The 70,394-nt window shown below is 41.2% G+C and overlaps 6 protein-coding genes, 1 long non-coding RNA gene and 2 pseudogenes across 12 annotated transcripts in view; 2 read left to right on the top strand and 7 right to left on the bottom strand.

The window, feature by feature from the left end:
- LOC115689888 (uncharacterized) overlaps positions 1-208 on the top strand; it is a 5,936-nt gene extending 5,728 nt beyond the window's left edge. For 3 of the 5 annotated variants that reach the window (XR_008816252.1, XR_008816249.1, XM_030616074.2), the window contains one exon: positions 1-17. This exon is cut by the window's left edge and continues 126 nt beyond it. The gene's annotated coding sequence lies outside the window, so the exon portion shown is untranslated. Of the gene's footprint in view, positions 18-60 lie in introns of those variants that run through there. The other 2 variants (XR_008816251.1, XR_008816250.1) reach the window with 1 other exon arrangement.
- A 630-nt stretch (positions 209-838) lies between these two features.
- LOC115689889 (kinesin-like protein KIN-5D) lies at positions 839-8,080 on the bottom strand. Of its 2 annotated transcripts, none has more exons than XM_030616076.2 (23): positions 7,851-8,080; positions 7,090-7,299; positions 6,840-6,969; positions 6,331-6,486; positions 5,769-6,245; positions 5,484-5,581; positions 5,229-5,385; positions 5,041-5,110; positions 4,842-4,918; positions 4,672-4,725; positions 4,503-4,583; positions 4,300-4,411; positions 3,702-3,788; positions 3,449-3,624; positions 3,204-3,365; positions 3,009-3,116; positions 2,762-2,920; positions 2,583-2,666; positions 2,254-2,459; positions 1,999-2,100; positions 1,801-1,910; positions 1,551-1,702; positions 839-1,364 (listed from the first exon to the last, which is right to left on the bottom strand). In XM_030616076.2, exons 2-23 carry the CDS (start codon positions 7,260-7,262, stop codon positions 1,140-1,142), a joined length of 3,156 nt encoding a protein of 1,051 aa, XP_030471936.1. In that variant the 5' UTR covers positions 7,263-7,299; positions 7,851-8,080; the 3' UTR covers positions 839-1,139. The 2 variants fall into 2 exon arrangements, with proteins under 2 accessions (XP_030471936.1, XP_030471935.1); XM_030616075.2 differs by having other exon boundaries at positions 7,090-7,264; positions 7,851-8,079.
- Positions 8,081-11,975: 3,895 nt separating this feature from the next.
- LOC115689843 (chitinase 2-like) lies at positions 11,976-13,874 on the top strand. The gene is made up of 2 exons (XM_030616012.2): positions 11,976-12,356; positions 12,743-13,874. The coding sequence occupies exons 1-2, from the start codon at positions 12,296-12,298 to the stop codon at positions 13,564-13,566; spliced, it is 885 nt and encodes a 294-aa protein (XP_030471872.1). The 5' UTR covers positions 11,976-12,295; the 3' UTR covers positions 13,567-13,874.
- A 628-nt stretch (positions 13,875-14,502) lies between these two features.
- On the bottom strand, positions 14,503-20,645 carry LOC115689842 (calcium-transporting ATPase 1, endoplasmic reticulum-type). The gene is made up of 8 exons (XM_030616011.2): positions 19,123-20,645; positions 18,706-18,778; positions 18,480-18,601; positions 17,523-17,804; positions 17,021-17,398; positions 16,392-16,501; positions 15,493-15,721; positions 14,503-15,388 (listed from the first exon to the last, which is right to left on the bottom strand). The coding sequence occupies exons 1-8, from the start codon at positions 20,533-20,535 to the stop codon at positions 14,804-14,806; spliced, it is 3,192 nt and encodes a 1,063-aa protein (XP_030471871.1). The 5' UTR covers positions 20,536-20,645; the 3' UTR covers positions 14,503-14,803.
- A 15,973-nt stretch (positions 20,646-36,618) lies between these two features.
- Positions 36,619-38,007, bottom strand: LOC130137694 (uncharacterized). Its single transcript, XM_056309623.1, has one exon. It carries the CDS (start codon positions 38,005-38,007, stop codon positions 36,619-36,621), a length of 1,389 nt encoding a protein of 462 aa, XP_056165598.1.
- Positions 38,008-42,113: 4,106 nt separating this feature from the next.
- On the bottom strand, positions 42,114-43,123 carry LOC115689896 (uncharacterized; annotated as a pseudogene).
- Positions 43,124-47,062: 3,939 nt separating this feature from the next.
- Positions 47,063-48,387, bottom strand: LOC130137550 (uncharacterized). Its single transcript, XR_008815957.1, has 2 exons — positions 47,857-48,387; positions 47,063-47,653 (listed from the first exon to the last, which is right to left on the bottom strand). It is a non-coding gene; the product is annotated as an uncharacterized LOC130137550 (long non-coding RNA).
- Positions 48,388-57,238: 8,851 nt separating this feature from the next.
- Positions 57,239-58,667, bottom strand: LOC115689885 (uncharacterized; annotated as a pseudogene).
- An 11,283-nt stretch (positions 58,668-69,950) lies between these two features.
- Positions 69,951-70,394, bottom strand: part of LOC130137549 (uncharacterized) — a 1,145-nt gene continuing 701 nt past the window's right edge. The window contains exon 3 of the mRNA XM_056309118.1: positions 69,951-70,331. Coding sequence (XP_056165093.1) covers positions 70,034-70,331 — 298 coding nt within the window. The 3' untranslated portion in view covers positions 69,951-70,033. The remainder of the gene's footprint in view (positions 70,332-70,394) is intronic.

Below are 70,394 nucleotides of genomic sequence, written 5' to 3'. Positions count from 1 at the left end.
GGACAAGGCTTAGTTAATTATTGTTGTTGTTGTTAACACGAGGTGACCGGGGTTATGCAGAAACCTTGAAGCTTCCAGATTTGCAGGTGTAGTTTGTTAGGAGAATCTCCATGATGCACAGCAATTTGAAGGACGGAGAAACCTCGTCTTGGCAAAGGCAGATAACTGTTTAGTATATGCCATTTGTAGTTATGGTAAAGGAAGATTACTGTTTCTCTTTGAGTTTCTTTCTGCACTCGGTTCACATCCTCAGATGTCCAGTGCCATTAGTTGCATATTTTGCCTGCCAATTTTAACCGGGCAATACTGATTCTTTCTACATTGATTACGAATAGTTGTACAGTCAACAGGTTAATGAGACAACAGTGAAAATGTTATTCGTCTTTTTTGTGGTCTTTCTTTACCATTTCAATCGGGGTGATACTGTGATCAGATTGGAGGGACTGCCACTGTGGAGATTTGCTCGTGCCTTTTTGAGTGGGATCTCATGGCGGACTGGCTCGGAATTCGTTTGTTTGGTGGGGAGGGCAGGAATTTTAACGTTCATAATGGTTAGTCGAGATACTCAAAAGTGTCCCAGATACCAACTCATTTTGTTAGAAAAAGGAAGTAATTTCTTGCCTTTATATGATCTACCATGGATCAAGTGGATCAGAAGATTCATAACTGATGATCATGTGGTGGTTATCCTTTCTTTTTTCTTATAGGTAATTCCACTCTCCAATGAGAATACAAAATAGATTGCCTCTAAGAAAAGTCTTCCATTGCAGCGTAATCCCACGGATTTTCACTGTGATATCTTTCCCGTCCGACAACAGACAGACGACAGACCCAAGAAGGCAAGCAAATTGAAAAGAGTACTGTAGATAATCCACTAAAACCGTCCGTGCATGCAAGAAATCCTTGCTAGGGATCACCAACTAGTACTAGATGCTATAATATGCAGAGGAACTGGAATTTCCTCGTGCATCAAAATTGAAAGAACATGCTGGTACATACTTCTCCTTTTCCAAGAAGAAGAAAGAAATATAGGACTAAACAATAAATGAACTTGGTCTGTAAAACGAAGGGAAGAAGAAAAAAGAATTTATATACTATATACACACACAATCATCAACTTCCTCTTCCCAAGCTCCTCCTCAGTTGATTGCTGTGAGTGGGAGTCTGGAGTCCCTTACTGACTGTGCAGACTCATTTAACCCCAGAACGTACTTTATGTCTCCGTTTGCTTGCTTTGAAGACTTCATATCCCAGAATAATCTGAGCAATTCCTCAAAAGCGGGAGTTCGCAATTCTTCAATGGACGCAATGGTAGGTAAGTTGAACTGTCTCCTCCTTGGTGTTGAGCAGGTCGGTTCATCCACCTGCTCAGAGCAAACGTTTAGCTGGTGAATGAGTAAAAAGATGGCAAAAGATACTTCGTGTGTTACGAATACACTGCGCAAACATGCACAGAACAAAAATAAGCAGTGAGCAGACACCTGTGCTTGCTTGCACAATGTGCACAGGCGGCTTCCACATGCAGAGAGAGTAAACAATGAAACCCTCACCTCATATTCCTCGAGAAGACATTTCCCTGAATCTTCCGTGATCCCCAAAATTTTGTCGTAGTGGCCACCCTTCAATTCCCCCATATGCCCATAGCAAGGGGCAATTACAGATTTGAGGTTTGCACATGCATCTTGGTCAAGTTGTAGCGAATCTGCAAAGATGGACACTTACTGTGAATGATTAATTATCTAGAGGGCAGAAATGGCTGCACTACTAGGAGATGGTGCATTCATGAAACTGAAGACTGACCATTGATTGATGAAAGTATGTCACTGTTTGCAACATCAACATCATCAAGTGTAGCAGACAAGGTGGAAGAAAATTGAGCACGTAGGTGTTGATTGACTTCCACAGCTTTCCTGATGAGAAAAGCGCAAAAAATGCCAAATAACGAATCAGGAGTTTGTCTATGATTTAGAATGACGATGTTTCCAGGAGGAAGTTTACCTAACAATGGAATCAACAGAAGCAACATTTCTCTTCTCTAGACTGATCAAAGATTCTTGGGCATTCTTCCATTGTTCTGCACCCATTTTTGTCTTCATAAAGCTGCACGGCCAGTTGTCCATTAGTGATACTTAAAAAGACACACAAGCCAAATAGAAAAAAGAAATCACAAAAGGAAATGAAGATGAAAGTGAAAAGACTAGAAGATATCAAGGCGCAGAATGCTAAAGTAGCGTTAGCTTCATTGAGCCATACCAGTTCTGGAGCACCTCCTCCAGAGCCTTTTTCCCAACTTCCACAGCAGAGTTGTCCTCAATATATTGCGACTCTGTCTTTTCCATGTGCACGGTCCATTCTGCCTTCACAGTCGAAGTGGAATCTACCATAGTTGACATTTCTTCTTGCAGTTTGGCAGCTCTGCTAGTTGCACTCTCCCGAAGATTTTGCACAGCCATTTGAACCTGTCAATAGAGAATCACATGTTTGATACTTGTCGGCAAATAAGAGGTGCTGCATCCATAGATACATAAAATTGAAGAAAACAAGGTCCTTCCAACGAATTTGAACTTATAGTCAGCTAGTACCAGTTTTTTCTTCCTTGCATTTGAACTCGCAAACAGCTCTGCCACTTTTTCTAGCATTTGCCTTTCTTCATTGGCAGCACATTCCTATAAGCACCACAATGGAAGTAATATTAGTCGTATTCGGGTGGTTTTCTGTTTCTTTAATATACATGGAACCTTGAATATAGTACATTCACCACCTCAAATTTCTTCTCAAGTTCAGACAGATTTTGATCATTTACAGTTTGTGCATCTTCCACGATCTGGTTTAGCTTGGTTGCATGCATATCCAGAGTCTTAAAGAAGTTGACTGTGATTTTAGAAACTGATCTTGCAGTGTCCACTGCTCTGGCATGCGCCTGTTCCATTACAATTAGAAAGTGAATATTACAAATTTAAAATATTAAAGCTAATTGAGAATTGAAGCCTAAGCAACAAAGTAAAAACCTCGCGTTGTTGCTGTGCATACGATATCAGCATCTCCTCTTGTTTGAGAAGACTATCATGAAGATCATTTAGTAGTGTATCAGCCTCCGAAGCAATTCCTTTGAAGAGCTGCACCGTGCGCATGAAGGTTAATCAGATCACAGTAGACAGTAGGAAGGTGTAATCCAAGAAGGCAATTATGGAGTAGATAATTACTTCTTCAAGTCCACATGAGTGCTTAGAAACCTCAGAATTGAGACTTGAAAAAGTGGATTGAGAATTCTCATCAAGCTCCCCATCTATATTATCCAATGCTTTTACACCAGAATCATACACGTCTCTGAGTCTTCTTAGTCGTTTTCGAAGTTGTTCAGTGACCTACAAAAGATCAAATCCCATGTAACTCACTTAGCTCAGTCACAATGACGAAGAAATTATGCATTCGCCCAGTTAGATCTAACCTCTGATTTTGTTGACACGAAGGACTGCATTTCTTCTTCCATGTCCTTCAGTTGCTCCTCTTGATGTGTCACAGAAGCAGCCACAGCCTTATGCAATGCTTCAAGCTGTTGACTGAGCTGGGATTGAAAATTCTGGATGAGGATTCTGTTTTCATCTTCAATTTTATCCTTGCGTTCTGTAACCAATGTCTCCAATAAGTACAGTCTACGTTACAAGACTACAGAGAACAATGAAGCTAACTTCGCCACCAACCGATTTTGGCAAATAAACTGGAAACATCTGATGTGGCATTCACCAACTCCGCTCGTATCTCAAATGCACGATCAACGAGTACTCTTTCTGAAAACAGACAATGAATAATATTTGAAATGCTACCAGATAATAATTGACGGCACATTATCAGAGCTAGAAGCCTTCAATTGAAATAGACAACAGCACAACTGATCTAATAGAACGAAGACAAGTTTGCTGAACCACCTATGAAGAAGAGAGGATTTCCCTTCAATAAATTTTAACCGTCGTTTTGATTAACCTTGGTAAAGTAATTTTAGCAGACTAACAATTTTTCTTTCGCAGATCTTCCTAATAAAATAAGACTGGCAAATAAACCATTCTAGGTTTATTTTTGCGTAAACGATTGAAACTCAACTGAAATAGAAAATGGATGCTCAATCATATATAATCATCTGGACAAGTGTACTCATCAAATGCAGGGAGATGATACGTAATTGGAAACAAAGAATAGATGACAGATTGCTCATTTAGACAAATGACCCATCTCAATGCAGATTTTCAATTGTAAAGGTAACTTTGTCCAGATAACTAATTATTAGAGAATACTTTTTCTTACCAGATTTGAGGAGATTCGATATCAAAAATTCCTTCTCTTTTATTGTTGCATTTGCTTGTCTGTGCCTCTCCTCAAGATCAAAAAGTGAATGTTCAGTTTCCTCGAGCTTTTTCTGTAAGTTGAACAAGAACATCAAGTCCTGGACAGGTCAAAGCAATAAGGCATATATTGATTCTATGAAATAAAAGATAAATGCGTGATACCTCAGTTCTTTCAAGTTTATTGCTCATCTCTGCAGCCAAAAGTAGCTGAGAATTGTAGAGCTCCTGAACCTCCACGAGTTGCTGCTCAGATATCAAGACCCATATATCTGTTTAGTGCCATCAGACTGCATTTAGTGGTGCTGGAACATATCCTTGATTGAATACTGACCTTATCTTTAGAGTCTGTTTCGAGTTCCATCCGTTCTATCTTTTCAGCCATAGCCTGAGAGATATAGAGGACCAAGTTAACCGCCATAGAATATTTAGTAACACATATCTTCGTAATGGAAAGCTCGCTCTACAGAATACTGGTGCAGTTTTATGATGAGAAGCACAAACCTTTTTTTCAGCCTCTTCAAGAAGATAGCGATCTCGTGGTATGTAGATTCCATTTTTCTCTCTTGCAGCATATACCTCTAAATGAACATATGAAAACATTTGTGCGATCAAACATATTATTCAGCAAGTCAATCATTTATTATAGTACGCCTGTAGCAAAATAAAGGATCCTTTCTGGAAGAGCATCAAAGTAGCCTACCTTGCTTAAGACGATCAATTTCAGAGTATAAGTCCTTGATCACTGCAGATTTCATCATCTTCTGATTAATCTGATATAGAGCCCATTCAAACAATTAAACGAGTGAATATTTTAAAAAAAATTAAAGCATTTTACTATAAAAATGGAAGAATGAAGATAATTACAATTGACCATTTTAAATTACTAACCTCAGGCTTATTCTTGATATTTTTCGCTCGATGTGCATAATCTAAAGTGCTGAGTGTCTCTTCCAAGCAGTGGATGGATGGTGATATCGTAGCAATGATGCATGTCTTCGTTTTTCCTCCAAGGGAATCCCTCAACAGTCTTGTGAGTTTGCTATCCCTGATACATCAATCAATGTCTTCAGTGACTTGAGCTGCTAACTTTCGCAAAAACAGAAGTTCCTGTGATACATCATGCATCATATGTCTCACACTCACCTATACGGAATGTGACCAGAGTGCTCAACCAGTGCATTAATAACTCGTCCGAGTGTAAGCAAGCTTTTGTTGATTTCCCCAGCTTCCCTTGCCCTGCCCTGCAAGAGTAAGCCACTTTACCATGCCGGATAGGTTTGTATAACATTGCATTGCATACAGAGTATAAATTGCTGCACTGCTCAGCAAAGCTTGGCACTTTATTTCATAAATCGTGGAAAATATTTATGTCTTCAAGTAGAGCCTTTCATCTTTTGCTTTATAGTTGGAAGTGTTAGGTATATATACCTCTCTGGCACCCGAACGTGAAATGTTCTCGGAACCAGCTAGATCGACTAGATTTAACTTCCCGCACTTAATCATCTCCTCTCCCTCTGGAGTACACTCCTTAATATGGATTGTAATTGAAAATATGGAGTGTGAACGACTGCTTTGCTTGTTGAGGAGAGTCTCAGCCGTGCGCCGCTTGGCAGAGCCTTTCTCCAGTATCTTGTAGATCTCATTTGCTGAATACACAATCTCTTCTTCTAAGCCTCTAACAAACACACCTCCCTTCCCATCTTCCATAAGAGCTATGGGTTTCTTAGACTTGTCATCGGTGAACTTGGAACATTCTTCAGGAGCTAACAGATCGGTAATCTCCTCATTGTACAGCTCTAGGAATGTGACTTTCATGCTGTATTCTGCATTTTGTGCTTCCAGTATATTAAAAATTTGCCTTACTGCTCTAGGGATAACCCCCGCATCAATTGGGAATTCTCCATTCTACAAAATACGAGAGGAAAAATCAGAAAGAACTTCGAAAATAACCACATCTGTGTACTTTCCCGAGTCGTGCTCAAGGCTCGACCTTTTTTCTGGCACCTCCTTCCATTGTGTATGTTTTCCCCGTTCCTGTCTGACCATAGGCAAAAATGGTGCAGTTGTAGCCCTCAAGCACTTCAAACACAATTGGCGACACAGATTGATCATACAAGTCCTTTTGCTGGGATGTGGGACCAAATACCTGTGAAAGGAATTAGTCAACCTCAATACTGGGACAACGTGCATTATACACTGTATCCTGCTACAGCATTCAGCTGCAGGTCAGAAGAAGAAAGGTCAAGTGGAAAAATAGATCAGGTAAATGTTGAAGTAAAGTCCGTCTAACAATTCAGAAAATTTCAAGCCGAGGTAAATCCTCCGGATGTGTCATTATTTTTCCACAAATTGCATGCATGCATACACGGTTGCCTGCGTCTAGGAGTGCGAACCAACATGTAATCAGAGAAACGGAACCACTGGTATTTCTCTCTTTCTTTCTCCGTTAGAATATGAAGAACACTGGAAGAACTACAAATTTTAAGGATTTGCGCAAACCTTGTCGAACATAAAGGTCCTATCGATCTGCTTATTGGCTATATTCTGGACGGCGCAAACCTCCCTCCTACCCTCATGACACGAGACCACCACCGGCGTATGTATTCTTAACTCATCATCATTCAGCGGCCTACAAAAGCAAATACCAGAGTTTGCAACACCGATTACTAAAATTGTCCACTTTGTCAGCCAAAGAGGTGAGAGAAAACAAACCCAAAAACCAAAACATGGGAACTTTGAATAAACTGACCTGCAACGCACTATAACCTGCACGTTTACACCCTTATCCTTATCATACTTGGTGCTCGAATTCGAGTCGGCGGAGCGCAGATCTCGCGCTGACTTGTCGCTGGACCTCGGAGTCTGCGACGGGGATAGCGAGACCAAACCTCCCCTTCTCTGCAGGGACTGCGCAGAGTCCATACCTATAATGTCGTCCGAACGAACGAATAATTATAACCTGGTTCCAAGTGAATCAGCTCAAATGACCGAAAATCCTTCTCTCCTAAGAGTACCAAATTTAGAAGGAAAAAGTGAAAATGCAAGCCAAACAACTTGCACAAACACTGCAGGTTGCACAGAGACGAATTGAAAAACTAAACACCGAGCTGAAGAAGGCGGTGAATCGGCACAATGAGCGTAATCAAAGCACCGAATTCGAGGTCGGAAGCAATACTACGTCAGAATCTCGAGCTCGGACGATCCAAAGCAACGAGCATCAGGCTCGCGGAGCCGATCAGAGTCTCTAATCTACGCAAATCTCAATCCGCAAACACCGTCATTGCTCTCGGACATCGAAAAGAGAAGGAAGGAAGGAAGGAAGGGCAATCCGAAGATGAGAGAGGCGCCGAACGATGCGAGCCGGGAGCCACACGAGACACCGATCTACACCTCCGGCGACGAGAACGGAAGCGCTCGCGCATCGGGAGCTAGGCGCGGTTCGCATCGCGCGAGCGATCGAAAATCTGAGGGAAAAAGCGGGGGACAAACAAAAGGACAAAAAAAGCTTACTGATTACAGACGGCAATGGCCGGACGGCGAAGAGCGGAGAGGAGCGCCTGATTCGATGGCGCAGGAGAAGGAGGAGGAGAAGAAGAAGATGCAGAGCGCGTGAGAGAGAGAGAGAGAGAGAGAGAGAGAGAGAGAAGGGCAGTGCGAGGCAGTGAGGTGTATGCAAATGGCGAGAGTGTAGGGAGAGAGAGAGAGAGAGAGAGAGAGATATCGCGCTACAAGCAATGGCGTTGTGCGTGTGTATGCGCATATATGAAATATGAGAGAGCTCGTGAGAGAGAGAGAGAGAGGAATGGACGGCATTGGACGGCCGGTGTTGACGGCGTTAGCGCGATTTCTTCTTCTTCTCCTTCTTCTTTTTCTTTTTTTTTTATTATTTTCGTATCCGACCGTTGAAGAAACTTGGACGCGAGAGAGAGACGGAGAGAGAGAGAGAGAGAGAGAGAGAGCGCTTTTTAATCATTTTTGAAAACTTTTGAAACCCCCCCCCCCCCCCCAGCTCAACTGGATAATGGCCCTTCGTATTTTCCTTCGTATCTCGAATTTTAGCCGATCTTCGCTGTTTAATTTACATTAGGGAAAATGTCAATAAAAAAAAAATCCCAAGCTATGATAACTGTGACACATTTATTTTGAACTTTTTTTTTCCGTGGAACCAAAAATTTCCAAAAACTTCTGCCTATATAAGTTCCATCAATAAGCAAGCGGCGTTTACATAGAGCTCATGGGGCTTAACTAAAATGAAATCATGTTATTTTGATTGAAAAATCATCTTACAAAATCTTAACAAAAGAGAGTAAATGTATCACATAATTACAAGTCTGAGGTTTTTTTATGTCGCAAAAAAAATTAAGGTAAATGTGCCACGATGGGTATAGTTTGAAATTTTTAATGTCACAGACTGTATCACAAGCATAGTTTGTTTGATATTCTTTTGTAGCTCTTTTCCTTTACATAGTATTATTATGCTTCGGTTAATGATACCAAAAAACGAATAGATTAATAATGTTTGCGCATATGTATTATTATGTACTCCGAGCCTTTCCTATGAATTAAGGGAATGTGGGCCCCGGTGGCAATATTGAGGTCGTGGTCATGTACAGACAAGATAGATAGGGCCAATCTTGTCTCCAGTTTGAAGAATTCTCTTTTCGACAGTTTTTGTCTCTCAAATAATTCGGAAGACAAATTGACCATGCCTTGAAGATAAGTTAAGGGGGGGGGGGGGGGGGTTGGGTTTGGAGTGTCTTCCAAAACTGGGTAATGAATGGGGAGGATCGGTTCATCTTTGCAGGCCCATCATGCGGTAGAATCATTTGAAGCTCGAGCACGGCATTTCATACCAGATCCAAGAAGGTGCTCGCAAGGGAAGAACATGAATGCACCGCATTTCATTGAAAGCTTCCGCGTAGGATCAGAAACACTGAGCCATGCCTGGCTTAAGGATCTGTCTGTTACCAATGCTTCTGACTGTAATTTTTATGTATGTTTCCGCTGGGCTAGTGGTAGGTCTCTGGTTGGACAGAGGAACAGAAAGAATGCAGCGTGGACCCATCTTTCTCATGTGCTGCATATAGCGCATGAAGTTGTGTAACCTAGAGAATTGATTGCGAATAATGCACACGGATCACGGCGTCTTTCGACGCTCCGCCGTCGGAACCCGAAACCCGAACATCCGCAATGACTGACCGAGAGACTAAAGATTCGAGTTTGTGCGCCTAACGATTACACCGAAACTTGGTAGTTGAGAGGGGGGCGAAGCCCACGGCCAGCCCGGCTCGAGGTCCGCGGGCGCAACACTCGTTCAAAAAAATATCTGAATTTTTTTACAATGGCTCCGCTTCTTTGCAAGAGTAATCTGGAAGGCAGTGGGTGAAGAAGCAATTTTTCAGTGCAAATGTCCAAAACCAAAGCAAGTGTAAAAGTGGTGAGGAATTGGGTGATTGGGGGGAAAGGAGAGCAGGTGGGGATCGGGGTGTGGTGGCAAAGTTGCCCCACGTGATAAAGAGTGATGGTGAGTGAGCACATGATTTTGGAGCCTGCTCGATGCCCTTTCTTTCCACATCTACATTTATATAATTTATTTATTTATTGAGTGAGTGTGCAGAATTTGCTTTGGCAGCCCTCACTTTCCTCTGTAATTCAACTGTCATTGCCTCATCTTTCAGTAGCTTCATGGCCAAAACAAACCCAACACTCTGCCTTTTGACAGTCCTTGTTTTTTTCCTTTCTTTTGGCAGAGACAAGCATTGGTTACCTAACGAGCAGTTGCTTCTGCCATGATTGCCAAATTGGCGATGTGTGCTCAAGTCCCTCCGAGACTCTCAGTTACCTCGGGCTTAACAGAAAAAAATGACGAGTTTCCTTGCTTTTCCTCTACTATGCAAAATGATCAGCATGTCATAGGAAAGTGGTCCCATGTACTGAAATTGTACATCAATCAAACCGTTCGAAGCCTGCCACATTCTATGAATATCAATGACGGGTCGAGGAAACTGGCGATGGACATCGACCATTTTGACAACTTGGTGTTTGATGCAATTTTTACCAAATTAATATTACAAACAATCCGCGAAATTTTCGTATCTTCCGCTCTAACTGGGTATGGCAATTTTTGCATCCCCTCCTACCTAAGGTAGATGATGTTTCACATAACAATTTGGAAAATTTCTTACTCATCATTCTTTCCTCTTGTAGACTCTAGTCTAGGCTCAAGAACAAGAAGGGGTCGCTTGGTCAGCATCAGTTTCAAGTAGGGCAGAGACATGAAGTAGCTCTTACTTTCTGTGGCATCACATGTGTATTGGCGTGAGCCGTACTCCATGTATTATGCAGCGTATGCTTCACTTCATTCCCTTTGTAACTTCTCATCACAAACTCAAAACTCACCGAGAGACCCTCTCACTGACAATTCTCTCGAAAGAGGAATCGATTCTTTCCTCACAAAATTCACTGCTGCTTCTTCAAACCCCTTTCAAGTCCCCTTTAGAGAGGACAAACGAAAAAGGAGCATTTCGGCGTTCGCTCGACCGCGCCCGTGAAACCGACGCACGCGAGTCGACGGATATGGCATGAGTCGCACGATCCAACGACTTGGCATGAGTAAGACGCATGCGGATGTTCGAGCTAATGAAGAGTGGATCAGCGAGGACTAACAGCGATGAATCCAACTTTCAGGAAGCGAAAAGAGAGGGAAAAAGGAGATGGTGAATCAATTAAAGAACTAAAAGTATCCAAAGCATTGGGTCGCAATGTAATTATGCGAGTAACGTGCGATTAATGATGATTAGACACATGGAATGTGACAAGGCGGTTGAATTTGTTGGACCCGAGTAAAGAGACATGGGCCAAAGCTGGTCCACCCGGAAAGTGTAGATGTGGGCTCTTGGGAGGACCTAACTAGATAATGGGCCAGCACCTAACGTACTGTGGAAAAACAAGGGAAAAATCTTCAACATAAAAAAAAAAAGACAAAAAAAGGAAGAAAGAGAAATGAGCAAATTTTTCATTTTTCTTTTTACTATCAAAGCAATTGATTCGGCCTCTTCGAAGAGATCTAAAATCGACAATCGAATTGGACGGTAACAGAAATAAATATGATAGCGAGAATGAAAATTTTAATATCAAAACTAGCCATTACTTGATAGCATTAAATGCCTGAACAAGTACTAGAGCAAATGAATGTCAGCTTAGTAGTAATGGCGACACACCTTTCTCGATTCGAAAGCAATCAAGTCCTTTCCCGATCTTATTAAAGCAACTTCCTTTCAAAACAATGATAAGCAAGACGATAATAATCCAAACACCACGCTATTTCGCCGCAAAATAAACGCGCCCTTTGGACCTCGAAAGCTTGCGAAGCTTAGTAGACGCATATCCAGAGGTGTGAAGCACATGTCTTCTTGGAGTGTCAGCAAAAGGTATGTGCAAGAACAGTTGGTTGGTCTTGCTCGGTCCAACCAAGAGACCTTAACCTTACTCAGTACGACCCCATCCCGAATGAATTATTCTCTCTCAGGAACGTGTTCGGCTGTCCACTTGTCATCTTATGTCTTGACAGGATCACATATGGACCGAGCGTTTCTTGACGTTTTGGTAGGTGACGCCTTCTCGAAACATCAGATTGTTGAGTCGTCGATGAATGATCCATTAATGGCCAGAATATGCTGCCGAATTCGGGCGTCAAGATTCAAGATGCGTCGTGCTGTTGACCGATAAAAGTTAAATAGGTACAATGGAATCTGTTTCCTGACTCAGTTTTGAGACAGCTAGTGGCCAAGATTAGTGCTGCTTTTGGATATCGCTAGGCGGCTAAAACTAGAAGCAGCTAAACATTCGTAAGGACGAAATCAGCCAATACGTTCAAGCCCCTCTTATTATATAAAGCATTGCAGATGAGGAACTGGTCGTGAGTTCAGAGAGTGTACACACGACACAGAGCAAACATGGAGTTTCGCGGTGCCCTCTCGAGCACTCTTTTCTTGCTCTTTCTCTACAGTACCAATGGTGAGCAAGCTCCACATCATTGGGACATTAGATGGGAGGAGTTCGTGTTGCTACATTGGGTTTTAGTGCATGCTTTCTATGTTTTTTGTTATGGCCTGGTTGAATGAGTTAAACTATGTTTCATTTCAACAATCCCTACCATAAGTAGGCACTTATGGCAACTAAAGATGATTATTCACATGATTAGCACGATGAAAGAAGGATATGTCAAGCAGCGAGGAAGAGTTTTTGTTAATCACTGACTGGATATATTCCACAACATTTCAAGTGATGTGGCTGAGGTCTACAGCCTTCAAAACTTGAGCAACTGCATTTGCATTTCAGTCTAATGGTTTCCGCCATTCCTTTCCGGATGCTTCATTTCTCATTGAAGTTGTGATTTGCAGCCGGCAATTCCAAGCTCTTCCGCGAGTACATCGGAGCAGAATCGGATACGATCCAACTATCTGACGTCCCCGTAAACTCGGAAGTCGAATTCCACTTCATCCTCGCCTTTGCAATCGACTACACGAGTGAAGACAACCCGTCTCCCACCAACGGAAAGTTCAACGTCTTCTGGGAAACCAACCATCTGACTCCTTCAGCTATCGCTTCTTTTAAGCAGAAACATCCGAACGTCAAGTTTGCCGTCAGCTTGGGCGGAGACAGCATCGGAAACAGCAACGCCTTTTTCGTTCCGAAATCCACAAACTCCTGGGTTCAGAATGCCATATCGTCGCTGACGGCGATGATCAAGGAATACCACCTCGACGGAATCGACATTGACTACGAACACTTCAACGTAAGTTCTAGCGTTTTTGCATATTGCATCGGGCAGCTCGTAACAAGGCTCAAGAAAAGCAGGGTAATCTCATTTGCATCAATAGCTCCGTATGAAGACATCCAAAACCATTACTTGGCTCTGTGGAAGAAATACGGGAGTTCCATCGACTACGTCAACTTCCAATTCTACGCGTACAACGACATCGGTGTCTCGCAGTTCCAGAGTTACTACAAACAGCAAGCTTCTAATTTTGAAGGGGGACAAGTCCTGGCCAGTTTCATGAGCAAAGGGGGAGGAGGACTCCACCCTAACGAAGGGTTTTTCCAAGCCTGCGAGGAGCTGAAGAACCAAGGAAAGCTTGGAGGCATTTTCATATGGTGTGCTGATGATTCCATAGGAAACCACTTCCAATTCGAGAAGCAATCACAGCAACTGTTGGCTGCATAACCATTGTGGTTCTTTTTCCTGCTTTTTGTTCGCTTTCCTCGTTTTCTTTGATGTACTTCTTGTACGAGGCCGGCTCACCGGACACTGTCCGTGTGGGCACCAAGTCTAGTCAAGAAAATAACTACCGTGTGCGCCAAGTCTAGGCAAGAAAAAACACCATCTTTTTCGAGATATACGAAACCACCTGTTATCAGCTGTGCGAACGCTGCATGCTGACAGTGACTGGCTATTTCCACTAGCTTGCTATTCATGTAAAGTGGCAGTCTAAGCATGAGCACGAATGAAATAAATCTCCTCTTCTCGTTCAAGACCAGTGGAACTATTTCAGTCCAAAACCTGAAAAGGAGAAGATTACCTCCTGCATAACAGATCATTTTGGAAAATAGACGCAAGTTTTGGCAACAGACATTAGGTTAAGAACTTAAGGCATGAAGTCATGGCTTCCAACGAAAAATTCGAGAAAACAAGACTGGAACCATGCGTCACCGAAGATAATTGAGGCTTGACCCCAAAAGAGAAATCGATAGATTCCAAATAGAAATGGAAGATTCGTCCAACCAACTTTGGTTCGGAAATGTCCGAGGCACAAACGAGGTGAAGCCACAAAGGCGAATGTCATACAAATTTTACATTCAGGTGCCTTGATGCTTAGTCTTATTAACCTGAAAATTTTATATTCTTTTAGATAGGACTCGCAGATGATGATGAATACGTTGAAACCACATCGTCCAGGGCCAGATACTTCAGGAGTCTACCCAACTGGCCAACGGACATAAATGAATAAATCTGGTTTAGTTTCAAAGCTTTGATTCAACATTTCAGGCTCAATCAAATTGAACCAAACTGAACCACAAATAGTCGTACATACAGAAACCTCAATCAAGCTTCTAGAGACTGTCAAGTTGATCAACCACACAACCAAAACCAAGGGCAAAATAACTCAAAACAGCACATTGAAACGACTTGCTTCAGCTTTGAGGAGATGAAAAAAATCCACATATCTTTAAGAAGTTGAAAGATGAGATTGGGGCAACTATATGTTCTAAGAAAATTCTACTGTTTAAACATATGAAAATGTTATCATTGACAATAATGCATTAACCATGCAATTGGAGCTCACAATGCCATTCTAAACGGGAATGGAACCAACAGCCAGGTAAAAAGTCAGTCATTCTTAACCTACGATTGGGCAAAAATTCCACATATCCCATTTTACGGTCTTCTTTTCCACGAATCTTTATTCTGCTTTATGTTTTGAAGACCTTTGTGCACCTGAATACCGCCATCCGCTCGTGCACCTTCCCACAAACTTGAGAACCTCATCAATTAAAATCACAGGTAAAGTAACAGCCAACACCAAGAGCCACTCATTCAGGCTGAGAGGAACGATGCCAAATATTTGAGCAAGGACCGGCACGTATAATATCAAGAAGTGCAGGCCAAATGAAACAGACATAGCCAGAAGAAGCCAGGGGTTGACCCATGGCGGCATGCTCAGAAGGCTCCCATCCTCAGAGAGGGCATTAAGGGAATTGAACATCTCGATGGCAACCAAGACAGAGAGGGAGAGAGTTGAGGCTTTGATTTTTCCAGCACGGAAATATTCACATGGATCTGACCGGTAGTCGAATACATTAGACCCAGCAGTGAAAGGTGTGACCGAAAAGCCTTCCCAAGAATGGCACTGACCCCAATTAGCAAGCTGTGAGTAAGTCACAAGGCTATGGCCATCTCCACTCAAATCAATGCCCAGGAATGCGTCGTGAGTATACCAGATGATGAATACGCCTACTGTTGCTATACCAACATAGAGCCCAATCACCTGTGGCAAACCAATTGCAAGGAATATGATGGAATTCATGTATTAAGCTGCACTATAATAAACATAAAAATCAAGGCTTCATAATTCAGAAAAAGGGCTCATACCAGATAGCGGAACAATATCCAAGCACTGATCAGTGAGTCGTCACTTCTTCTTGGAGGCTTCTTCATTATATCTTTATCTGGAGGGTTGAATCCCAGGGCTGTAGCTGGTGGTCCATCCGTGACAAGATTAACCCAGAGAAGTTGAACAGGGATCATGCCTTCAGGTATACCCAGTGCTGCAGTAAGGAAAATAGAGGCCACCTCTCCAATATTTGACGATATCATGTACCTGAAATTTTCATTTATGCAAGAATCATAAAGTCGCACTTTCATCAAAGGATTAATTATTTTTCAGCTAATTTATAATGGAGTTATAGCATTGCTCCAGTTAAAAAACTATTTCCATAGAAGACATACTAGGGATTGATTATGCAGATTTACATAAACAAGACATGTCTATGCCCCCACAAACCTCAGCTGTCTCTAACTAATTTCCCATAAAATAGTATGGTCCATTATATTCCATATGTTCAACAGCCAGTTCTACTTATTTACTAAGGTTTTAAGGTACTGTTAAAGGTGGTATGAAAAGAATTGCAAGAAGAAAAGAGAAGAAGCAATGCAATATTCTAGTCCTATTTTGTTGTTTCTTTACTAGTAAAGTTGAAAGCTTACTGCCCATTTTTTGCCTAACATGTCCATGAAGTGATTTTACTTCCACTATTATAATCAAGCTTCCTGTTTATATGACTGATTACTAGGTCACGTATAGATCATGTAATATAATTGATTCTTTAAGCAGGGACTTTCAAAAAAAGAGGTATCAATGCCGTTATGCCAATTGTAGATCTAACATCCTTGCTGCACAAAAGCGCACGCGCACCCATAAGTACTTGTGTCTTTAAGACAAAACTACAATGTAAGTTCACAACTGGTACATAACTAAAGCGAGAATAAACCTGATGAAAGCCTTCATGTTATTGTAGATTGACCTGCCTTCACCAACAGCAGCTACAATAGTGCTAAAGTTATCATCTGCTAGAACCATATCAGAGGCTTCTTTTGCCACCTGGAGTGATATCACACAAAGTAATGGAAGAACTTAGAAAAATGAAAGACATACGACCACAAGATCATCAGGTAGTTGTTAATTGTTCTAGCTAACTGATTAGCAGAGAGTAAAGCATCAAGCAAAGTTTGCTGGGCAGCAAAAATTAAACTAGACACTGCTGAGATCAGGTATTATTACAGTCCAATTCAAGGTTTAATATGAGACAAAAAAGGAGAAGCTCCCCACCAAGAGGCTGCAATCTCCATATTACGGTCATGGATGAAACAGACCGAACAATTCTTAGCTAGCATATGCCTAACATCCACAAAGTTCTGTTTTTTTTTTTGGGTCAAATACCATCCACAAGGTTGGTCACTCATTCTATGTTGCAGATTTACTAAGCCATGTGCATATCACACACCATTTGTGCTTCTGCTACTCACTAAACTGCATCAACCATCGTCTCAACCTGAAGGTTGTCAACCCTAGAGGTTTATCAAATTACATTTTAAGATGGCAAAAATACAATAGTAGTACCTCTGTTCCAGCAATGCCCATTGCAATACCAATGTCAGCCAATTTCAAGGCAGGTGCGTCATTGACACCATCACCAGTCATTGCAACAACTTCACCATCCTCCTTGAGCAACCTCACTATTTCTTGCTTATGCCGTGGTTCAGCCCTTGAAAACAATAGCCCTCCACTTTGTCTTAGATGATTTTTCTGATCAGGATGATTCATAAACTCTTTTCCTGTTAGACTCCTAGAGCTAATGTTTTCGTGAGATCCAAACACACCGATTTCATGACATATAGCTTCGGCTGTATTCTTATTGTCTCCTGTAATTACCATCACGCGTATTCCTGCTACTTTGCAGTCCTCAATTGCTTGACGGACTTCCCTCCGAGGAGGATCCTTCAATAATAAGTAATCAATTGAAATGTCAAGCTTGTGAATTCATGTACACAGATTTAAAAAACATTAACCCTAGAGCAACTAAGGAACCAAATATGAACGAGTAGCAAAGAGGCCACCTTACCCTTAGCCCAACCAAGCCAACAAAAATGAGATTACTCTCAATTGAAGAATAATTGTTTGGATTAAGTAAAAGCTCATGAGCTGGATGATCTTCATCACCATTGTAAGTAGCAAAAGCAGGGAGGTCCTCCTTGTATGCAAAGCCTAGACAACGCAGTGCACTAGTTGACATTTCAAGAAGGCTTTCTAGAATTTGATCCCTGCCGTACTGATCCAACTCTACCACGGAACCGTCCAGGAGCTGAACAAAGGAGCTTCTTTCAAGAACATTTTCCACAGCACCCTGTCAAATCTCAATAAAATAAGTGAACAACACAAAGAACTCGACAAATATGAGTGTTTCAATCATCCCCATCATTTTCTATGCAACAGTAGTATATGATAGCATTCCCAACAGAGAGAGGGTGGGCACATGAGATAAGCCTTCCCCTCTCTTTTTCTCTCTTTTCTTCTCACCAAATTAACACAGAACATGTCACACCAACTAAAACCTACAATTGCTAGTCAACAGTATAAACTAAGTGACAGATGTAAGAATATGGATGCAGCAAAATTGATATTCTCCTTGACACAAGAGTTCAACCTAAGCGAAATTTTCTTGGATGAAATCTATTTGGCAGATCCTTGATTTGCAATAATGCTTTTATTCATTGTGTATTTTCCTTTAACAGCAGAACTTCACATGATTTAGATCATCTTTCTCAAATTACTGAAAAGAGAAGTAGCAATTAGATTTTTACACCATACTAGATACATGGAAAACATATAAAAACTTAGCACGTAGCCAGGTAATAATACCGGTACTTGTAGAATATATTCATCATCTTCCAATTATTTCCAAGAGAGGGGCGCAAAATTTTTGGCAGCTTGAGCACAATCTAACAATATGATTTTAATGAAGGAGCATTATTTTTTTATTATTGTCAGTGATCTCCAAAACACGGAAAGATTGCTATACCTTCACAAGCAGCATCTTTTTTGCAGAGCTTGAATTTGCAATAACCCCCATGGATTTTCGGACATGATCAAACTCAAGAGTAGCAAACCGTTCTTCAAGTTTATTCCACAGTTGGCAACAACCTTGATAAAGGACATTTTGTTGAAATGACAATTAAAAAAAAGAGTGTGTCAGTGCCCAAGAACAGATCAAGAAAACCATTCAATACAATGATGAGGAAACATACGTAGTACATCACTTTGGCCAGAAGACAAGCCATCCTCAATGCCTCCAGGAAATCCCATTTTCTCAACCAAAACCTGTTTTAAGATAAAACAGGCCACTGAGAACCTAAAAGACAACCATACCATCTCCAGAAACTGTATTAGCCAATTCAAGCAAAGCATGTTTCCCCAGCAAGCTACTGGTTACATGAAGCTGGCATATCTAACAGTAATGCCTTGTTTTTTTATATTAAAAAAGAAAATAGAATTTCCCAATCATTTTCCATCGAAAGATGAATCCCCGAATTAAAATGAATTCAAGAATTTGCAAGTTCAAAGAGAGAAAGAAAATGCCCTGTCCTTAATCGAATTCTGCTAGAACAGATTTTAAGCAAGAGAAAGAAAGCTTGAAACAAGAATGGGTTTTTCTAAAGTTTCACCTTTAATGCTGCCTCAGTGGACATTCCACTGGCTACAAAATGATTTCCAGATTTTTCTACACCAGCATCATTGCAAACAGCAGCAATCTTTGCGATCATTTGAAGATTAGCATCCATTCGCCCCATGGGCCAGTCCTGAATTTTTCCATCAAAAGGATCATAGGTTGTCCCTTCCACAGTGAATGACCGTAGATCACCAGGCTGAGAACCCATAGCAACAAGCTTTGTCGCTGACATCTGATTCGTGGTCAGAGTACCCGTTTTATCAGAGCATATGACTGTTGTACAGCCAAGAGTCTCGACACTAGGCAATTTTCTAACAAGAGCATTCTTTTGTGCCATTTTCCGCGTGCCAAGTGCCAAACATGTTGTAATAACAGCTGGCAAACCTTCAGGAATTGCAGCCACTGCTAAGGCAACTGCTATCTCAAAGTAATACGTGCACTTCTCAAAAGAGAACTTGAAATTTTTAGGCCACCCATCCACGTATTCCCACGTAAGAAAGTACTTCACATTAATAAGCCACACGAGTGCACAGACCACTCCAATTATTGATGTTAAAGCCTCTCCAAACTCATTCAGCTTTTTCTTTAAAGGAGTATCCTCCTCACTTTGTGATGCTTCATGGATTTGTGAGTGCACCTTACCTATCTCCGTGGTCATTCCTATCTGCGTAACCAAGCAAAAACAATTCCCATTCACAACAGTTGTCCCAGCAAAAACCATACACTTCTTTCCCTGAATGTCTGAATTCTCTGGAACTACTTTAGCAGTCTTGCTAACTGCCTCACTCTCTCCGGTGAGAGATCCTTGTTCGACCCTAAAGGTCGAGCTTACAAGATTCAACACCCGCATATCAGCAGGAATTTTATCACCAACCTTCAACTCCACAATGTCACCTGGCACGAGTTCCTTTGCGGTCAAGTTTGGTATCTTCTTTCCATCCCGTATAACAGTTGCCTGCTCCGATTGGATCTCTTTCAATGCCTCTAGCGCTTTCTCTGCATTGTTCTCTTGCCAAATTCCAACAATGGCATTCACAATCAAGATCAAGAAAATCACAAGGGGCTCCACAAATGCAGTAATTTGCATCTCTCCACCTTCCTCACCATCCAACCAAGCCAAAACAAACGACACAACAGCGGCAGCCAGCAAAATCCTAACTAAGGTGTCGCTGAATTGATCCAAGATCAGTTTAAAAATCGACACACCCTCATGCTTCTCCAACTCATTATACCCATAAATCTGTCGCCTCTTTTCCACTTCTTCAGATGATAATCCTACGACTCGGTTAACCCGGTATTTCTCTTCACACTCTTGCGGGTCTTTAGACCACGCTGGAAAAACATCTCGGTCGGATGGCGGAATACTTGAACTTTCTCCCTTCCCGTAGTCTTCGCCTCCCTTCCCCATTACTGATCAGTTTTTATCGATTTCTCAAGACACTCGGGCAAACCGATTATATCCAATCGGAAATGGAAATTTCACCGGGAACTGATACGATCATTAACTGTCCACGAAAAGTCAAGCTCAGAATTAGGGATTGCCGGAAACATCTAGCAATCCGAGAAACGTAAATATAAGAACCCAAAAGAAAAGGCCAGTCTATCGTGTGACAGATCCGGAACACTTCTCCAGCCCCTAGGGACAATTCCTTTCTTGGTGCAGAGAAAGAAAAAAAAAATCGTCAAAAGGAACCCCTGACTATGACTAACGATGGAAATGCACCAGCGAACTTAAAAAAAAGTAGCAAAGCCCAAGGCGGCTGTTGCTACACCAATGCTCCGATTAGAAGCGCAAGACGTCGACAGACGGACAACAACCACACTCTCTCAGGCAACATCACACTGCTCGAAAGCCAAAACTCGACCAGATAACTCATAGACAGGGACGACGAACCCAGGAAAGCGACCCGAATCGAGAGAGAGAATCTTCTCACCCGGCTCCCACAAAACAGCAGGCGGCGCCGATCCTTCGAAGGCCTCGAATCGACCGGGATTTCACCGTAGGGTTCCGAGATCTCTGCTCAATCGAAGCGCAAACGGACGAAACGAAAATCGTTAGGCCTTCCCCTAAACAACGAATCGATCGCGAAAACGACCGCGAGGGCGCGAGAGATTACCACCAATCGGCGATCGCTGCTGATTCAAGCCCGCACCGAATTCGCTCGCTCCGCGGCGGCCGAGGACCCCCGAGAGAACAGCCGCGAGCGGATCTGGCGGAGGAGGACGACGGCGCTCCTTACCATAGAGATTTAGAGAGACGGAAGGCTCGGCGGACGAGACGATCACCCTGGGGGAGCGATTCCTTTGCTTACCACCTCACAGTTCGCACTTATGGCTCTCGGCTCAGGCGCTTGCTGTGGAAGTATCTAGATTCATCGCGTGCGCCCTCCAATGGTGGGTCGCCACGTAGGGGGAGGTGACGTAAAAGCTGGTCTTTTGGGTTTGCGAAGAGCGTTGTGTGTGTGCGCGCGCGGCGGTACCACGGACTAGTTTAAGGCGACGCACGAAATGTAGGGACAGAGATCATCAGGTCAGAACGTATTTTAAAATTCACGATTAAGGATTAATTAAGGGTTAATTAAGTGGTTAGACCGTTCACGCCTTTTTCGGAAGGTTCGCGGAAGCTCCCCCTCCTCCTCCTCGCGCCACATAACGAGATGCCGCCGGGGGTTTTTGCGGATGCGGGCGTCCCTACCGTGGACTCTCGGCATATTCTCTTTGTGCTTTATGCCTCGATCCCGTTTACGATTTTTTTTATATTTATATAATTTTTTTTTTGATAACCCAGGGAACCCCGCACGGCCGATAATGCAGAAACCCCAAGCGACAGCGACAATCTTCACCACACACGTGCCACCGATTAAGCCTCGCCCTGCGGCGCCGGATTCGAACGCTCAATCTTTTTGCGAGAGGAAGAGCGTCCGCTCCAGCGACGCCATCCAGGCGGGTGGTATATTTATATAATTTGTACTATGGCAATTTATTTTTTGATGGGTGCGTGTTTAAAGTTAGGAGGGCATCGTCGATGTTGAGTGGGGTGGCTGGCTAGGACTTTTTCTAGCACGGGACGACCTTTCATGCTACGCTTGGAATCGATCGAGGTGGGGGTGGAAAAATTTTGCTTAGTGGGGGAACCACGATGGGTTTTAAAGTTACGAGAAATTTCCCCGACGTTTCTTATTTCCTTATTTCCCACTACCGCTTTTGTAACCCCCTCCTTTCTGTTTTTTTTTTCCTGCTTTCCCAAAGGAGAGGTTTTCCCGAGGAGAAGGTTAGGCGCTCCGTGAATAGCACGAGATAATTTAGACCCATCAAAGTGGGTTGTATCCTCGTTTTCTAACTTATGATTGATCAGCTGAGTTGTTATGTAGATTGATCGTATTCGGTAAATAAGTCGTAAAAGGATTTAGAATGATAAAGCCTAATGTATTGTGAGTGTTAAATGAGTTCACGCCTTATTTAAATCAAACCCACCTCTTTGAGTCTTAATTCACTTTTTTTTACCCTCACTTAATCTTGCGTTCATTCACTGTGCACTTCACCTCAGTTTAGGTATGAATTTTAGCAATATAGATCGGGTCGGTATGTGTTTGATTTGGGTATGGGTCACTGAATTTGTATTGTATAGAAATAAGTAAAAACGGGTTAAATGAATAAATTTAAATCGGATCATTTTTTATTCGATCTAAACCCGACCTGATCCACCCTTTTGGCGGATCTAACAATAGTGCTCCTAAATCAACAGTAACCATCCTTCTTGTCGAAAATCGATAACATCCTGCAGGTAAAAATCATCTCAATTTTACGGATGAGGATCTCCAATCGCGTAATTGCTCCTGTCAGTGAATCTTGACCATAGGTAAGAATTCCATTTCCATCAATCATAGGTCGGGTTTATGGAGGTATATCAAAGGAAATACCATGCAAAGCGGAAGATTTCTAGCCCTCGACGCACACGAACTTTCAAGAGGCCGTAAATCCTTTATATTGCCCGGCGTGTCCCGATCGGCATCATCGCATACTTAGGCTCACGACTCATTTTGCTAATCTAAGAGCAAAACTACTACTGGCGTTAGAATTTTTAATTAGTCACCTTAAGTTTGCTTAAAACAGCGAAGACCTCCGCAAACCCCGAGTGTCCACCGGGCTATAAAACATAGAATCAATTTCCCGAGTCGTGATAAAGCAGAGCACATAGCAACACTCGCAAAACCACGGAACACGTAGGTTTCGTTGATAAAGTAAGACATGTTAAATCACATCATGTCACGACTTATTCAAGTCTCTCAAAAGCGTCCTTTGACGTGACTCGTTGGACGTCATCCATTACGAGCACACAGGAATTTCTATGCCATCTTTCGTCCATCCATGGAGCTTCAGTTCAGCTTTTTCGGAACATTGAATTTGCCGGCGAAGAAAAGTAGTCTGGGGGCGTGCGAGGGGCCACTGTGACCATCGTTTGTTGCTTTGCGTCCACTTCTTTCTGGCAGCGGTGGACCGCAACCCCTGCGTCGTCGAGAAAAAGTTACTGCGACGAGAAGTTTCCCCGAAGGCCGAAGTAGAAAAACCATTCGTTCATCTCCGGTCAAAGTCGTTGAAGGATTGGAAGTAAAATATGCTGCATTCGTTTTGAAAAGTACGGAAAAAGTTTCATGTGATTTCGAGCGATCTCAATTGTCCGCGCAAACAGTTTTGTAAACATTCTTGATATTTGAAATTAAGGAAGATTTTAAATCTCAGATGCCCGTGAATAAAATTAAGGAAAAATTACCCGATCGATTCTAAATCTATTGTACGACAGCCAATTCAAATCCTAAACTTTCTAATTATGCGAATTTAGTATAAACTTTTTAATGATTTCCAATGTAATGTTTCTGGCAAATTTAGGCTGAGAAATTTTGACGTGAAGATCTAGTCAGCGCTGGCTGTCCTACGTAGCACCGTCGACATCTGATATGGGCCATCGGCGAGGGAAACAACGTCATTTTCCTTGCAAAGAAGGACGTTATCTCATCAAATAAAAAAAACAACCGGTTCGCCCCTAAATGTTGTCGTTTCCCCAAATTAATGCTTAAATTCTTGAATATTCTAGATTTTTTTCTTTTATTTTCTTGTTACTGTTCATCTTCTTCCTCTATATGAACTTTTTATTTAGCTTGTTCCTGTCTCTTTTGAAATCAAATGGGCAACCGTAGCTCCAAGATCTTGACACAACACATGTATCTACCCATGATGCACCGACCTCGGTGGCTCTGAAGTGTCAACTAAACTTGACAACCTCAAGCTCCGCCGCAATGTTGAGCTCTAGTCCCAGACATGGAGGGCTCAACCTTGACCATGGCATCAAGCTCGAGCCCCTAGGTCTAGGGGCTCGAGCTTTGCCGTGACAATGAGCTCAAACCCCAAATATGGCGGCTCGAGCTTTGTCGCAGTATGGAGCGCTTAGATTTGGTACAATTTGTTGCTGAGGATTCGAACGTGGAGGCTCTAAGTCAATTGTCCTTCTCGGAGATTGAAGACCGGTTGTTCTCAATTGAAGACCAACAATTTGAGTGGAGACCTAATTAGTGATTTTGAGCCACGTAGGACGCCATTTGGCCAGACCTGTATTGAGTAATTTTCACTTGCCACGGCAAGATAGACTGCAATTGGTCGCTAAAGACGTTAATCTATTGATCTCGATTTTAGACGCTCCCATTGTTTTATGGCAAATGCAACTGAGACTTAACATAGATTAAGACACACACAAACACGTGCAATAACATGTACATACGTACATGTATCATGCCGAAATACATTCGAATATGGGATTCGAAAATTTTCAAAATTGGCAATAGTGAATTAGGAATCACGAGGCGTGGTACTCTGGTAGATGCCTTGCTTGTCCGTTCCGTTCGTAGCAAGTAGAGATGAGTGGCGCTCCTGCATTTGGCTTTGTCTTTTCCTTTTCCATCGCTTATCATTTGGTCCCTTTACCTGGTACGAACGTAGGACCTATGACCAAAGTATCGATACCCATAAATGAATGACCCAGCCACCTTTATGCACGAGTGAATGGAAGGTACTAAGAAAATTAATCGGACAAAGCATTTGCTAAAGGGGCGACTCAACTTACATGCACATCCCGATTAAAATTCGTTGTACCGATTCATAAATTAATTGAGGATGTATTTATTTCGCGAAAAATATACCATTTCTAAAAAATACTTTTCATGGAGTCATTTTCTAGGAAAATGAGTTCATTTTTCAGTGTTTGGCTAAAACCTAAAAAAGAATTGGAAAGTATTTTTAGTTGCTTAGTGAAGAAAATATGATAGTGAAAATTATAAATTTTATATTATTTCCAATTGCCAGCTTCAGAAAGAAAAGAAAAAAAGAAAGAAAATATATTAACAAATTCAAGATGATCAATTCCGGAGAGTATTTTCACTTTCTTGTATCGGGGAATTCACTTTCCTAATTTTATACATGAATATTTTTCTTGATCAAAAAGTATTTTTAATTGACTTACCATTTTCGACGAACTAAATAAATGAAAGTCTGAAAAATATATTTTCAAAAAACACTTCCTCTCAAACAAAAATACCCTTAAACTCAATTAGAAATTCCCGTCATGTTTAGCAAAGCGAGGCCCAATTCTTTCGTTTGTCATTTGGTCAAGCACGTGTACGAGAAGTGGTTCGAAAAAAACACAAAAGAGAAAACAAAGTGGGGCCACGGGTGCGACAAGTAGTTGTCAAAAAGACTGCGGGACCTTTCACATCATCCCGTACCATCAAGCATAAATTTTCTACGGCCATGGATAAAGTCTCAACTTTGAACATATCCGTATTACAAATTCTTCAAGAAAACTCACGGGGCTTTCTTCCACGCATCATCTTTCGGTCGCCGAAGGGCCGTACAGCTCCCGGGCAAAGCTCCCGCGAGCCGTCCGTCATGCCGTCCGAGGAACCAGGCGCCATGGCCAGCGGGGGAAACCCGTCGTCCCTCCTTATTAATTGGCGATCGAACTCAAATCTGCTGTTCTGTAATCGCATGTGTTGGAGGGCATAGTCAAACTCCAGATTCCGAAGCCGCTCTGCGTTCGCCGGTCCAGTGCGGGCGAAAGCATTGCGCGAGGCCCAATGCGGATGAAGGTTCTATGAAGTTGCGCAGGAGGCACGACGCGATCTCTGTCTGATCTTTACTTTTCCTTTCATTTCTTTAATGTTGGGGGTGTCGTGATGACGGGGGGGGCTTTGGGACTTGTAAATGAAATCCAAGAACCGACCAATTTATATTAAAATAAGCGCGATCCGGATCTAATCACGAACGACGTGAACTCAAATCTTAAGGTCATATTCGAAGCAGCTTCGGGTGGACAACCTTATTGAAGATGACCTCTCTTTGTCCGGCCCATCTGCTAAAACAGCGAAGCCCAAACCACAACCAATTTGGGGGTATCGGCTTTCAAAGCTGAGCCAGGCCTCCAGATTAGGTGCCAAAGAGTAGGGAAGTGATTTGGTTTCAACTCCTAACGGAGCAAGACTAAGTTGGGTTGGACTTTTTGGGAAACTTTCGGGAAAATAGAAAAGATTTTAGGTTAAAGGGGGTTTTAGAAATGAGAGTTTTTCGAAATGCAATATGGCCGCATGAGGTTGTGCGACCTTAGTGAGGGATCGCTGGTGGTCATATCTGGCGTCGCCGGTGACGTTGCGCGAGGTGGAAAATAATGAGGGTATTCTTGGAATTTCGAAAATTTAGCGATGACAAAATTGGCAAAAAAAAAAAATGTATTTGCATTCCGAAAATGCTAAGGCCCAAACTCCTGTAGACTTGACTTGGGATAGAAGACTTTAGAGGACTTTAGCTCTCCAATAAAAACACTTGCCGAAGCTTTAGCATATGGTCGAGGGCCTGTAGAGGCCCAAAGGCCTTTAACAAAGTGATTGCCAAACGTGGCTAACATTGGTATATCGCCTGGCCACACCATGAACTAGCTATCCAAATCCATGCTTTCGAAGTACTCTGTTTAAATTGACACAAGAATGGCCCGTTGATCTAAATTTTAGAACGTAACTTGCTTGAAAAGCTTTGATATATAGAGAGTGGTATCGGCATGTAGTTTTTTTTTTTTAATGATTTTCTTGATCAAAAAGCGTGCTTGAAAATCATGAAAATAGTGGAAAGTTTCACGAAAATTAAAGTGACATGAGCTCTTCTATTTCCGAAATTCAAAATATCTCGACAATCGATACACTTTCACGAAAAATTGAATCTTTTTTCCCTAGAAGAGTTTTCTTGCTGGTGGTGAGCACGCTCGACAGAAAAGAGAGAGACAGGGCTTGGGGTTTCTACACATCCAAGGTTGCGTTTTAAGATACAAGAGTTTGTTGTATTCATTGTTGGTCTAAAAGGTTGTCGCTTCAAGAAAGCTATGTTTGCTCTTAGAGTGATAGCACAGGCTCTGTAATTTGGAGGTTGTGGGCGTAGGGTCGTGTAGGAGAGGGTGCTAGTGCTGTTGTCGCTGTTTGTGCGACTAAACCTCTTTGTACTCTTCATTGTGGTTAGGGGATTCCGTCGCCCCATCGTTTTCCCCTTTTCACGTAGAAAAATGTTTCCTACGTAAATCTCCGTGTTGTTATTCTCTTTGAATCCTTTTCTCGTTGCTTCCATTAGTCATTGTGGTTGTCGTTGGTTGCCTTTTGGTTGGTAGAACTTATATCACATGGGTGTGGAAGGTTCTTGCTACCTAATAAGTGGTATCAAGAGCAACGTTTGGTGAGCACTAGGTGTTTGCGAAAATTCCTAGGTGATGTATGGAGGTGAAGACTAGTAGAATGGCGAGTACTAATGCCATTTAGGTTTCGTTCGTTTGACAAAAAATATTCTCCCGGAAAATATTTTCCGGGTTTTCCGGTGTTCGGGGGGCGGAAAACGTTTTCCGTGGGAAAATATTTTCCTTCCCCCCCTCACAAAATAGCTTAAGTTTATGGAAAATGATTTCCGCTTCTTCAAAAGCGGAAATCATTTTTCCGGATCTTCTTCTTCTTCTTCTTCACTAAGGTCGCCGGCCACCACCGCCTCTGGCTGCTGGCCGTCCGCCGCCGGTCGCCGCCGCCGCTGGTCGCCGGCCGCCGATCGCCGCCGGCCTCCGCCGATCGCCGCCGGCCGCCGCCGGTTGCCGCCGCCGCCCGGCCGCCGCGGTCGTCGGCCGCCGCCGGTCGCCCACCGCCGTCGGCGAAAAATATTTTCTGAAACTTTTTCATATTGGTCGCCGAACACCGAAAAATTATTTTCCGGGAAAACATTTTCCAGGAAAATGACTTCCGGGAAAATATTTTCCAAAAGGAGAATATTTTCCGCCAAACGAACGGAGCTTTAAATTCTTGTTCGGCTTTCTTACAAGGAAATGCATGATCCTAGGGAAAAGTGTCAGAAAAGTTCAAAAACTTTTGCATTTATGCTAATTAAATCATAAATATTTTTTTGGTGTCAATTAAGTTCTAAACCTTTTATCTTTGTGCCAATTCAGTCTTTTCAACTAATTTTGACCGGATTTTACTGACGTGGACGCTGGTCGGCCTACGTGGCACGGTCGACGCTGATGTGGACAATTTTAAATAATATTTTAATATTTTTTGAATTTTTTTATATTAATTTCTATTTTTTTCTTTTTTTTTTCCTCTTCTCCCTCCTTACTCTAGTCGGTCGCCGGTCTAGCGATCGGCCAGAGGCCAGAGACCAAAGGCCAGCCACTGGCGAGGCTCGCCCTATCCAGCAACAACGAAGGCGAGGGCGAGCATCACCCATGGCCAACGAGGGCGAGCCTCACCGGTGGCCGGCCTTTGGTCTCTGGCCGGTCACCGGACCAGCCACCGACTGGAGTAACGAGGGAGAAGAGGAAAAAAAAAAAGAAAAAGAAAGAAAAAAGAAAAAAAATAGAAAATTAATAAAAAAATTTCAAAAAATATTAAAATATTATTAAAAATTGTCCACATCAATGCTAGCCGTGCCACGTAGGCCGGCCAGCATTCACGTCAGTAAAATCAGGTCAAAATTAGCCGGAATGATTGAATTGACACTATATCAAAAGGTTGAGGACTCAATTGACAAAAAAAAAAGGGTTTAAGACTCAATTGGCATAAATATAAAATGTTTAGAACTTTTCTGACACTTTTCCTACTATGGAGGGCGACGAGGCTAAAGCCTAATTTACATTGATTAACAATGGAAGTTACTAAAAAGGCAACGTGGGGTTTCATTAGGCATCATCACTTGGAGTTATTTCTTTAAGTGAACTTTAAGGATCCCATCCCACGGCTCCTTTGCTCTTTCGATTTTCGTCTTTTGGCATTGGACAACCGTGGCCACAACAACACCGTTACAAATTAAGGAACCGTTATGCTAGCCCGATCCTGCGAGAAACAATTGATGTCGTTTTCCAACACTAGGTGTAGAAGAGAAGTTTCTTCTTTGCTCTGTTATAAGGGGTGTGTATCTAAGGATTTTTTAGTATTGATCCTCAATCCATTGATCGTCGCACTTTCGAGATTTTGTGTCACAACTGCACTTCCATTCGCTCATGCAACACTTTCTAGATATGTCTTTCCTTAGCACTTCATTTCGGATAGGGATTATCAGTTCCCCCTATACGGATTGGAGTACAAAAGACCTACCCAAAAGAGCAAATAAAATAGTCCATTCTTTTTCGCGAGAATCGCCGCGTGGCTTAGTCCCGATCACTCTCTTAGGAATATGAGTAATAATAGAGCAAATCCGTCAAAAGGTTCTCCACCAAGAGCAAGAGTGCTCCTTTATTATGTACGTGGGTTATTTGGTTGATTTACGACATTTTGTGTGGCAGTTCTGAAAAAATGCTGTCGCGACCTAAAATTTCTCTCAGGCTAATGGATTGTTAAGACTAAGCCTAACTCGGGCCCTCCCAAGCCCTACCAATTCGCAACTTAGGGTTTAAGTTTTTAACATGCGAAAGTTTTCATGCTTGGAGTCGCCACTAATCTATTTGTGGTAGGTCGATTAGAAACCTAAATAAAACAGAGGGAGATATGTTTTATTCCTACGAACCAGAGATTCTAAGCTCGGGGACTTGATTACGCTAGATCTAGTCTAACGCCCTTTCGGTACCTTTTCTTTTCAAAAACATTTGTGCAGGCAGTCCGGATCCATTTTAACTTAGTCACTAGCATGTGAGGTGATCATGCGGGTGCGCAAACCACCAAAGTAACACCCAATAATCAAAACATTAAATAAATTGCAAGATTGGGAGAATTACTTACCTCGAAGCAACGTAAGCATCTGCATTGTTAGCTAGAAAATCACATCAACAATTCTAATATGATTTCTAATTAACAAGCAGTTCACTCAATATTTTTTAGGATTTTCACTTATTTAATTGAAAACTAACCTATATGTAATGACGTGCAAAAATTAACATGCGATTAATGCAGCCTAACATGCAAACTATATGTCATGCGACGACGTGACCTAATTCTAATGACGGACAAATGATTTATTTTTGGTATTTTCAAATGAAATTTGGAATTAAAAATTACTCAAATTAACATGCAATCTATCCTAGAGAAAATGATTTGATCTATCCTAAAGTGATTCTTTTTTTTTTTGGGGATTTTTATTAAAATTCGAAATTATTAAATATCCTAAATAATCCACTAAGATTAAAATAATTTCTAATTTAAACTAGGAAATATGCCACCCTAAATCCCAATTTAAATCAAATAATTATCTTATTCTTTTGGATATATTTAAGATTCCCTAAGCATGCAAAATTTCTAATTTAAATCTAACTAACAAATTTTTTGGTTTTCTTTATTTAAAAGAAAAACAATCAAACAAAGATACCAATCACATTCAAACAATCCACCCAATCCGCAAGATTCTTCAAATTCAGATAAGGCAAAGAAATCAAACTAACGGTCATATCTATAGGGTTATAGATATCGACAGAAAGTTGATTGTTTAAATTTGGAAAGCAAATTAAATATATTATCGTATCCAAGTGATTATGGACAAGATAACGATTTTCCGTATCGCCGCGTATCGTACCTTAGGGATAAGGTCGGATAGTCGTCCAGATACGTTGCCAAATTAGGAATGATTCTTAATTTTTAGGTGTTTTCGAATATTGCGGATATCGCAAATATTATCCTAAGATATATAGCTATCCATCAAAATATTCACGAAATATTCGAATACCCGAAAACTAGGAAATTAAATAAATATTCGGATAATCTTACCTAATTGGCGGATAATTCCAAATTTGAACTCGTGGCGGATCGGGATCGCGGCGAGTGGACCGGCAACGGATAACCGATGACGGGCGACGAGCGATCGACGGCGGATGCGGCGACAATGGACTGGCTCGCGACCGCGGAGTCGGCCGCGAGAGTGACGCAACAGCAGGGGCGTGACTCGACAGTGGGCTCTCGGTCAACTCGGGAGCAGCAAATGCATCGTCGTCCTTCAGCTTTTGACCGAATCTGGCTGGTCTTGTAATGGTCTTCTTCTGATTATCAAACTTTGACTATTTAAGCCCACACAATTAAGCTTTCCACTTGACTGTCTTCAATGCTTCAGTGTGTATCAAACAAAAGCCGATCTAGTCATGCAGGGGACGTCGGACCAATTGCTTGGATGCTTGTGGTCTCGCATTGGCAAGAGAAGGAGAACGGTGACGTCGTGAGTGTTGAACTTGGAGCAGTAAGCGGCGCTCGATGGCTTCGTCGTCGAGAGGCGGTTCGGCGTCGTTGTGTAAGGACTTCTCACCGGTGCGAGGCTTGAACGGGGCACGAGCGGCGAGGTGCGGATTCGGTAGAGATCGGAGCGAGGAGGGTCACGACTCACGGCCACGTGTCCGGCCGTGAGAGAAGCAAAACGGCGGCGGCTCGGCAATCGGCAGTGGGACGGCAACGTCACGGAACAGCGCGGCGGAGTCCGCGCGTGTCGTGGAGAAGCGGCACCAGCCCGGCGTTGGAATGGGCGACACGGGCACGGCAGTGTCGACTTCGGGCGCAGTGACTCACGGCCACGGGTCCGGCCGTGAGCGTGCGCGACGTTGATGGAGGCCCGGCAGTGAGGCCACACGGATGCGGCGGCAGGACAAGTCCACCCGTGATCCTCTCTCTCCCCCCGTTCCTCTCTCTCGCTCTCGTGTTTTCTCTCTGTGTTTCTTGTGTCTGATCCGATCCAAAAGAAAAGCCCCCTCTTCACGCATTGCACTATCATCTTATTTATATGCCAAGAAATGGAGCCCACCAAGGAAAGAAAATATACAATATTTTCTCTTTTCAACCACATATTGCACAATCTAGCTTTGCAATTTCTTTCCTCATCTCCCCTCTCGCACACATCTTCTTTTATATTTGTTTTGTCTTCTTCACTCCCCAAATCAGAATATTGTCCGTATTTCAGCCAATATTCCATGCCTAAACCGACAAGATTACGCCCTTCAAGACTCGGAAAAGAATCTCTCTCTTTTTTATCGATTCTTGATCAAGAATTATGCACCAAATATATGGCAAACATATAATATACACACAATCAAGAATATAACCTTTTGCACGATTTATATGTTGCTCTTGATCGCATGTCCCTAGATCGTGAACTTACGAAAATTCTTTCTAAGTGTAGGACCCCTCGCGCAAAAATAAATGGGCTAGGCCAAAATCTTTAATCCACGCGAGTTTAGTCCAATTTCCATTGAGTTCACAACCTCTGCACTTGAGTCCATCCGCCGCCAGTCAATGCAAATGCAACTATGTGAGCCTAAATACAAATTCAAATGCTTCTAATCTATATGCTAATTTTTTGTCTAGGGACTGGGATCGATCCCTAATTTTTATGCAACGAACGACTGACTTGATTGTCAAAATTTAGGTGTCAACAGCTGCCCCTCTTTGAAGGGGAGCTCGAAGAGGTTTCATTCAAAGATAAAATGATACCTGAAATTTGACTATGCAAATGCAATGAGAAAAATTAATCTTTTTGTCGAGTAAATGGGATCTCAATGAGCCCACACCCATTTTCTAATATGATATGAAAATGCAAATGCAAAAATAGAAAACATACCTGCATTTACTTACCTGAAGATTTGGAAAAGCAAAATTGGGGTATGGATCAGCTTTCGAAACCCGCCAAGTATCTGGAATTCCCAATAGTATTTGAAAGCTCGAAAATCCCCTTCGGATTTTCAGAGAAGAGCTTGAGATCAGATGGGCTCGAAAATTCCCTTTGGATTTTCAATGAAAGGTATTGAATAATTCCCTTCGGCCTTTCAAGAAAAATTCCTGAAACTTCAATCAGATACTTGAATGCGCTCGATGATTCCCTTTGGATCTTCGAGAAGATATCTGAAACTGCAATCAGATATGATTAATAGGATCGAAAACTCCCTTCGGATTTTCGGAAATGATATCTGAAACTTCAATCAGATACTTGAAAGGGCTCGATGATTCCCTTAGGATCTTCGAGAAGATATCTGAAACTGCAATCAGATATGATTAATAGGATCGAAAACTCCCTTTGGATTTTCGGAAATAATACCTGAAACTTCAATCAGGTATTTGAATGGGTTCGATGATTCCCTTCGGATCTTCGAAAAGATATCTGAAACTGCAATCAGATATGATTAATAGAATCGAAAATTCCCTTCGGATTTTCGAAAATGATACCTGAAACTTCAATCAGATATTTGAATGTTGAAAAATATTTAAACAAATTCGAAGCTTCAGATAGCAACTCAAGCGTCAGGAACTCTTCAGTCTTCGAGGAAACATTACCTGTCGGACATGACTAGAGCAAAAACACATATGCATTCATAAAAGAGATTAGCAATCACAGCTACTCTAGAACACACATTTCAAAATTCATTAATTCAATTGAGGTTTATGCATGATGGTTTTACCATATTTGCATAACCAAATTTCCACTATGGAGAATTATCATTAAGACAATTTTCACTTATAACGTGGATTTCTTAAGAATGCTAAATGAGAGACTTTCAGTTAAAAGGGCTTTCACTCACTCTCATTCAGAAGGGCTATTTTATGAGAATCACTCCGTCTCACCATCATCATGTCGACAAGGATCCGAGTATTCTCGCAAGCGGTACGACCTTACCAATCTAAGAGGTCTTTATCAGGACCGTAGTGTCGGTTTGGTCAATGGCTTAACAAAGGGGACTCTTTGAGTCGAGGGTATTGAAAGAAAATACTCCACAATCATCTCCGGGTTTACAAGTCAAGAACCCTACAAAATGAGATAGAAATAGACTTGCTCGCACTTCTTCGGGCTAAGCTTATAAACATCTGAAATTCTACGTTAATTCAAGTGCCCTAATCAGAAGAGACTTTGCAAGGGACGTAACGTAGGCTAGGTTCACGGGTTGAGAAACGAAAGGATATATCAGGCTCGAAAATGTGTATAAGGGTGAGAGTTGGTGATCATCTAGGCATAATCACCGATCTTCTTCATTGCCAGGGATTGTCTTCTTGGTAGATGCTCTATTGGCCGCAAGAGTTCGTCACTTGATTCCTTAAGACTGTGGATATCTTTGTGACTTTGACACATCATATTTCGACATTTTCTACTCCAAAGTTCTCTCTTTTTTCTTCATTTTTTTTCTTTCTCTTCTTCTTCTTTTTTCTTTTCATGGGCATTGGCCTTGCTTTTACCAGGCACACTGCTTTTTCATGCCCCTAGTTTTTTTCACTTTTGACTTTTGACACACACCGTCTACAATGCATACATTGGCCAACCATACTTTGGCTTATTTTGACCGAATGACTAACATTTGGACTCTCGGGGTCTTCGTCTTCTATTGGCACTCCGGATATGCTGCATGGACAGTGATGGCTTTTACCTTGCCCCAGTGTGGGGGATGATCACCAACTGGGTTTTTATGAAATGAAATTGCAGGCTCAAGTCGGCTAAGCAATGGATAAAGTGTGTAGGATAGAGAAAGAACTGCTCTTCATCATTCTAAGGCACTTGAATTAATGTTTGAGTTCATTTGCAATAGCAACACTTGAAGATTGATGCAAGTGTGAGTAAGAAAATTTCTATCTATTTTTCTCACCTTACGATGTCGACTTACCTCCAGTTTACCCCGATGTGGGGTGGTTCTTGACAGGGGTAATTTGAAAAAACTTCTCCAAGTGTTTGGGCTCAAAGTGGCGAAACAATGGATAACCTGTATTGTTTAGGATAGAGAAGTGAACTGCCCCTCGTCATTTTGATAGCCGTACCTTTCGCGAGATAACCCTTTACCTTATGAACATGCAATTTTTCCACTCATCTCACAAGTGTATGAATAGGGGAAGGTGTATAAGATGTGGCTTGCCTTTCATCATCCCAACATATCTCATTTAGCATACTCAAGCAATTCCACATCATTCATTGAATTGTCCATCTTGACAAATTTCAACATAAAATTGATGAGTCAAATAGGTAAACTTACCAAGCAAAATTTCTTTTCCTTGAAAGATATGATCATTTCACAAGCTTATCAAGTTCAAGCACAAAAAGTTTGCAACTTCCGAACATATTTATCATACTAAAAAATCTCATCATAAGCATGAAAAATATGGCATTGAGCATTCAAAATAAATGGTTCCTGCAAAAAGTGTGAGAACATCAACACAGAGAGACATTTTTGGAATGGGAGCCCTTTGATTGCCCCTATTTAGAAGGAATGGACACATGAATGCTCCATCGTTGCTTTTGCCCCTGCACAAGAGAACGTGCATGAATAGGATTCTATGTAACGCAAAATGAGACTTAGTAAATTTCGATTGTCCAAGGAATTATCTCAATGGCCGCTACAGGAGTCTGTCATGCCCCCGATTTGTCATCTCCTTTTCTGGCTTTCCAGATATAGCACCAAACCAAATCAAGTTATGATTCATTGCCCCCAGATAAGTCTTTGCAAGCTCACTTTCCTTCGAAGGCTTTGTTAGCTCTCAATTGGACCAATGGGTTCATCATCATTGAACTGGATGTGTCATTTTCTTATCACAACAAGCTAGAGTATTATGCTCTGAGACATGAAGTAAATGAGTCAGACGAACAAACAGGGTTTATTTGATGCATGATTTGGAAAAAGGTTTTTTTTTTTTTTTTTTTAAAAAACAATGAAATGCTTTTTATTTTCGGAAAGTCTTTTTTTTGGAGGGAGCATGAGAAAACCCAGCCCTCAGAATTTCTCCTTGGATGATATTTTCTTTTCATGGTTGGATATCATCACCGGGCTAGTTTGGTATACTTCAACATACCCTCAAAATGCAAATAAACTTGTAATTTCATTGAATAGAGTCGAATGAATTACATTATTGGAAGGGAAATGCAAATAATCAAAGCCCTACGAATAAAAACATAAACACGAATTGAAATCCTAGAAAGCAGGAAATCCTAGAAACACTTGAAATCCTAGAAAGCATGAAAGACTCCTTCGCAGAGGAGTACAGAAATTTCTCTACTCAATAACAGCATCCGTGCTTCCGACATGGTTAGGTAGAGGGTTCCGCTCGACATTTGGTTGATCACTGCGGAAAGAGAATGCCTTTGTGTCCAAGAGGTCTTGAATTCTATGTTTCAAGTACATAACAATCATCGTAGAATGACCGACTTCCCCCATATGATACTCACATTTCTTAGAGGAGTCATAACCGGAGAACCGCTCGGGGTTCGGGCGTTTCGGCTCACTTGAAAGCAAATTTTTCTTTTGGAGGACAGGCAAAACTTTGGATAACGGCCCAGGCAGAGGCGTGAAGTTCCTTTTAGTACCTTGTTGTCGACTAGTGAATTGGCGTCCACCTTGTTGTTTGCCAGCAGACTGCATTGTCGGAGCAGTGTCACGGCTTTGTTGAGAGTAAGCTACATTCACTTCAGGTGTCGGTTCCTTATCCTTCTTGAGGGTGAACTTCTTAGCAGAGGTAGCCTGCTCAGTGGCCCAACCATCGCGCAGAGCGATCTCAATGCGTTCTCCCACAGGTATCAACTCAGCTAAAGAATTGAAATTAGAACCCAACATTCGATTACGAAACTCGAACGGTAAAGTCTTCATGAAGGTATCAAGCATCTCCTTCTCAGTCAACTCGGGGGTAATTTGCACAGCTAGAGCTCTCCACCTAGTAGCATAGGCCTTGAAGGTCTCAGTCTTTTTCTTCTCAGTGCGAATCAAATCCTCACGTGACGGGGCCACGTCAATATTGAATTTGTATTGACGAATGAAAGCATCAGACAAATCCTCCCATGTCTTGAGCGAATGAATCTTTTTCAAAACGAACCATTGTAAGGGGGGTCCGGTTAAGCTATCTTGGAAAGTGTGGATCATGAGTGGCACATTATCAGCATACGGCGCCATCCTCGTCGTGTAGTATTGTAAATGGACCTTAGGACAGGAAAGGCCATCGAACTTATTAAACTCAGGCGCCTTGAACTTCTTAGGGACTTGAACCTTGACAATGTGAGCAAGACCTCGTGAGAATTGATCATCAAAGCCTTGCATTTGACGGAATTTTTCTTCAAGCTTATCAATACGCTCAGCCTCATCACTCTTTGGTGGCTTAGAAGATGCATCGCCCCCATCTGTAATGATCGGACGAGCTTTGTCAGTTAAAATTGCACCATTCTCGGTCGAGGAAGTGCCAATGGCAACAGTTTTTCCCTTGTCTTTTGACTCAACAGGAGGAGAGTCATCGGGCAGTACAATCTCTACACTCGGTTGAGCGGGTGCAGACAGTGTGGAAATGCTTGTCTGTAGAGAAGCAACTTGTTTGGTGATATTCTCGAGCACATTCAGGACTTGCTTCATTTCGGTTTCAAGGACAGCAACACGAGCCTGCTCATTTTGGTCAGTCATTCTTGCTCTTGAGCGAGTACGGATTGGGGAACGTTGACGGTCCGTAATAACCTAATTAAAAAATAGAGCATGGTAAGTATACGTCCTCAAAACGATCAGTCCATGACTCAATCTAATTGTCCCTTTTTATTCCCATTTTTCGTGACATTTTTCATTACTCCATGTACTTGTGAAAATGATGGCAAATTTCTCAGGAAATAATGACCTATGACACATCCAAGAAAATAAAGACATAGATTGAAAATAATTCTCCAAAAGAGCTTTCTTTTTTCTTCTTTTTTTTTTGTTTTAAAAAAAAGGACTCAATGATTATTACTTTCAAATTAAAAACCGACCTATACCTATCATGGACCGACCCGAAAGATGCAATAACTAAATAAATTGCAAAAAGGAGAGTTCAGAAGACTTACTTTACCCGGTAGGACCATGGCAATCACATAGACACGCGCATGAAATGTGAGGTTCGATTTCTATCTAGACTCTGGCTTACAAAATGGAGACGCGAGGATTACCGGGCTAAACCAGTCATGGTTGTGGTTAGGCCGAGGTTCCCCTGACTCCGGCTTAGTCAAGGAGCCGATCCGGGTTGCAAAGGGTGCAACCGTGGTGGGAACTCAATGATACCGTGAAAAAACTTTCGGGACCAAGGAGGGCGACCCATACCACGCGGGTGTGGTCGGGGTGTCCGCTGTCTCGGTACCATCCTAAACCTGTGCTGCCTAGGTCCGGCAGCGGGTAGTGTGTGCGGTGTAGAGAAATGCAAGGCATGCACAACAGGTTATATCATACAGCGCTTCGTACATAAAATAAACCATACATCCAAACACTTCCCTGCAAAACAAAGGGTTAACAATCACGCCTCCCCTTATACCTCCCAGTCTGCAAAAACATTTAACACCTAAAATGTTAGGGACGTACCTGGGATCCTCGCTGCCAAGCAAAAAATATTTTTTGAAAAGAAAAACTGGCATAAGTCCACTAAGAGTTTTAACTCAAGTCCCCATGAGTCGCCAAGTGTCGCGACCTAAAATTTCTCTCGGCTAATGGATTGTTAAGACTAAGCCTAACTCGGCCCTCCCAAGCCCTACCAATTCGCAACTTAGGGTTTAAGTTTTTAACATGCGAAAGTTTTCATGCTTGGAGTCGCCACTAATCTATTTGTGGTAGGTCGATTAGAAACCTAAATAAAACAGAGGGAGATATGTTTTATTCCTACGAACCAGAGATTCTAAGCTCGGGGACTTGATTACGCTAGATCTAGTCTAACGCCCTTTCGGTACCTTTTCTTTTCAAAAACATTTGTGCAGGCAGTCCGGATCCATTTTAACTTAGTCACTAGCATGTGAGGTGATCATGCGGGTGCGCAAACCACCAAAGTAACACCCAATAATCAAAACATTAAATAAATTGCAAGATTGGGAGAATTACTTACCTCGAAGCAACGTAAGCATCTGCATTGTTAGCTAGAAAATCACATCAACAATTCTAATATGATTTCTAATTAACAAGCAGTTCACTCAATATTTTTTAGGATTTTCACTTATTTAATTGAAAACTAACCTATATGTAATGACGTGCAAAAATTAACATGCGATTAATGCAGCCTAACATGCAAACTATATGTCATGCGACGACGTGACCTAATTCTAATGACGGACAAATGATTTATTTTTGGTATTTTCAAATGAAATTCGGAATTAAAAATTACTCAAATTAACATGCAATCTATCCTAGAGAAAATGATTTGATCTATCCTAAAGTGATTCTTTTTTTTTTTGGGGATTTTTATTAAAATTCGAAATTATTAAATATCCTAAATAATCCACTAAGATTAAAATAATTTCTAATTTAAACTAGGAAATATGCCACCCTAAATCCCAATTTAAATCAAATAATTATCTTATTCTTTTGGATATATTTAAGATTCCCTAAGCATGCAAAATTTCTAATTTAAATCTAACTAACAAATTTTTTGGTTTTCTTTATTTAAAAGAAAAACAATCAAACAAAGATACCAATCACATTCAAACAATCCACCCAATCCGCAAGATTCTTCAAATTCAGATAAGGCAAAGAAATCAAACTAACGGTCATATCTATAGGGTTATAGATATCGACAGAAAGTTGATTGTTTAAATTTGGAAAGCAAATTAAATATATTATCGTATCCAAGTGATTATGGACAAGATAACGATTTTCCGTATCGCCGCGTATCGTACCTTAGGGATAAGGTCGGATAGTCGTCCAGATACGTTGCCAAATTAGGAATGATTCTTAATTTTTAGGTGTTTTCGAATATTGCGGATATCGCAAATATTATCCTAAGATATATAGCTATCCATCAAAATATTCACGAAATATTCGAATACCCGAAAACTAGGAAATTAAATAAATATTCGGATAATCTTACCTAATTGGCGGATAATTCCAAATTTGAACTCGTGGCGGATCGGGATCGCGGCGAGTGGACCGGCAACGGATAACCGATGACGGGCGACGAGCGATCGACGGCGGATGCGGCGACAATGGACTGTCTCGCGACCGCGGAGTCGGCCGCGAGAGTGACGCAACAGCAGGGGCGTGACTCGACAGTGGGCTCTCGGTCAACTCGGGAGCAGCAAATGCATCGTCGTCCTTCAGCTTTTGACCGAATCTGGCTGGTCTTGTAATGGTCTTCTTCTGATTATCAAACTTTGACTATTTAAGCCCACACAATTAAGCTTTCCACTTGACTGTCTTCAATGCTTCAGTGTGTATCAAACAAAAGCCGATCTAGTCATGCAGGGACGTCAGACCAATTGCTGGATGCTGTGGTCTCGCATTGGCAAGAGAAGGAGAACGGTGACGTCGTGAGTGTTGAACTTGGAGCAGTAAGCGGCGCTCGATGGCTTCGTCGTCAGAGGGCTGGTTCAGCGTCGTTGTGTAAGGACTTCTCACTGGTGCAGGCTTGAACGGGGCACGAGCAGCAGAGGTGCGGATTCAGTAGAGATCGGAGCGAGGAGGGTCACGACTCACGGCCACAGGTCTGGCCGTGAGAGAAGCAGCAACAGGCGGCGGCTCAGCAATCAGCAGTGGGACGGCAACGTCACGGAACAGCAGCGGCAGGAGTCCGCGCGTGTCAGGGAGAAGCGGCACCAGCCCGGCGTTGGAATGGGCGACACGGGCACGGCAGTGTCGACTTCGGGGCAGCAGTGACTCACGGCCACAGGTCTGGCCGTGAGCGTGCGCGACGTTGATGGAGGCCCGGCAGTGAGGCCACACGGATGCGGCGGCAGGACAAGTCCACCCGTGATCCTCTCTCTCCCCCCGTTCCTCTCTCTCGCTCTCGTGTTTTCTCTCTGTGTTTCTTGTGTCTGATCCGATCCAAAAGAAAAGCCCCCTCTTCACGCATTGCACTATCATCTTATTTATATGCCAAGAAATGGAGCCCACCAAGGAAAGAAAATATACAATATTTTCTCTTTTCAACCACATATTGCACAATCTAGCTTTGCAATTTCTTTCCTCATCTCCCCTCTCGCACACATCTTCTTTTATATTTGTTTTGTCTTCTTCACTCCCCAAATCAGAATATTGTCCGTATTTCAGCCAATATTCCATGCCTAAACCGACAAGATTACGCCCTTCAAGACTCGGAAAAGAATCTCTCTCTTTTTTATCGATTCTTGATCAAGAATTATGCACCAAATATATGGCAAACATATAATATACACACAATCAAGAATATAACCTTTTGCACGATTTATATGTTGCTCTTGATCGCATGTCCCTAGATCGTGAACTTACGAAAATTCTTTCTAAGTGTAGGACCCCTCGCGCAAAAATAAATGGGCTAGGCCAAAATCTTTAATCCACGCGAGTTTAGTCCAATTTCCATTGAGTTCACAACCTCTGCACTTGAGTCCATCCGCCGCCAGTCCAATGCAAATGCAACTATGTGAGCCTAAATACAAATTCAAATGCTTCTAATCTATATGCTAATTTTTTGTCTAGGGACTGGGATCGATCCCTAATTTTTATGCAACGAACGACTGACTTGATTGTCAAAATTTAGGTGTCAACAAATGCAAAGAGTTATAATTCGTTATGATTTGAGAATCTGTCTCTTAATAACCATATAACTATCCCTAATGTATTACGGGAAGGAATTCGATAAACCCTTCAACACAGAAGTTATTCATTACATGGAATCTCCAATGTTGTACAGTAGAGTAGTTGATCTGTCACCGTGCATCATTCCAGTTTGACACACGAACATGCACAGAAGCTTCCAAATTCATAAACATACAATAAGATGAGGAAAACTACCGTAATTTCTATCTCATTTTTTTTGTGGATACTGTACGTTACATTCCATCTTATACTTACACAGAGGGCAAGTATACGAGAAAGAATATAGTCCTCCTCTCTGCCCGCATGACGGACAATCACCTGGGAACGAAATCGGGAAGCCCATTGGCGGCGGCTTGGGGGGTGGAGTCGGTGGATCCTTCTTCGGCGGATCCTTCTTCGGCGGATCCTCCTTCGGCGGATCCTTCTTCGGCGGATCATTCTTCGGCGTAGTGGCAGGTGGATCTTTTTTCGGCGTATCTGTCTTTGTGGTTGTCGCAACAGAAACGCAGGCCGCTTTTTCCTTGATTTTCTTCTCTCGCCTCCGGATGTAGTAGTAGAAAAGGAAACCGCCGAGTATGGCGACAACAATGACTATGCCGACAATGATCCATGTCGGAGTGTTGTTATCATCATCGTCGGACGATACAGAATTTGGATCGATCCATCCCGTTGGAGGTGGAAAGTATTGGAAATCCGGATAAGTTTGTGGATAGTTACTGTTCTCCATCAAGAAAACTCTGTGCAGTTCAATACAAGCAGTGAGTTTATAAACATATTCTGAAGCATCAAATTCAAAAGGCATTAACTTTTTCATCGCGATGAATTGAGAAGATCACATGATTCGAGCGCAAGACCGAGATGATTCGATCCGGAATTCAGCGAGATATAATGTGAATCTGAAGCAGGTGCTTGCACATACCTTCACAAGAAGAACCGAGCAAACCAGTGAACGATGTTGTTGCTCCTGCTGTTCCGCGAGCTGCTAAGAAGTGAGAATTTTCATTAGTGTGGCCTCATTATAATGGCTTTCTATCCCCTCCCCCATATGGGTGATGGGTGTGTGTTAACGCGTCATTTTCTTTATTGTGAGGATGTACGTAATATGAATAATTGAAGACGACAGGACAGAGTTGGGAAATTTCGTCTCACGTACCAAACGGCAATGATTTGACATTAATGAAATGATTTGCGGATAGAAACGAACAATGAAGAAGCATGTGACCTCTCAAGTTCTTTATGAACGGACATCTTCACGATTTTTCCATGGAATTTGAGAATCTATGCATGCTCGTAATCATGTCTCTTCGTGTAGCATGTGGTAGGAATAGGCGTCGTACTCCAATGATAATGTGATGATATATTCCAAATTTGGTGTACGTGAGCTTGAATAACATATGCATAGAGGAATTATACAACTAAGGAGAAATAATTTGGAGATGTTAAGGCAGAGGATCCTTGCCCTTTGACACGTAGTCCATGGAGAAAATTGTTTTGTTGAAGTGAACTGTAGATGGTGTTAGTGAAATCGAAGTTTGGCGTTAGAGAGATGATACGGGAAAATTGTCCAAAAAATTTTAAAATTACTGTACTTTTGTTAATTCAGTCCAAAACATTTTAATTTTGTCAATTCAGTCATAAACCCTTTGGCAATTTACCAAGTGAGTCCATTTGACTAATTTTGATCGGAAATTGCTAACGAAGACACCGACCATCCTACGTGGTACGGTATGTTAGCGCTGATGTGGACATTTTTAATAAGATTTTGAATTTTTTTATGGTTTTTTTTCCTTTTCTTTACTTTTTTTTTGTTGTTTGGAGGGATGGCGAGCGAGGGTCGCTATCCAACCCCTGCCGGCCACAGGCATGGGCCAGTGACCCTCGCCTGCGACGCCCTCGTTGACCAAATGCTTAGATCCGGCCAAGCGAGGGCCACCAAGCCTTCGCCTAGCCTGGGTGAGGGCTCGCACTGTAAGGACCCGGGGGGCTATCATTGTGTAATATTGTTCGCTTTAGGTCTATTGACCCTCACAGCTTTAAAATGCATTACACAGAGTAGAGAACCCCAAGCCTTATCAACTAGCCCATGACTCTCCCTTAGCGATGTGGGACAAGAGACATGCACTTAACCTCGGCCCGCGCACGTCTAGGGTAGAGGCGTAGCCTCCCCTGCCATCCCTCATCTTGTGCTCGCCGCCTAGGGTCTGGGTCGTCATATTCTCCACCCCTTACGGGCACAGCGCCCTCGTTGTGGCCCCACACGCGGTCGGGAGGAGTTGGCTCTGATACCACCTATCAAAACCTATAACGCCCCGGGTCTGTCACTGTACAAATATTGTCCGCTTTAGACTCCACGGGGCCCTCACGATTTTGTTCCTCTAGGCTCTAGAAAATGTGTATGTACAGATAGAGAATCCCGAACCTTATAAGCCAGCCCATAACTCCCTTTAGGCGATGTGGGACAAGAGAGGCTCCTCTCCCTTCCCTGTGCACATCCGAGGACCGAGACGCGGACAATACAGAATTCAAATGATCCATGCCGACGGAGGAGAAAAGTACCGGAAATCCGGATAAGTTTGTCGATAGTTACTGTTCTCCGTCAAGAAAACTCTGTGCAATTCACGATGTTGTTGATCCCACTGTTCCGCGAGCTGCAAAGAAGTGAGAATTTTCACTGGGTTGCCTCCTCGTTATAATGGCCCTCCTTCCCCTCCCCCGTACGGGTGGTGGGTGCGTGTTTTTGGTTAACGCGTCAATTTGTTTATTGTCAGGATGTACTTGACATGAATGATTGAAGACGACAGGACAGAGTCGGAAAATTTCGTCTCACGTACCAAACGGCAACGACTTGATATTAATGAAATGATTTGCGGATAGAAACGTACAACGAAGAAGCATGTGAACTCTCAAGTTCTTTAATGAAGGGACATCTTCTCGATTTTTCCATTGAATTTGAGAATCTATGCATGCTCGTAATCATGTCTCTTCGTGTAGCATGTGGTAGGAATAGGCGTCCTACTCAAATGATAATGTGATGATATATTCCAAATTTGGTTTACGTGAGCTTGAATAACATATGGATAGAGGAAGTATTACTAAGGAGAAGTATTTTGGAGATGTTGCGGCAGAGGATCCTCGCCCTTTGACACGTGGTCCATGGAGAAATGTTTGGTTGAAGTGAACGGTAGATGGTGTTAGTGAAGGGAAAAGTATCAAAAAAGTCTTTAATCTATTGCGATTGTGTCAATTCAGTTATAAATATGTATTTTGCCAATTGAGTTCTATATTTTTTTGCATTTGTGTCAATTCAATCCATCCGGCCAATTTTGGCCGGCCAGCGCTTACATGGACACCCTCCGATACCAACCGTCCTGGCAACGCTGATGTGATAATTTTTAATATTTTTTTTGAATTTTTTTTATTTGTCCTTTTTTTCTTTTCTTTCTCTTTTTTTTCTTTTGCCCTTCCTTCTACCTCCAGCTAGTTGCTGGACCGGAGGTCTGGCGATTGGCCAAAGCGAGGGTTGGAGAGGCCGAGCATCACTAGATCTAGTGAGGACTCGCCTAGCCATGACGAGGTTGAGCTTCGCCCATCCATAGCGAGGCTGACCTTGCCGTCGTTGGGTAAGGCTCGCCATGGCTGGGCGAGCCCTTGCCGGCCCTCACATTTTTTCGTAACTCCTATACAAAATGTCGAAAATTGATAGAGTAATCCACATACATAATAAAAGAGCATTCCTGCTCGTGGTGGAGTACCCTTGGACATATTTGCTCTATCATTGCCTCCTATTCTTGAGGAAGCGATCGGTATTAAGCCGCATGGCGATACTCGCGAAAAAGAAAGAGCTTTGTATTCTCTTTTTTTGACGTGGGTCAATCGTATTCAAATTCATATGGGGAGAAGTGTAAGTCGCGAAAACGGCACCCCGAGATCTCCAAAGCTAGAATCTAGAACTTATTAATATAGAAAAAAGGATTTGCATATCTGATTTAGGATACATCGTTCTTGATGCGGAATAGCGACGATCCGTAAATTCAAGCGCTTCTCCTTTATTGCCCTCCGCATCACTAGCTCAATGAGATTGTCCCTCACGATAGTGTTCTGTAACTACTCCTTATGTGAGGTTGTTTGTGCATCATGGTTAGATGAGAGACTTGAGCACTATTTATAGAGTTTTAAGTTACAGATCGAGCTTTACTCGATCCACACTAACCAGACTTATATTAGACTAATTAAGAATCTTTATATCTTACCTTATTAGACCAATCCCGTAAATGGTAAATTACAATCTCAATAAATGTAGTCCACGTAAAAAAAACTCTTACATATTAATCTTAATTTAGAATGAAGTGCAAGGGAAGGATATATATATATATATATTGAAAGTGTTCCTCGAACAGAGAGGATTGTCAAGAGGGAATCTACATCTAAAACCCACATTAAAGACGCTTAGATTTGGACTCAATCCCATTTAAAAGCTATAATCTTTTTAAATTATGAGTTGATTAAATTTCGACAGTTTCATAATATATATATATATATATATATATATATATATATCAACTCTCAGACGCCAAACTTGGGAAGAATTACCAAAAAAATAAGCTTTTTTTTGTCAATTCAGTCGTATACTTTTTGCATTTCTGCCAATTTAGTTCATTCAACCAATTTTGGCTGGCCAGACGGCTAGTGTTCGATGTTGACGTAGACGCCAGCCGTTCGGCCAATGCTGAAGTGGAAATTTTTTGATTTTTTTCGAATTTTTTATTTAGTTCCTTTTTTCATTTATTTATTTCTCTTTTTTTTTTTTTTTCCTTCTGCCTTCCTTCTACCTCTAGCCAATCGCCGGAGGTTCAACGACCCGCCAAATGCAAAGAGTACAACCCGAAAACCCATGTCTCGATTAGACTGTAGAACTCATCATGTATTATTAAAAGTAATTCGATGAAACGTCCAACACAAAAATTATTTATTGCATCGAATCTTTAATGTTATACAGTAGAGTGGACCATTTGTCACCGTACATCAATCAAGTATCAACACACAAACATGAACAGAAGCTTCCCAACTAATACAATATTGTATTTTCTGTCTGATTTGTTGTCTGGATACACTGCATTATGTTCCATCGTATACTTGCACAGAGGGCAGGTACATGAGAAAGAATACAGTCCTCCTCTACGCCGGCAAGCCGCACAATTGCCTGGGAACGAAATCGGGACGCCCACTGGTGGCAGCGGCTTGGTGGGTGGAGTCGGATCAAGCCGGCTTCGCAGGTGCTGCCGCCGCTGGCTTTGCGGCCGGAGCAGGTGCCTTGGCTTTTATCCAGATTCTGATCTCTCGCTTCCGGATGTAGTAGAAAAGGAAACCCAAGAGTATGACGATGACAAGGACTATGCAGACGATGACCCACGCCGGGACGTTGTCGTCGTCGTCGTACGATACCGAATTCGGATCGATCCATCCCGATGGAGGAGGGAAGTAAGGGAAACCCGGATTATTTTGCGGATAGTTGTTGTTCTCCATTAAGAAAACTCTGCAAGCGGCGGCAAGTTTACAGACACATCTCCAAACATCAATTCATACAAGAAAACGTAACAGTTCTTCAAAAAGACGGCACTTCTTTAGAAAAGAAACCATTTTTTATCACGACGAATCGAGAAGATTACACGACCAGGGATGATCGATCACGGGCTTCAGCAAGATAGAATACGAGTCGAAGGAGGTGCTGGTACATACCTTAACAAGAAGATCCGAGCAAAACCAGGGAGTGATGTTATTGCGATGATTCTTCCACAACCAGCGAAGATATGCGAATTTTCGTTAGGTGGCCTCTCGTTATAATGGGTGGCTGTGCTTCGGTCAGCACGTCACGATTGAAGACGACGAAGGAGCAATTCTTGGTGATTTTTTTATTTCGCGCACCAAACGGTGTTGATTTGATACGAATGGCACTGTTTGCAGGCACAGACAAACGGTGAAGACGTCAAATTCCGTGGGCCGGTGCTTCGACCGAGGACACGAGACGTTTCAAGGTTGGACGCTTCCACGGGTGTTGACAAGGAACGCTAGAAATGCGAATCATCTTAACTCCACAAGTTCTTTATTGAGGTGACATTGTTTCGATCTTTCATTGACTTTTGAGTATTTACGCAAGCTCGTAATCATCTTTCCTCATGTAGCATATGGAAGTCAAATTATAGTGTAATGGTTTATTTCGAATTTAGTCGATGTGATCTTGAATAGCATATTCATAGAGAAAATATAAGTAAGGAGACATATAGAGAGCTTCAAGGCAGAGAACCCTTGCTCTTTGACATGAAGACCATGGAAAGTTTAATGGGAAAATTGTCCAAAAAAGTCATAAATCTATTATACGGCGGCCAATTCAACCCTGAATCTTTTAATTGTTCAAATTTAGTCTTAAACTTTTTGACAACTTGCCAATTTTCAATTGTGTCAATTTAATCTTACATTTTTTGATGATTTGCTAATTTAGTTTTAAACCTTTTAATGATTTATCAATTTAGTTTTTTCGGTCAATTTTGGCTAGAAATTGCTAACGTGACGGTTTAGTTAGCAATGGCTGTCCTTCATGGCACAACTAGCGCTAAGGTGGAGGCGATGGCCAGCAGAGGGAAAAAGAAAAAAGAAAAAAAAGAAAAGTTTGTATTTTGGATACCCGTATAACCATCGAAGACCGTTGAAGCGACGACTTCCTAGAATTCAAGTGGCGTGGGGGACAAGGAAATTGTTGAAGTTACCATTTTTTTTATCTTGTGTCAACCCATTTGATGTTAAAAAAGTTTTTTTGTAGGAAGGTTGGCTAGAGATTTCTTGTAAAAACACTAGCCCCGCTCTGTCAATAATGAGAATATTTCAATCTTTTTTTATTCCATGCATTATTCTCATTATGCACATAAGGGAGGAGCTATATGATGTGAAAATATCACATACGGAACCATAGCCTATTTAATCAATGATTACTTATAGAAATGATTCGTTATAGCTATTATAAATGATTAATGTGTATTAAACATGCAATACGATCTAATCAATATCCAATTTCAAATTTCTTTTTTTTTTTGAGTTATCTTATAGAAGGTCCACTCTACTCAAATGAGAGGATAAGATAAGAAAGAAAAATGACAGATGCAATAAAGATAAATGCATTCCAAACCGCAATGAATGAGGTATTCCTCAGTTGTCATTTAGTAAACAAAAAGAATTGATCGTTCGATAGAAAAGACAATAGGAAAAAAAGAAAAAAAGAAAAAAATTATAAAATAAAAAATTACAAAAACTGTCCATAGCAATACCAGCTATGTCACGTAGGACGGCTAGCACTGATTAGATTGCCACGCCAGCGAATTCTAGCCAAAATATGTTAGAAGGACTAAATTGGCAAATCGTTAAAAGTTTTAGGACTAAATTGGCAAATTATCAAAAATTTTATGACTAAATCGGCACAATTGAAAATTGGCAAGTTGTCAAAAAGTTTAAGACTAAATTGATATAATTGAAAGGTTTAGGACTTAATTGACTGACGAATGATAGGTTTAGAACTTTTTAGACAATTTTCCCCCAGATTGTTGAAGTGAATGGTAGATGGTGTTAGTGAACTCAATTAAGTGTCTTAAATTTGGGTTTTAGATGCAGATTCCCTCTTGACAATCCTCCATTCAATGATCAAAGGATATAGAATATATGCATTACTGACTTTTGTTTGCATGCTATTGATCCAACAATACGGCGTTTGGACAAGAGTTGTAAGAATTTATACTTGGGATGAATTGCTTCCTTTCTATTCGATGTTGCTGTGAATGCCCGGTACTTGTTGGCAATGCACTACTCCGCCCAATGTGGTGATTCCCATATCTCGACCATATCATCTAATCACAGTTGCACGGGTCTGCAGCTATTGGAGACGACATCGAAGAAACCCGACAGCAGCGCCGAACTTGACGCCTGTAGGATTAATTATATCCGAGTAGTTCTTTTGATTTTGAAGAAGGGAACTCAACTATCATATACAATGAAACCTCATGCACACTGAAAACACATGCCCTCTTTGGATTTAGGCGTTTCTTCTTTTCCTCCAACTGCATGAGTCCGCACAGAGTTGACAATGTTACAGCAAAACAAGGAGAGAAATGAATCAATCAACAATTTGTAATCTATCTCCAAAAAGGATATTAAGAACTATAGCGTGCTTCACATTCTTCTAGCTGTACCCAATTTATTTCTATGAAGGGTATTGTATGTGAACTCCAACTTCTTTCCTGAAGCTACACCATGGGCATCGGCACTTCATATGATACAACCCTCCACTGTATGCACACGATGGACAAGAACTTGGCATTGTTGGCACCGCACCACAAGAAGGACTGGGTGGCTTAACTTCCAGCGCATGCGGTGGCGGAGTCTCTGTAGCTGCCTCCACTGGTGGTTTTGCCGGTGGCGACGTTATTGGGGCAAGCTTCCAATCAGGTGTTGAAGACGGGTTTGTCTCTTTTTCGCGCCGTTTCAGGAATATGTAAAGGATGCAGCAGAGCAAGAGAACGGCGACGCCTATGACCACTTTGACCCACGTTGGCATTTGTGACGACGACCATGGTGACGATGAGGACAATGAGGGATCGAGCCATGTTGGTGTTGGTGGTGGGTAATACTGGAAGCTGGGAGTATCGGGTTGGCAACAGGCGTTGTCCATGTGAGCTTAGCCACCTGAAAATTGAAAGGGAGATTTCATTTTCTCTTCCTTATTAGTTCGATTTGTTTCAGAAGCGAATCTTCGTCTAATGCACATAAAACATGTATAGGAAGCCACGGTCCCATAATCCCAATAGTTTTCGGATTATATCAATACACGAACTTCATGTTCATGCATGAAGTACTCTTCTCAAATAACATTCAGTATATGCAAATGCACATGTATGCTCAAGAAAAGAAAAAGAGATCTTGGAACTGAACTTACAGAGAGCGGTGCCAAAGAGCGGGACGCTAAACAAAAGTCAACTCGTGGAGTTCTACGAGATCCCGAAGCACTGACATGTTCATACATTTGACGAAGATGATGAAATTAAAACAGTGGGATGTTTATCAATTTCTGGGGATCTAGCTAGGACTCATAGTTAAATGATTTCTAGTGGAAAAGGCATCCCAATTCATAGTTCTTTCCACGGGGTCAACGAGTCCATGTTAAGAGAATCCCATTAGCCAGCAAGGTATCTTCTTCAATGATTAACAGTGACAACGCTTCAGTATGAGAAAGCACATGCATGCATGATGATCATAGCAGAACATTTTAAAGAAACTGGGAAATGCATTGTGTTGTTGCTTGTTAATGGTTCATCTCATCCATTGCCAGCTGACATAATAAGAGATTCAACGTAAACTTTTCGTAATGTGTTGCAGGTATTGAGAATTGACAAAAAGTCAGTGGTCATAAAGCTATCATTGAGAATTGACGAAAGAGTTGAATCTATTTGAGTGTGATCTTTTCTCTTCACTCAACTCTTCCACTAATTTTTTTAGCAAATAATAGTATTAGTAACAATATGATAATTCTTAGAACACCCACTTCTTACAAATTTGTTAGGCGGGTCAATGCGATGCATGTACGAGGAACTGACATAACTCTTACGTCAAAATCCCGAAAGGAATTTCCTAAGCGTGAGAGGTGATCAGCCAACTAGACACACTATTTGATCGTGTCCAGTTGATCGGACGGCGACAAGGCACTTGGACATTCAATCCTGATTGAATCGACGCAAATATTTCCTGTGTCAAGGAACAGATTTCTTCCCATACCCCATTCCAAAATTAAGAAACCCCAGTACACTTTCGCATTGCCCGCAAAATAATAATGCAGTAATCTTAAAATAGAACACTCTTAGCAGGTTCTTCTTCGTGGCAAATGCAGGGACAAGACTCAAACCAGTAGCTAAATGCTTAACTGGAAGCATGTGCTGTCCTTTTTTAATTTAAAGATTCTTGATAGTCAAGCCGACATCGTTGACCTACGACCAATTGCGTAACAAAAGATACCTATTCCTTTGGACTTGCATGCGAAGCTGATCTCTGACTATGAAGCAAATGTCGTCCTCAATGAATGCTTTCTGAGTCATGCGCTGTTAAGTGGGGCCTCAAGCGACGCTCCAGGTCTATGACTGGAAGCGAAACTGGGTTTTTCTCTATTTCTTTCCTCATAAGCTTGAAGCAATTTTCAAAAGGGGAAAACGCACATGTTGCTTTTATTTGTTTTGTGTAGTGGTTGGGCGAATATAAAGCGGTTGAGCACATTGAATATCACCTACCGAATTGACAAAGCATGGGATTAAGAAAGTAATGGTCATAAATAAAACAAAGGAAGAGACTACTCTTCCTAAAATTTCAAGTCTACCCGGGGTCGGTTGATGTTCGATCTAGGTATAGTCAAAACACGAGCTATTCAATTCGTTTTCTTCTTGATGTTGTTGTGGCCTACCCTTCGAGGGGCCACCCTCGAGCAATAGGTTTAGAGGTACTTACTCGAAAGACAGTCCAAATTGGTATCCCTAAAAGACAGCTCGAACATATCATCTAATAGGTATTCCAAAACTGTCTATCAATTCCAAGCGTAAGCTCTCCCAAGTCCATATCTCATGTGACATTGATTTTTTTAGTTTATGCAATTATTAGGAGTCGGCACTGGCTATTATTGAGGGTCGGCTAGAAACCCTAATCAAGACGTGGGAGTGTTGTCTCGATGCATGTGCAATCAGAGATTTTTAGGAACGAGGACTTGATTACACTACTTAATTAACTAATGCCTTTTCGGTATCTAAACTTGATTATTTATTCACTAAAGTGTCCAGACAATCTTTTTACTAATTATGAGTCCTAAGGTTTTCGTTCGCTAGGTGTCCATGCAATGTTTATTATGGTCCTAAGATTCATCCTGACCATTCCAAAAAGGAAAATAACAATCAATGTATTGAAAAAGTAAAATCAAGTAAAATCGAAATAAATGTGCATAAACAGAGACCTAGCATTATATCCAAAAAAGAAAGAATTCAAAAACCCTATTGTAATGGCCTAAAGGCTTATTCAATTTTGAATCAAATTTTTTCTAAACCTAAAATGTTAATAAAAGCCTTAAACTATGTAAATTTTCCTTATTTTTATTATTATTTTTTTAATTCTGGAAAATGGACTTCGGACTGGGTCAGGAAACCCGGTCCTCGTTTATGGGTCTGACCTGGACCCTAAAGGTTTGGGTTGGACTTGCAATTTCGGACTGGCCACTAGGCCTGGTCAGAATGTGGGTCTGATCCGGACCCTAAAGGTCCGGGTTGGGCTTGGATTTCGGACCAGTCGCTGGACCCGGTCCGATTATATTCAGTTTATGAAATTTCCAGCCCGGCCTATATCTTTGAATGCGACCCGGCCCGGCTTTTTATATTTTCCATTTTTTTAAATTTTTCTCATTTTTTTTAAATTTTTTCTATTTCTTCTATTTTTAATGATTTTTTCGATTTTTTTATTGATTCTTTTTGAAAATTTCTATGTATTTATTAAATATGTGGCCCCATTTATTATATGTCCATGCTCTTTATTATTGTGCTATTTTTTGTGTTTTTGCTATATATATTTTTTTTCAAAAATAAGGTGCCAACGGCAAGACAATGTGACACCTAAATTTTTGCTAACAGGTAATGGAAATGCAAGTGAATTTGGTGTAAGGATCATGGCTTAGGGACACATATTTTTTTATTGAAAACTAAGGAGGGTAAAATTATTTACTTATGTTTGCAAGAAAAATTAAGGAGACTCTGGGCTACAAAAGCTTGCTGGATCGATGGAGTACTCCGGGCTGCGTAAGCTCGCCGTACAATGAATGATACTCTGGGCTGAGCTCGCCAGGTCGATACGGTACTTCGGACTGCAAAAGCTTGCCATGCAAAGAAAGAGACTTTGGCTGCGAAAGCTTGCTAGGTCGACAGGGTGCTCTAGGCTACGAAAGCTCATCATGCAAAAAAAGAGACACTGGGCTATAAAAGCTTGCTAGGTCAATGATTTGAAATGCCTAAGGTTTTTACTCAAGACTTAATGATTTGAAATGTTTAAGATTTTTCACTCAGGGTTTGAAATGCCTAAGGTTTTCACTTAGGATTTTGGAATACCTAAGATTTTTCACTTAGGTATTCGAGTAGATGAAGACTCTGGATTGCGAAAGCTTGCCAAGTCGATGAAATGCTCTGGGCATCAAAAGCTCGGCGTGCAAATAAAATTTTGAGGCTGCGTTTGCACATCTAACGGAAATAGGTCACTATGGGCTACCAAAGCTCGTTGTGTGAATAAGAAACTCTGGGCTACGTAAGCTCGCCAGGTTAATGAAATGCCACGGGCTGCGAAAGCTCATTGCTCAAATAAAATTCCAAGGCTGCGTTTGCACACCTAACGGAAATAGGTCACTCTGGGCTACTAAAGCTCGCCGTGTGAACAAGAAATCTTGGCTACGAAAGCTTGCCAGGTTAATGAAATGCTACGGGTTGTGAAAGCTCACTGTGCAAATAAAATTCCACGGCTACGTTTGCACACCTAATGGAAAAAGATCACTTTGAGCTACTAAAGCTCGCCGTTTGAAGAGGAAATGGTTCCGAGCTGCAAAAGCTCACCATACCTGTCAATCATCATTCAAAGTGTATCCCGAGATGTTACCCGTACATCTAGCATAAGGAGGACATCACAGGCTATTGAAGCTTACTGTATGTTGAAGTCAACTTCGCTGGGGAAGTTTTCTATATAGAAATGGTTTCGAGCTGCTAAAACTCGCCATACCTGTCAATCAAGAATATTCTGAGATGACTACTGCACAATCTAACGGAATGTGTCGTAAGAAGTGCTCTGGGGTAGTGAAGGTGTACCAAGTGAGATCAATTTGAATTAATGTCATGAGAGACAATATTAAAAGAATATTAACAATGAGAAAGCATTGGTTGCATGAGCAAATCAAGCTAATTTCGACCGTTTGGAAAATATTTAACATCATTCAATATCGCCAAATTGTCATCAGGCTTGGAAGATATCATCAATCATCAAATTCCCTAAGGAAACAAGTTTTTGTAAAAAATGATCTTGACTAATGAAAATGGCTTATTAAGTATGCCAGACGAGAACTCTTTAATCGGAAAGGGCTTCTCACATACCCTTAAAGAAGGTTGTTTGATCCCATCCATTAATGTGGGACATAGGTCTGATCACTCAATATACCTCACATTACTAGTGTCGAAGGCTTTAAGAATCATTCGCAATAAGTACACATTAACCAATCCAAGAGATCTTTTAAAGGATCGTAATATGGGTCTGGTCAGGGTTTCAACAAAGGAAAAACATCATTGGCTAAGAAATGAAATAATCATCGATGTCATCTTTGCTAGGTTTACAAGTCAATAAATCTTAAGATGAAATAAGACAACCTTGATCCCACTTCTTTGAGTGGAAGCTTGTCTAGGAAGTTCTTATTTTCACTTGAACCATCCCAATCAGAAGATACTTCGGAAATGGTTGTAATGTTGATTTGGTGAGAGGCTCAAAAGGCTCATAAATTTTCAAAAGGAGTTTAAAAATTGATGATTATCATGGCATTATTACCATATCATCCAATCTTTTCGAAAGAACTTAATTCTGGAAATCTAATTTGTCTCGAAAGTCCATTATTTAATTATTTCAACATAAGAGTTTTGCCCTTTTTCTAATGGCTTTTATATTTGCAGTGATATTCTTTTCATACAAACATTTTGCTTTTGACATTCTCTCTCTTTTTTCTCTCACCTAGGAGTTTTACTCTTGATGTGACTTTTCTTCTTTCTAATGGGCATTGGCTTTACTTGTATCGGGCACACTACTTTTCATACTCCCTAGTTTTCTTTTGATTTTTGCTCTTTTGAGCTTTTTGAGCTCTTAGGTTTTTCGAGATGTTCTCCAAATTTTACAAATTGTCACATAAGCACTAATTTCCTCGGTAAATCATATGCTTTGCCCCAATATGGGGAGATAATCACTACTTGGGTTTTTGAAATAAATGCTTAGGCTCAACTTGGTTAAGCAAAATGTATTAGTGTTTGGGTAGACAAATGAATGCTTTTCTTCATTTTGGAATGTTTCGAGTTTCCATGAAATTTACCTGAAGTTATCATAAAAAGATTAAAACAAATGAAAGCAAATAAACCTTTCTCATCTTTTTCTTCAAATAATATCAACCAAAACTTCTAAATTTGCCCGATTATGGGGTGGTTCTTGACAGGGGTATACTGTGAATTCTTCATATTTAAATGCTCAAAGGGATTAACTATGGGCACATGTAGTGTGTAGAATAAAGGAAAGAAATGCCTCTTTTCATTTTGATCTATGTACCACTTGCGCATGAATCCCTCGTCCTTAAACAACTCGGGTTTTCTTTTTTGCTCAACTCTCAAAGCATTTATAAGACGTGTAGGAATGGCTTGTCTTTCCTCATCCTGAGTATTTCTCGCTTGGCATGATTAATATCTCCATTTCATTTTGTTGAGATCATCTGAGCAAATTAATCTTCGCAACGAATTTCGATTCAAAATGAATGATCCACCAAGCGAAGAGACAAATTTCGGATAAAGAAAATATTCAAAAACTTTGTGAAAATTCTGTTTCCTCTCAACATTTCCATTTTTGTGCTCGTTTTTAGGAAAACACTAAAGGTTCCTTTTTATTGGATAAAAAATTCTCCATTGAATTTCCATTTGTTTTTAGAGAGCAGGGTAGTTACCTGCCACGTGGTGACTTGGCAACCCTATATAAAATGATTAAAGATATGTCAATTAAAGACCATTTGGGGAATGAAAATTGTGAACTATATAACGTTACCCCTCTTTCGCATTAGTCCTTCAAGTGTTAACATTTCCTATCAAGAATAATGTCGAAACATGTTAGGATATGATTAGGAAGTGTAAACTAGATTCGATGCAAGATTACCTTTCACTTGAATTTGCCTTCTTGGATGTTTGTCATTTCCTATTGAGAGTAGAGATAAAACATATCAAGAAAGAGATTATGTAGAGTAAATTGGAATGGATACATGGTTACCTCTCATCTTGCAATGTCAGTGTGATCGATGGACTGTTTTGACATTTGAGACATTTGCCTCAATTCCTTGCGATAAATCATATAATAGAGCAGCATTTTGCGGCACAAATCTCCAAAGCTAATTGCATAGGGTTCTTGCAGCCAAATGTTCAAATGCTTCAACTGCCAAATGTGCGAGAGCTCTGTGCTATTCACTTAGTAACATATGATACAGCTCCCTAATAGCAGAGCTCTTAGACATCCATCTCTTCCTTCCATTTCTATATGACCAATTACACATTCTCTGTAGAACGGGTGCAGCTCCGCAGGATATCGGCTAGGAACTTTAGTGTCTTCTCGTCAATGTCTGATTCGGCCAACTGGAGAGATGGCAAAACAGCACACAACACAAAGATTGGAGCCCCCAGCAGCTGGGAGGACAAGCGTAGATGCGCATGCCGCTAAACCCTCCAATCGGTTCATCATAGTCACTGATTATCTTTTATTTAGCGATGCCTCTCAAGTTGTCTGAAGGCAAATTCAGAGAAAAACTTTTCACGAGCAAGGCTACATTCATGACTGATGAAGAGAGAGACACACCAACACTAGTAACAAAGTTATAAACCCTGTCAGCATAGTGCATCATAAAGCACCACAGCTCCATTATAATCTCTCAACAAAGAAAGTGAGGATGGAAGAAGTTGTCAAGCAAGAATACCTCCACTTCTCCCCATGCCGAACTAAAGGAGGCCACAATTATAAAAGACTTGAAGAAATGTATAAGTGAAGCAAACAGAGTCTCCCACACCAACTCCAGGGTCTTCTTAGTACCATATAGTGGGGGTATCGACATTAAGAGGATGCAAGGATATATTTCTTCATGGACAAGTATGTCGAAAAGCCATCCAAGCTTTTTGGTTATCCCAAGTCGTATATCTCCTTCAATATCGCGAGAAGATCTCAGGAGACAAACAAGTAACAGAATCCAGCTACGCGAAGATAGTCTTGTCCCAAAAATAACCTCAGAGCTCGCTGAAAAGATTTTATCCACTACCTTTGTGCAATAAAGGTTATTTGAGTTCTCATCGATATAGGTCTCGTCACTCACTAGCAAATTTTAAGTGCTCTTCATTGCACAATTGAATTTTCATATTCGCAGTCATCAAAGCACAGTTTATTAACTGTATAGAACACCATATGATTGATAAGGATACAGGGAAGTTATTTTCACAGCATTAACAAGCTAAAACTTTACAGGAACAAATGACCGTCAGCTTCTGCTTGAGAAATAGATTCCTTCAGCAAAGACCAATTCTCAGCAGAGTTCTACCACCACTAGCTGCAATAGTTTCCAATTCACACAGCTTTTCTACTGTATGCTTTGCCTTACTAGCAAAATTATTTATGTCACCAGCCCCCATCAAGATGGACTTTATTTCCTCTTCGACGGACGAAATTTTCCACATGGTCCATACATGTTGTGTTGCCCTTCTCTTCTACTTCACTAGGACCATCACTACATTAAAAGACAGATTGACACTGCTCTCAAGAAAGTTCTCTGACAAGTCAACATTTAAGGCTACATGCTTCTCCTACAAACGAGCATTATCTTTGACACTTTCTTGATGAGTGTTGTTTATCTTGAAGGGCCCAGTTTCAGGAGGAACATCGAGCATCCTGCTAGTACCAACAAGAAGCAGTGAGGTGGTGTCCACCTCAAAATCGATCTGTCTCCAAGTAGATTGAGTCTCCTCCTTCTCTCTGACTACTGTAATGGATCAACAAGAGTATGTTGCATTTGGAAAGAAGAGGAGCCACTGTACCCCTCATTACCATGGCTCATTAACCCCAATATTGCTTGTTGCTGTTGAGATAACTCTAACATTTGCCTTAATGTAAGTAATCTCATATTGTCATAAAGTAGACATGAGAACGTGTTGCTGCCTTGTTTTGACAAAGTTGGGTTCATATTTGGCTCCAGATGAAAGGCCGATGATGATGCTTGCAATGGCGAAATTAGCCTAAGACACATGGGTGAAATCATGGGCTTGAGGAAGTTGCCACCATTATGAACACTACCATGTGAGGAGAACTTCTCTGCGAGACTATTACTCTCTCTATTGAAAGCAGCATCTTGAGGCTAATTCAATAATCGATCTGAAAAGTGATTCCTCTTTGCTGAACTTCCAACAGCAAAACTAGTAAAAGCATGTACATTTTCCTCCTTGCCTTGAATTGTAAACCTTGATTCTGTTGGAAAGCAAGAGGAATCAGAAAGATAATTAACCCCATTGCTCTTGTCCACAGTTCTTTGAAAATTCACGCCAGAGTTGTCCAATGGCATTTTTGGACTACAGTAAAAAAATTGTGTGAGCATCACTGAATCACGTTCAGCAGTATCAAAGATGGAATGCCATAACATAGGCTTTACTACTTCAGGGCCTTTCATATTGGCATTGGAATCTTTGTATTGTCCACTCCTAAAAAATATTGTTAGATTGTCGAAACAAGGAAATTTTGAGCTCTCTTCTGTATCACCTTTACCATTTTCAGTATGGCTATAGATCGTTTTATTCACACAATACAGCTTCTCTCGGTTCACCTGTCTTCTTTTCTTGCACAAGCGCTCAATGAGCTCATGTCATTTTTAAGACTGCCTAGATTCCTCCCACTTACTAGCAGTTGCTGAATTATTTACCATTTGCTCATGGAATGTCTTGAACAATTATACAATAAGCCTAAATATCCTAAGCCCGTGAAAGATTGGAATGAATTCCCTGAAGCCCGATTTTTCTCACGTGGTTGCCCAGGTCCCAACTCAACCTGCGGCAGGATCTCTATCGACCAAAATACAATCATTTGCAGTCTTCATCTCCCTGAATCTAGTCCCAAATCTTCAGCCTGGTTTCTTGAATTCTGAAAAGAAGGAAGTTTGCTGGTTGCAACTGCAATTTTCTTGGTGGAACAAACATAACTGGAAGATTGGCTCCCATCATATGATTTTCTAGCAAGAGAACTTGATGCGCTGAAACATCTTGACCTTTAACACTAAAAGATTTCATCTCTTTTGCAACATGCTGATTCTAGTCCAAACTATAAGACAATCCCTCGGAAAGATAGTTGTTTCTACCCAGAATGCTTCTCTGCAATTTGTTTTGTGACCCATCAATGGCAAAATTCTCAGCAGAATGCCGGTCACTTAATGATACAACATTGACAGAATGCTGTCCAAGCCCCATCAAACATCCACATAAACCAGCCGACCGACAAATGCTTGTGCTACTACATTTGAGCATAATCAAGCTAGAATTAGCCAAGCCAGTAGTTCCAGATAACCTCTCGGACCAGTCCCACCCACACTGGTCTTCTGGAAACATAGTCTAAAGCGCCATGAAAATATCACCGTTCAGTTGTCTTATTGTTCAAACTTTTCAAAGTAGAGCTGATGTCATCGAGCTATGGTTTGTCCGTTATCCATAAGAACCACATCCCCAGGGTTACCATCAAATGACCCTGAATGTTCACAGAACTTAGAGACAGACACATAGGAGTAGTGGCATGAACAAACAATATCTAGTACACCAGTATTGCTGAGCAGTGAAATCCCAGTTGTTCTTAGACAATATACTCGAGGACACCCACTGAAGGAAACTGATGGGACGTGACCTCCTTAATGATCTGTTTGTAATGAAAACTTATGACAAATCGGGGTGTTTGAGCTATGGACTTCTCATAGGATACAGAACTTGTTCTATATGGTCCTTTGCCTGAACAATCCTTTTTACTAGGAATTGTGTTATTGACAACTGCCTGGGCCAAGTCAGATCGATAGACTTCCATATCTGCATTTGGAATCCTATGATTCTATTTCTCCCTTTTGATCATTAGAGATGGGGATGCTCCTTTTAACGATTCTATTTGTTTTTTGTCATCACCTGCAAGGATGGACAACTATATCAGTTCATAAGCTAGTTAGTTTAAATTGGAACAGATACATCCTTTTCAATTCAGAGATGGCGTTGCTCCAAATTAGATTGGCTTTCTTGTGGTGTCCGTTCAGGGCTTGCCCCAATTAATTCTTCTTGTCCTTGCAAATTTAGAGAGTAACATTTGATGGAAATGTACTTCTTCCTGTCTTTTGAAGAAGGCAAGCTCTACTTCTTTAGTATTCGACCATTTATAGCTATTTACAAGAAAGATGGATGAACAAGTCAATTATAATACGAGACGTTTTTATTGGAATAATTATAGTTTTACCATCATGTAACGTCATTTCACAATTATCTCACGTGGTCCGATAAAGGGATTTCCGATAAATGACCATCGTGTACAACCTGGAAAGGAAGATGGTGTTAGTATGCGAACGAAAACGAGATCTTTTAGGCTTACTTCGTTTTACGAAAAATAACTTTTAGAAAAATGTTGTCCGGATTTTTTGTCGTTTCACGGAAAATAAAATAATCATGGAAAACATTTTCCACAAATGGAAAAAAGACCTTCAAAAGTGGGAAAAATGTTTTCCGCTTTCTCAAAATTTCTATATCTTCTTTCACCTCACTTTTTTTGTGCGAGAGTGAAAAGCGATGCTAGATTTGGTTGCGAAGGACCGGTGAGGGGTTGCGCGTCCCTGGCGAGGGCAGTTTGGGTCGCGTAACCTTAGGTGACCCTCGTTGGGGGCCACCTGAGGTTGTGAGACCTTAGATGACGGTCGTCAGCAGACTGAACCCTTCGCTGGAGCCGACGAAGGGTTTGTGTTTTTTTTTAATAAAAAATAGAAAAAAACGCAGCTAAAGTCCTTTGCAAGAAGAGTTTTTCTAAACACTATTTAATCCAAAGTTGCTTTACAAAGGATTTTTAAGTTACAACTTATCAAACGTCATTTGCATTTCGGAAAACTCCTTTAACTCAAAGTTTTTTGCATTTTCTTAAGGCCCATTGGAAAAGATGAACTAAATGCCTATAACACATTTATCCTAAACTTTTTCTTATGATATCAAAACCCAAAACTTATTCCCATGTGACACATTTATCCTTTGTCAAGATTCCGTCAAATGATTTTCTAGTTAAAATGACGTTTTCAGTTAAGTCATGTGAGCGTCATGTCAATACCGTTTGTCTTCCGTCTTACACGTAGACAGATTTTTAATGGTGCTCATTAATAATGTCTTAACGGAGGGTAAATGTGTCACACATGTATATGTTTAGGATTTTTGGTGTTGTAAAAAATGTTTGGGCTAAATGTGTTACAATAGATATAGTTTGGGATTTTTTGCATCTTTTTCCATTATATTAATAAGGAATGAGAGAATTATAGCGAGACTGATTCTAGGACAATATAAGTGGGCCGGAGTTATTCAGACGAGGATCTTTAAGGCCCACCGATAGACCTTGCAATGGAATGGTTATCAGAGAAAGTATTCACCCTTTAAAGGGAAAAAACCACCAAAAACCCCAAACTTTGTCATCTGTGACACATTTACCCCGAACTTTTTTTTGTGACACCAAAAACCCCGAACTTTGCTTTTTGTGACACATTTACCCCAATGTATTTAATCAATGGGCATTTTTGTCTTTTTTGCTTTTTCTTTTTTTTTCCTTTTCGGCGAGGGGGGCCTCGCCGGCGTCGGGCGAGGGCCGCCATCGCCGGCGTCGAGCTAGGGCGGCCCTCGCCGGCGTCGGGCGAGGTTCGCCCTCGCCTGGGTGAGCGAGGGCGGCCCTTACCCGGCTCGGGCGAGATCGACCCTCGCCCGACGCCGCCGAGGGTCGCCTCGCCGGATCCGCGAGGGCCCTCGCCGGCGTCGAGCGAGGGCGGCTCTCGCTCGATCGCGCGAGGCGACCCTCGCCGGCGTCGAGCGAGGGTTGCCCTTGCCGGATCTGGTGAGGCCGCCCTCGCTCGGCGTCGGCGAGGGCCGCCCTTGCTCGCCCGGGCGAGGGCGACCCTCGCCGGCGCCGGCGAGGCCGCCCTCGCTCGCCCGAGCGAGGCGACCCTCGCCCGACGCCGGCGAGGGTCGACCTCGCCAGATCGGGCGAGGTCGACCTCGCCGGGCGAGGGTCGACCTCGCCGGATCGGGGCGGGTCGACCTCGCCCGGGCGAGGGTCGACCTCGCCGGATCGGGCGAGGTCGCCTCGCTGGGCGAGTGAGAGCGGCCCTCGCCCGACTCGGGCGAGGTCGACCCTCGCCGGCGTCGGGCGAGGTCGACCTCGCCCGAGTCGGGCGAGGCCGCCCTCGCTCGCCCGGGCGAGCGCGAACCTCTCCGACGCCGGCGAGGGCCGCCCTCGCCGGCGTCGAGCGAGGGCCGGATCCGGCGAGGGCCGCCCTCGCCGGCGTCGGCGAGGGCCACCTCGCTCGTCCGGGCGAGGCGACCCTCGCCCGACGCCGGCGAGGGCCGACCTCGCCGATCGGGTGAGGCCGCCCTCGCTCGCCCAGCGAGGGCGGCCCTCGCCCGACTCGAGCGAGGTCGACCCTCGCCCGACGCCCGGCGAGGGTCGACCTTGCCTGAGTCGGGCGAGGCCCCCCTCGCCGGAAAGGAAAAAAAAAAGAAAAAGCAAAAAAGACGAAAATGCCCATGGACTAAATACATTGGGGTAAATGTGTCACAAAAAGTAAAGTTCGGGGTTTTTGATGTCACAAAAAAAAGGTCGGAGTAAATGTGTCACAGATGGCAAAGTTCGGAGTTTTTGGCGGTTTTTTCCCTCCTTTAGACCCAAGACATTAAAACCCATGTCTTTGCTGCCATTTGGGCTTGCTTTGAAATGGGTTTGGTCCACACACATTTATTTTATCAAAAACCAATAGACCTGTTTTTGTTTTCTTGATGAGCCCGTGCGCTTAGTTTGCTGTCAGCTTGGATTGGAACCCTTCTTCTTTTTGGTTCCCCATTACATCAATAATAATCCTTGAAAATCAATGTTTGTTGCCTAAAACTGCACCCGGTTGCCAGAATTTGGTGCATCTAGGCGGCGGCGCCCCTGCCCTCCGGAACTTCGATGAAGGGTTAAGATCTATTTAAATCACCTTGACTTTTGGATTAATGCTTTCTTTTTTTCCCATTGAAATTGTTCACCGTTGGAATAAAATGTTTTCGCCAAAGGTGTTGCCTCGTTTTTGTTGTATTATGAGTTTTTCGTTCTATCGATAAAGCCAACGACACAAAGTCTTATATTAGCACGCGCATCGAGGAAATATCGTCAATTATTCCTCTAAATACTTATGTGGAAGTATCTCGCAAAAGCAGGGGACAAGGAGGCTGCTTGTTAAGCTAGGTTAACCATGATATCTCTGAATATGGCCTAAAAGGCTTTTAAATCTTCACTTTCGCTCTCTGCCTTACCATGAAAGTTTCCCATTGAATTGACAGCCGTGCATGGCGCTGCCATTGTTTTTATTACTTTTTTAGGAGATTAAGTTGATGTCCGGTTAGAGATCTTGAATTAGTCACGACCTAAAAGTCAGGAAAATTGTTCAAAAAATCTTAAACTAATTGTGCGGTTATCAATTCAGTCATAAACTTTTCAATTTTGTCAATTTAGTTCTAAACGTTTGAACATTTTGCCAATGTAATTCTTCTGATCAATTTTGATCGGAAGTCGCTAACACGGACACCGGCCGTCTTACGTGGCAAGGCCATCGACAACCGTCACATCAATAATTTCCAACCAAAATTGACAAAAAAGACTATATTGGCAATTAGTCTAAAGGTTTAGGAATAAATTGGTAAATCGTCAGAATGTTTAGGACTAAATTGAAAAAATTGAAAAGTTTATAACTGAATTGATTGTCGTACAATAAGTTTAGGACTTTTAAGACAATTATTTCGGGAGAAGAACACTAGAAGTACAAAAACTTGTGTACGACGCTCATTTTAGTGCCAAAAGTTTTTTTCGGATCACTTAAGTGCCACTTTTAAAAAAAAACGATCACTTAAGTGCCAATTCCGATCTGGGTCACCAAAAATCCGACGTGGCTATATTTTATTAATTTTTCAATCCTACGTGGGTCGCCGGCGTGTCCAGTCAGCATATAACTCTTAAACGACGTCGTCTAAAAATTGTAAATAGTGATCGTTTGAGTGTCAAATTTTGTTTAAAGTAATTACTTCAGTGCTAGTCGTTGTTAAAAAATGATCACTTCAGTGCCAGTCTGATTGTGCGATGTTGTTTTGGACGTCCACGTGGACTGCATTTTTTAAAAATATGCAAAGTCATATTAAAAATCTTAATTATAAAGGTCACGTAATCAATTTGGCCGGAATTGGCACTTAAGTGATTGTTTTTTCTCTGATTTGGCATTTAAGTGATCCGAAAAAAACTTTTGGCATTAAAGTGATTACCATACACAACTTTTGACACTTCTAGTATTCTTCTCCCCAATTATTTCCCTAAAAGTCTTGCTACTCTATAAGCTATTTACGAACTTTAAATGGTGCGAGTGAAAAAAAAAACTACTTATTCAAAATTTAGAGTCCAATAGTGCAGAAAAAATACCGTACTTTTGCTGAAGTCGAATATGCCCACCATTGGATCACATCTCTTCTTATTACGAGACTATCCCATTGCTTTTCCAATTCAAAATCCCATTTAATTAAGATAATAACAGTCAATACAAGAAAAGAAGAGTAAAGAGCATGTTACTTAGCACTTTCTTTAGCCGATCATAATAATGGAGAGGCTCTTTTCCCCCTTTTCTAATGGGCACGAATGGACCATGACGGCTCTAGTGAAAGAGTTCAATTGCTATATACTCACTAGTATTAGCACATGGGTCCATTATCTTGCTCTAACTTCGACGGCATACAAAGTTAAATTTGGCTCCCACATGCCACCCATCCGTTCGCACGCACATTCACCTACAAACGCATTAAAGCACAAACCGACCACGCTACAAAAAGCAAATACAAATACGAGCCACTCTATAAAGTTGCACACGACGCCTTTGGATGTTTATTAATTTCCGGTGATCGTGGACTCATAATTTGCTGATATCCAGTGGGAAGGCGCCCCAGTTCAGAGTTCTCTCCACTGGGTCGACGAGTCCATGTTAAGAGAATCACATTGGCCAGTTCGGTGTCTTCCCCAATGATGAACAGTGACGATGTTTCAGTTTTAGAAAGCACATGCACGCATGATCGATGATCATAGTAAAAACATCTTAAAGCCCATGTTGTTGCCCTACTGCTCACTGCCTGCAAAAGATTCCTCTTCCCAATGATTAACAGTGACGATGTTTCAGTTTTAGAATGCACATGCACGCATGATGATCGTAGTAAAAACATTTTAAAGCCCATGTTGTTGCCCTACTACTCACTGCCTGCAAACGATTCCTATTCCTTCGGACTGCACGCGAAACTGATCTCACTATGAAGCATGTGTCGTCTTCGATGCTTTCTGAGTCGTGCGCTGTGAAGTGGGCCTGCAGCTTACACTCTAGGCCTAGGACAGGAAGCCAAATTGAGTTTTTCTCATTCCTTCCCCATAAGCTTCAGGCAATTTTAAAAGTTATAATGTACATGTTGCTAATTTGTTTTGTTTATTGGCTTGGCGAATATAAAGTGGTTGAGCCTATAAAATGTCGCCTAGCAACTAGAGAAAGCATGGAATCAAGAAAGTAATGCACATAAACAATATAAAAGAACTTCCTTACCAAAAAAAACAATATAAAAGAAGTTACTAGTATTTCTAAAATCTCATGTTTATTCAATGTCCGCCAATTGTTCGATATTGGTATAGCCAAAATATAAGCTGTTACCATAGCCTTATCTTGCTAAAACCTGAACTTCACTAATAGTACTTTCTTACACTCATCCTCCTAATTTTTTATGAATACTAGCCTTGTACCCTAGTACTTGATCACTGTCAAGATAAAACGACTTGTTGTTACCCATTGAACTTTGACAAATTCATTAAAAATTGTAAATTTGGGTTTCCACTATCTTGACTATTATCAATTGGTCAATGATCCATTCCTTTGACAATATTGCTAACCAAACCTTTTGAGAGCCCCTTAGTGAATAGATCGGCCAAGTTATTATTTGTTCGCACATAAATTACTGAAATAATTCTATAAGTAATTAATTGTTGAGCATACTCATGTCGCAAAGTTATAAATTTAGATCTTTCATTGCATATTTTACTATATGCTTTAGACATAGTTGTCCCTACCTCAATGTTAAGATATGATTGCCATCGGTTGTGGTCACAAGTCTTTATCCAATAACAAATTTCGCAACCATTCAACCTCTTTACTAGCCACCAATAGCGCTATAAATTCAGATTTCATCATTGAATAAGCTATACGTGTTGCTTTTGTGATGGCCAAGAGATTGCACCATTTACACGCTTGAAAAAATCCATCCAAATGTTGACTTGTTATCAATTGTGCTAGTTATCCAATTGGCATATGAATATCCTTCTAGTACTGTTGGTTGTCTTCCATAGAATAGACAATAATGTATTGTTTTCCTTATGTAACAAAGAATTCTACTTAGGCCCTTCCAATGCATGGTACTAGGACTATCATTATATTTGGACAATTTACACACAATAAAGGCTATATCCTGTCTTGTGCAATGCATATCATACATTAGACTTCCAATTGCACTAGCATATTCTAATTGTGCTAAAGGTTGTCCACTATTTTCCATCAATTTAATTGACACATCATATTGTACTTTGACTTTGTAATTCCCAAATGTTTATATTTTTTAATAATTTTCTTTACATAGTGGTCTTGACTTAAATCATAACCTCACTGTATTTAATCACTTTGGTATCTAAACTTGTATTCACTTCTCCCAAATCTTTCATTTTAAATTGAGAAGATAGATACTTTTTAGTTTCATTTATGCTATGCATATTTGTACCTACAATAAGCATATTTGTGTATAAGCAGATTATAAATCCATACTATTTGGTAAACTTTGAATAAATACACTTGTCAACATTGTTTATGCTTAAATCCACATATATTTATCACCAAATCAAATTTTTCATGCCATTGTTTTGGTGCTTGCTTCAAGCCATATAATAATTTGTTTAATTTGCAAACCTTATTATCATTTCCAGGTAGAATAAAAGCTTCAGACTATTCCATATACACCTCATCTTCTAATTTGCCATTTAGAAAAGTTGTTTTAACATTTATCTAATGCGGATGAAATTTATAAGTTGATGCAAAAGCTAATATAACTCTAATGGATGATATTTGAGCAATCTGTGCATATGTATCAAAATATTTCAAAGCTATAAATCTATCAGTACCTTGTTTGTCATTATTGTATTTGGTCTCGAAGGCAGTCCAAATGTTTTTAGGATTTGTGTAAGATCGAAAAATTTCATATTAACGATTTGACAGAGCATTAAGAATTCTTTTTCGGCACGTCCTTTCCTAATCAATTGTTTCTTTCCAAAATAATGCATATCTAGATGCCATTACTTAACTGAACGTTCTTGGATCTGGGTAATTTATTCACAACCTTTTCCCTATCTTCTTCTACCACGAGAGTTACAAAAATCAGAAACCAAAATTTTTCATTCTCTTCACTCTTTGATTTCTCTTTGGCTCACTTGGAGAATCAAACAATTTTCTTTTACTTTGTGTCAATTGGTGTTTGTGAATATGCTGAGATATCATTTGACCCTTTTAGAAATTTGTATTCGAGGAATTCAACATCTCTTGAACATCTAATAATCGATAACCTTTAGAATTTTTAGCATATCGAACAAACAAATTTTTTAATGCCCTTGGTCCTAATTTGGTTCGCTTAGGATCAAGAATTATATAATACAAATGGCATCCCCATACTTTAAAGTTTTGGATATTTGGTACATTTCCTTTTCATAATTCTTATGGAGATGTCTTAAATTTCATTAAAGGAATTTTGCTGTAAACATGATATGCAGTAAGAAGTGTTTCTTGGCACAAATTTATTGGCAATTTGTCTTGTAAGATCATGGCATTAACCATATCTACCAAAGTTTGATTCTTTCTTTCTGCCAATCCATTTTGTTGTGGTGTATCAGGTGCACTTGCCTGATGCACAATACCATTTAATTCATAAAAATTAGAATGCAGCAGTACAAGTACTTTATTAGATCTTTCAATATTTGAGAACAATTTCTTGGTTATCTTTGGTTGTAAACATATTTCACAATCCTTCTTATCTATATTATCACATGATATTATAGCACTTTTATTCATAAATTGCAAAGTACTATAGCCAATATAAGATAATTTGTTATGCCACATGGAAAATGACTCAAGCATATAAATTGAAACAAAAGTTTCATTAATACTTATCTATCAAGATTGCGAGCACTTGATGCAACCATTGTCTCAATCTCTGTGAAAATAATACTTTAAGGTTGTTGGAAAAAATTGATTGCTGATGAAGATAGAGAAGTAGTTTATAGTTCTTTGATGGTTTTATACGTGATGGAGATCATTGTTTCTAAAGTATTATTTACCTCCACTTTTGTTGCTGTCAGATTTAAAACAAATATACCTCTAAAATATATTCCAAAGCCACAAAGAAACGGGTTCAACAATTATTCAATATTCCTCTTGGAATTTCACCTAAATTGTGTTATCAAACTTGTGTAAGAAAAGAGATAAAGAGAGAATGTTGCGAAGAAAAAAGAGTTATGAAAAAGAGAAAGTTGTTGTCATGAACAATGTGTGATTTAGTCCTACTCATAGACAGCCAAACGACACTTCTCTTTATAATAGGTATTTTCTCATTACCATCACCACTTTTCATAATCAACCAGCACTTATTTTCATATCAACAATCATTTATTTTCACATCTTACAATCACTTCTTTTTATGTTCAACAATCACTTCTTTTCATGACGAAAAGCTATTTCAATTGTACTTGGAATCTCAGTTTTCGAATCCTTCTCCGGCGAAGCGGCTGTCTCCTTAGGAACATGGCGATTTTTGAGAAGGAACCCGCCAACTACGATGATGGCGACGATGGCTATGATGACGATGGTCGACCTTGGAGTGTCCCACCATGGAGTGTCGTTGTTGTCGTACGATACAGAAATCGGGACTTTCCATGGCAATGGAGGAGGGAAATACGGAAGACCCGAGCAATTTTGAGGACAGTTATCGCTCTCCATCAAGAAAACTCTATGCAGTTCAACCAAAGTAGTGAGTTTGCAAACATATTTCGAAGCATCAATTCATACAAAA

Source organism: Syzygium oleosum, unplaced genomic scaffold, assembly GCF_021117445.2.
Source record: "Syzygium oleosum isolate NSW1041296 unplaced genomic scaffold, Sole_v2.1 Sole_v2.03, whole genome shotgun sequence".
In the NCBI taxonomy this organism is placed as follows: domain Eukaryota; kingdom Viridiplantae; phylum Streptophyta; class Magnoliopsida; order Myrtales; family Myrtaceae; genus Syzygium; species Syzygium oleosum.
Note: the sequence above shows the minus strand (reverse complement) of the source record. Positions and strands in the feature narration are given on the sequence as shown.

What these genes read in the sequence shown, in the direction of transcription:
- LOC115689889 (XM_030616076.2), bottom strand. Translation starts at nt 7,262, where the DNA reads ATGGACTCTGCGCAGTCCCTGCAGAGAAGGGGAGGTTTGGTCTCGCTA. An exon ending in CAGTTTATTTGCCAAAATCG is followed by an intron (nt 3,625 to 3,701) that starts GTTGGTGGCGAA and finishes CATTGGTTACAG; the next exon opens with AACGCAAGGATAAAATTGAA. An exon ending in CATACTTTCATCAATCAATG is followed by an intron (nt 1,703 to 1,800) that starts GTCAGTCTTCAG and finishes CCATCTTTGCAG; the next exon opens with ATTCGCTACAACTTGACCAA.
- LOC115689843 (XM_030616012.2), top strand. Translation starts at nt 12,296, where the DNA reads ATGGAGTTTCGCGGTGCCCTCTCGAGCACTCTTTTCTTGCTCTTTCTC. An exon ending in CTTTCTCTACAGTACCAATG is followed by an intron (nt 12,357 to 12,742) that starts GTGAGCAAGCTC and finishes TGTGATTTGCAG; the next exon opens with CCGGCAATTCCAAGCTCTTC.
- LOC115689842 (XM_030616011.2), bottom strand. Translation starts at nt 20,535, where the DNA reads ATGGGGAAGGGAGGCGAAGACTACGGGAAGGGAGAAAGTTCAAGTATT. An exon ending in AACATGAAGGCTTTCATCAG is followed by an intron (nt 15,722 to 16,391) that starts GTTTATTCTCGC and finishes TGAAAATTTCAG; the next exon opens with GTACATGATATCGTCAAATA. An exon ending in GGATATTGTTCCGCTATCTG is followed by an intron (nt 15,389 to 15,492) that starts GTATGAGCCCTT and finishes GGTTTGCCACAG; the next exon opens with GTGATTGGGCTCTATGTTGG.
- LOC130137694 (XM_056309623.1), bottom strand. Translation starts at nt 38,007, where the DNA reads ATGACTGACCAAAATGAGCAGGCTCGTGTTGCTGTCCTTGAAACCGAA.